This window comes from Lampetra planeri, chromosome 51 (assembly GCF_965212315.1).
Source record: "Lampetra planeri chromosome 51, kcLamPlan1.2.h2, whole genome shotgun sequence".
NCBI classification, from domain to species: Eukaryota; Metazoa; Chordata; class Hyperoartia; order Petromyzontiformes; family Petromyzontidae; genus Lampetra; species Lampetra planeri.
This window is the reverse complement of record NC_136157.1, coordinates 8,496,452-8,566,636: the sequence shown is the minus strand read 5'-3', so window position 1 is coordinate 8,566,636 and position 70,185 is coordinate 8,496,452. Positions and strand designations below refer to the sequence as shown.

Genomic DNA, 70,185 nt, shown 5'->3' with positions numbered 1-70,185 from the left:
GGTGATTTGGTCATGGGTATCAATGTGCACGTAGACCCAGAACCTTGACTAGAAGTCACGGAGCAATGCTACTTACAAGGCATGCTGGGCATCATGGAAGTTTTCTTTTTGTTCATGACTCTAGAAAATGAGCAAAACAAATTGACGCTTAATACACGTTAGGGCGTCCGCTGGACGAATGAATACTCGTGGCAAAGAGCCGGAGGCACCCCGGCATTTTCGCTTGACAAACACGACGCTTCGATCACAGGAAGGCAATCAAGAGTCGTCATGTCAAGAGACGGAGTAGCCAGTCGGAACTCTCGCAGAGCAAAGCTAACGGGTTAAAAGAAGAGCCAATGTAAGCGGATATCACAAAGCTACCTCCGAGATATATTCGGGTGAGCTCTGCTTGACACAGAAGGGGGCAGCACCTTCCCACACGCCCTGCATCACGTCGACTAGCCAGTACAAATATATAGCTGCAGAACCCGGTCCTAATTAATGCATTGTTCAATGAGATGTATTGCTAATGCCATGTTCCCCTGCTATAGTGTGTGAATAATCAATATTTTTGCCCAATAAGCAGAATTGCTTACTTTGCGTTCGAAGAGTCAGAATTCTGCAGACCTGCACATCAAAACAAGCAAGGTTTTTTTTTATTCAGTCATAAAAACACAGTTTTGCGTTTAAACATGATCGGCCTTTCGGTCAGATACTGAAGCACCGGACCAGGGGGACGCGATTTAAATTAAACCACTGCGAGGAGGCAAGCAGGCAGTGTGCGCCTCGTGGCATGATGGATCAAACTGGGATTTGGCTCTTTCCCAGAAAATGCATTTAAGGGCACTCACGATGCGAGGCAATGCAGCGCTTTCCGAGAAAAGCAATTCATTACAAACACCCGACCGTTCTAACACGTTCCCTAAATGACGAGAAACTCATCAGACAGTACAAATCTAGCAGAGCATCATGACTTTCAAAAATCACATCACCCAGTGTGAAAGCCGCAATTCAAGATGCACCAGGATAATTGAAATGTGAAAATAATGAGACAGAAGGATATACACAAGGTTACCGTATACACCTGCCGTACAGTTATTGATTCAGAATTTAGCAGATGGCTAGCGAGAGAAACTAACAACGGAGTGGCAGCCAAGGAGGAAACGCGCCCAAGAATACGGTCGCCGCGGACGTGAAAAAAAAAAATTATCTCGTGCACAGGCACCAGATGAATTATTACATCGTAGGATCGTGAGAGATGGCGATGGCTTGGGGAGTAAATTGAAACATGACCTTTCAGCCAGACAATGTGGCACATGCCTGTGATCGTGATTCAAGGTGAAGATTTGGATCCCGTAAAATATTTGTCCAACTGGAAGATGAGCAAGCGGGTAAAACCTCTCGATTAACAAGAAATCGGCCCAAAATCTCCATGTAGCAGGGACCCTAGTGCTTGCGTACCTGTGCTGGACTCCGATGAGGTTGCTCCACTTGAGTTGTCACTTTTACTTGAGTCTAGGCGGGAGGGGGGGGGGAATCAAATAAAAAGTCTGACGCGCACCATCGCCACGCGACAGTCCAGCGACTTCAAAAAGCACGCGGTGTGCATCCTCACAATAGCGCGGGTGAGTATAAACCGCATCCCGCTTACAAGGGGGGTTTTTATTGGGAGCACCCCTGAAACTTTTCATTGGGGAAAAATTAAAAAGGCAAATTACACTGCAAAACTGAAACAGTGTAACAAAACGATTCTGACATGTTGTTCGCTGCATCTCCAAGCGGAGCAGATGCAGCATGTTGTCAGGCAGTCCCAGTTTTGTAGTTTTTCAGTGCAGCAACCGCTTTATTTGCATTAAATTGAAGACAAAAAAGCAACCTAGGCCCTGATCGGGCACATTTAGGATAATTTGATAATAATCGATTTGGTTTGGTATCCCACGCCTTCTTCTTGGTTCTTTCAGTAAAGTCACGTAGAAGGAAAATAATTAAAATAAAACATAATAAAATAATTCTCACGACGTTTAGGCCACAACGCAAGCAGCCGTCTTCAGGTGGAGAACAGGTCTGTCGAGAAGGCAGAGTCGAATTCTCTTCTCGACAGACCTGTTCTCCACCTGAAGACGGCTGCTTGCGTTGTGGCCGAAACGTCGTGAGAATTATTTTATTATGTTTTATTTTAATTATTTTCCTTCTACGTGACTTTACCGAAAGAACCAATTAGATGAATCCCTGCAGTCACGAAAGCTTTAAATCGAAAAAAAATCCCACGCCTTGTTTATAGCTGAAGGTTGTCACGAATGCGCTCTGTTTAACAGTTTGCGGGAGTTTCACAGGAAGGGGCGATGTTAGCTTTGTGCAGTAATAATTTTTTTCAAATTTGGCCAATTTGGACCACGGCACCAACGCATACGATAGAATGCTCCTTTCGACGTCAACAGATCTTGAACGTCCACTGCTAAGCAGACCGCGAGCGATATTACACGGTCACTGACAACCTGCAGTCGTAACCAGGGTGGTCTGACAGAATTGAAACACAGGCCTCCGTGACAAACGGATAAAACGCACTACCACCGGCCGCCATGTGTCAAGAGGCCGAATCGACTCGTTTCTGGGAATTAAAAACGCGCGACTATGCATGGCGATTTGATTACCTTCCGCCGATGGGATGGAGACGGGCATGACGCTTCTCCTTCGGGCCATTTGGTAACTGCAAGGTGAGTGGGTGACACGCAGTCAATGAGCTCAAAAATTAGTCTTCACTCGGTTAACGTTTTTAATCCGTTCCACGAAAACTACCGTTCACGAAAATAACTGTAATCGAATTCTCTTAGAAGTTGAAAAATAAGTTTTAAAAAAATCACCGAGCCTGCACTATAGTTGTTTTCCCACTGCCCAAAGCAGAAAACGAATGTCAACAAAGTCAGTCGAAACGCTCATAAATGGGCGTCGCCGATTGGCTGAGGGCACGGCTCAGCCCCTACTTACGAGCGCTCGGATTGGCCGAAATTGGCGCACCGCGTGCAGAACGTAAACACGGTACCGTGACGTCACAATGTTAAGTCGAAACCATGAGGTCGCTATGGAAGGCGAAACGTTACACGAAAACCCGTTATCCGGTGTCACTGCTAACCGAGGGCCTAATGTAATGTGTAGCCCGTGTTTTCAATCCACTGCTGGATGAGACCCCCGCTCCCCAAACCCCTCGAAATGCTTGTCGCTGGGGATATTTGATCATTTACATCACCACAACGGTCAGTCCGGGTTGGGTGAACGCGGGAAGCGTAGACGTGGGAGCATAGTACAGTACAATGGGTGTTGCCCTCCTCATCTATTGCCCCCACACGTTGCCTGCTCTTGGCCATCACCAATGTCGCTGTCATCACTACGACAATCTTCATCGCTTCCATCATCATCGTCATCATGAGCCATGACCACACTCGGCACGCGCGAAGCAAGGTTAAAATAAGTAATATTTAAAAATACTTTTTTTAAAAACACGCTTTAATGAAATGTAGCGTAATGGCAGAACTCCACGACTCCAGGAAGTGGCCCCGAAGTTTGCCATAACGTAAAGGACCATGGTGATTTACAGCCAACGACATTTGAGTGTGGACAATTAGACCCAAGCTGAAACATAACATATAAAAAATAATGTTTACAAATATTTTTATATATTTTTTGATAGAATATAGTATTGTCATCAGTATGACATAAGTATACCAAGTTTGCAGTCGATACCACATTGGCAAGTGGGTTAAAATTGAGTTACAAGATTTGAGGATACGACAACAATAGAGTTAAATAAAAGCGTGTAAAAATAATTGATTGTTAACGTATTTACCCAGCAAAGCCACCACGGATACGTTGGTTTTCATTTAATTTTAAGACGTGTTAAGTCACATACTCTTAGGTTTTTTCGGTAAAGTCACGTAGGTGAAAATAAGTAATAAAATAAAAAATTTTGAAATAAAATGATAAATCATGTGATTCTAAATAATTTTATTTCTATTATTTCTACTTTTATTATATATTTTTACCTACGTGACTTTACCCAAAAAACCCAAGAGTATGAATCCTTGCAGTCACGAAAGCTTCAAATCTAGTGTTAAGTTACGTAATTACGAGTGTTTATTAGACACGTGGGAGGAAACGCAACCCACGCGCGCGCGCGAGGGGGCAACACGCGATCCCCAACCAACTGGAGACGGATGGCGACGAGTCCACGTGCTGCACTTGAGTTCAAGTTAATTTATTAGGTATCGCCCGGTGAGCCATTCGGCTCTTGAATCGGGTACAACCGCAACAAACAGAAAACAAAAACATGAACAAGAAAACATCTTAAAGTGACTAAGTGCAAACAGAAAATCCAAGAAAAGACAGCAAAATATTGCTGAAAAAGCACCGTAGACCAACGCTGTATGCAAAAATCCCAGTGGGATGCGAGTCAAACAACAACAAAACAACTTAGATTAAGGCCATCAGTCTAACTCTGTACTACAACAAACATGAAAGCAATGTAACAGTGGTCATAGGAACTGACGGAATTTTCACAATAAACGACATAAACAACATGTACTACCAGACCCTGCAGCCATAGCTGTCTGCACGAGTCACTTGTGGCCGATAACCCCCCACACACACAACCCCACACGGCGTGGGGAGGCACTCATCCAGCAGTGGATCGAGAAAGGAGGTTGCAAAGACCGCTCACTCCACCAGGACTCAACACATCGTCCAGTGCCAGAGGTCACGAACCCGGCCCGAATTGCCTCTCATCTTCTATCCCAAGCACTCTCCCTTCTCTAAACTATCGCGCCTACTCCGCACTCTCTCTTCTCCCCTCCTCACCCCTCCTCACCTCGTCTCTCTCCTCACCTCTCCTCACCTCGTCTCCTCACCACGTCTCTCCTCACCACGTCTCTCCTCACCACGTCTCTCCTCACCACGTCTCTCCTCACCACGTCTCTCCTCACCACGTCTCTCCTCACCACGTCTCTCCTCACCACGTCTCTACTCACCACGTCTCTCCTCACCACGTCTCTCCTCACCACGTCTCTCCTCACCACCTCTCTCCTCACCACCTCTCTCCTCACCTCTTCTGTCCCCTCCTCACCTCACCACGTCTCTCTCCTCACCACGTCTCTCTCCTCACCACGTCTCTCTCCTCACCACGTCTCTCTCCTCACCACGTCTCTCTCCTCACCACGTCTCTCTCCTCACCACGTCTCTCTCCTCACCACGTCTCTCTCCTCACCACGTCTCTCTCCTCACCACGTCTCTCTCCTCACCACGTCTCTCTCCTCACCACGTCTCTCTCCTCACCACGTCTCTCTCCTCACCACGTCTCTCCCCTCACCACGTCTCTCTCCTCACCACGTCTCTCTCCTCACCACGTCTCTCTCCTCACCACGTCTCTCTCCTCACCACGTCTCTCTCCTCACCACGTCTCTCTCCTCACCACGTCTCTCTCCTCACCACGTCTCTCTCCTCACCACGTCTCTCTCCTCACCACGTCTCTCTCCTCACCACGTCTCTCTCCTCACCACGTCTCTCTCCTCACCACGTCTCTCTCCGCCACCACCGCCCGCGGACAAAAACGCCGCGCGGCACGCCGTGTGGGTGGGGGCGGTACCTCCGGCAAGACGACGGCGCGCGATTGGCCGAGGCGCGCTCACGTGACGCGAGTCGGTAGTCGAGGGGAGGGGGGGCGGGGCGATCGAGTTTTTGGCGGGAAACGCCGCGCGGCCTCTCGCTGCTGGCGAAAGTCGCCGCCACTCCGCTGCGTGGCGGGACGAAGTCAAGTTCAAGTTCATTTATTTTGTTTAGATTCTAGATTTGAAGCTTTCGTGACTGCAAGGATTCATACTCTTAGGTTTTTTCGGTAACGGTAAAGTCACGTAGGTAAAAATAAATAATAGCGATAATTTTTCCCTATAAATAAATAATATTTTTTCTATACATCTTTCTTTTTTTCTATTCATTTTCTATTTCTATTATTTTTTGGTATAGCCATGTGAGCCATTCGGCTCTTGAATCGGGTACAACCGCAACAAGCAAAAAACATGAACAAGAAAACATCTTAAAGTGAATATGTGACTGAGTGCAAACAGAAAATCCAAGAAAAGACAGCTAAATATTGCAGAAAAAGCACCGTACACCAACACTGCAAACATCCCAGTGGGATGCAAGTCAAACAACAACAACCACAAGACAACTTAGATTAAGGCCATCAGTCTTACTCCGTACTACAACAAACAAACATGGCCAAACCAAAAAACTTTTCGAAATCACCAAAATAAAGCCATGAAAGCAATGAAACAGTGATCATAGGAACTGTGACCGAATTTTGACAATAAACGACATAAACAACATGTACCACCAAACTCTGCAGCCATAGCTGGCTGCATGAGTCACTCCACAACAGCAGAAGCATCAGTTGGAGTATCAACATTTTTCAATGCACCTTTAAGATCAGCGCACTAAATCAAAACACAGATCATACTTTGCAGCGATCATCCAGAGCGAAACAAGTCAAGCGGACACGGCGAGCTCAGTCGTATCCATGCTTGTTGTTATTGTTGTTGTTTAACATTCGGTGGTGAGGTATGGTTATAATTACCACACCAACCCCAACCCCCTCATCCAGCAGTGGATTTACCGAACGCACAATGCTGAGCAGTCGGTGGATGGTAACTCGGCTAACAACATCGCAGAACAGCTCAACACATTCGCCAAATAACCCCACCGCGTGGCCTTAAAAGGGAATTGTATATATCACAGGGTAAACGTTTCGGGCAATGCCCATTTTAAAATCCTTTATATTAAGTTCGCTTGCTTGCTTGCGCGCTTACGACCGTGCAAATCTTTCGGTCGTTTTTAACCCACTTCCCGTGATCCAATCGAGCTGACATTTTGCACACAGACTCGTTGCGCGTGACAATTTATTTTCGTGAAAAATGTTTTCCAAAATTTTACTTTTTAGGAAAATTTTTTTCATATTTAATTAAAGATACCAATGTGATAAAAATGAAACTCTTACACAGGAAAAACAGAAATGAATAATAAAATAAAACCGATGCCACGCATATAAAGGATTTATAGTGAAAAACTTTGTTTTTACGGGTTAATTTTTCCTCAGTGCTGTGCCCTCAGTATTAATTGCAGCGTCACCGAATGTTCCGTAACAATATCAAACATTGTCACCCATCATCTGGGACATCCCCTGCTGATGAGCCTAGCGTGGGGTCGAGACTAAACACGGAGTGGCAGCTACAGGAGGGAGGACGCCCACAACAGCAGAGGAGGCGTCATCCAGCAGTGGATCGATCATGGCCATAAGTGCCGTCCATAAATGACGTCACGCGTCCATAAATTACGTCACACGATTTTGGTCGATTTGACCCCCCCCCCCTCTTCGTCACACGGCGTTACAAAAAGTCAGACCCCCCCCTCAAATATGACGTCACAAAGCGCTGCCCCCCCCCTCAAAAATGACGTCACAAAGCTCTGCCCCCCCCCCCCCAAAAAAAACTAAAACATGATTCAAATCGCTTTAAACTTAATTAAGTAGAACGTGTTGTCTATATTCATTTAGAGTTGCGCATTTTGATGTGACGTCACATTTCTCAAACCCCGCCCCCCCCCTCATCACACAGCGTCACAAATCTCTGACCATTTATGGACGGCCCCATACTTCACCACGCCGGTCAGTGCGCGTCGATGGCGAAGGCAGGGGGGTGCATCGAGGATGGGGCAACATAAGTACGGTACAACAATCGCTGCCCATCCTGAGGCTGAACCCATCCTGAGGCTGAACCAGGCTGAGCGCCTGCTTAGGCTTTGCGGGTGATCTGGCCACAGACACCCCCCCCCCCAGCATCTTCCCATCCCGCAATGCACATACACTCTCCGTAAATCTGCATGGCGAGGTGGTATTAATTAATCATCGGGGCTAATTGCTAAAGATGCAATCAGTCGGCACGCTATGCGAGGAGTAAGCGAGTGGTCACGGGGTCGTGGTGAGTTACACTCATATCGCTTCGCCGACTCACCGCTCGCCCTGAATTGATTTCACGCAACATCAATTCTGGCCAAGGGGCCGTCCATAAATGACGTCACGCACCTAGGGGGGGGGGGGGTCAGATATGTGTGACGATGTGTGACGAGGAGGGGAGGGGGGGTTTGAGAAATGTGACGTCACATCAAAATGCGCAACTTTAAATAAATATATAATTGCTATAACAACACTAATTGTTATAACAACACTCATACAACATCAGAGTGCAGCGCCACATTAAATACGCACTACAATGACAATAGTTTAAAGCGATTTGAAGCATTTTTTATTTTCAAAATGGAAATATGTTTTTTTTGGGGAGGGGCGGCAGAGCTTTGTGACGTCATATTTGAGGGGGGGGGGGGTCTGACTTTTTGTGACGCCGTGTGACGAGGGGGGGGGGGTCAAAAATCGTCCAAAATCGCGTGACGTCATTTATGGACGTCCCCCAAACTTAACGCCACCAAACATTTACATCGGATTTACGACTGAATTTAAGACGTAATCATCATCGGAGGAGTTTGCGAATAACTCAAATGAATTGGTCAGAATTCAGTGTTTCAGTGATGAGATTTTTTTTTGCCAGTATATAACCCATTATATCCGTAATAACAATAAGAATATATTTTACCCTTTCTGGAAATAAATCAGGTGTTAAAATGCTAATTTATGGACGTCTCCGAGCATTGTTGACATTCCATTGTTATTTTGTTTTGTAACAATGCGATTGGTAATGTAATCACTTCCTGCCCCGGGGTCATTATCTCACACACAAACTTGATTTTGGACCCTCGGGGCGCGCGCAGTCCGGCTCCCCGGAATCAATGCTGCTGAAATGATGCACTTCTCGGAAGGTCGTGCGGTCTATGGGATCGTTTCAGACACTTTTACGCACAAAATGTGTTTTTTTACGCGTAGAGACGTATACGTGAAAGAGAGACGTACGTACGGTGCGAAAGAAGTTCCGCGTACATACACTGCTTACTTATTTTGTCAACATCATCATAATGTTTCGATTTAAAGCTTTCGTGACTGCAGGGATTCATCTTCTTGGTTCTTTCGGTAAAGTCACGTAGAATGGAAATAATAAAATAATAAAAATAAAACATAATAAAATAAATTCTCACGACGTTTCGGTCACAACGCAAGCAGCCGTCCTCAGGTGGAGAACAAGTCTATCGAGAATTTATTGTATTATGTTTTATTTTTTATCATTTTATTATTTCCATTCTACGTGACTTTACCAAAAGAACCAAGAATAATCATCATAATGGGCCATGGCCAATCCACTGCTGGATGAATTAGGCCTCTCCATCTTCAGAGCCATCGCTCACGATCTGTGATGTAATTGCACCAGACGGCAATGTTTGGTCGGATGCACCGCCAACCACTGCACCACGATGCGCCACACGCAATTAACGCTGATGCTGCTGCTGCTGATGATGGCAACGCTATTGTATTACCATCGCCAACGGAGATGGCACTACATCCTTCCCCTCCCCCCTCCACCACGAGTCACGTGACCCGCGACCAGGAGATGATAAGGATCACATGACGGAGGAGGGATGATTGCTATAAGTGGCTCCGGAATAATCCCTCCTCCCCCCCCTCTTGCTGCTGATGCTGTGTGACACCATTCGCGAAGGCTCTCGCTCCCTCTCTCGCTGCGTGCGTATTCTTGGCAGCTCTGAACCCCGACTAAAGACTGTATAGATACAGTACCGCGACGACTGTTGTGGCGCTAGCTCTGCGCTGCTGCCCTTTTGAAAAGAACGTTTCGTCATGAGGATTCCGTGCGCGCTGCCTCTGTTGTGGTGCTTCCTCCACCTGGGTATGGCAGCCGTTCCTCCCGCGTTCACGACGACGGTGATGGTGATGCTGATTGTGATGCTGATGGTGATGATGATTATTGTGATGATGATTGTGATGATGATTGTGACGATGATGGTGATGCTGATTGTGATTATGGTGATGGTGATGCTGATTGTGATGCTGATGGTGATGATGGACGGTGTTGCTGATTGTGATGCTGATTGTGATGATGATTGTGATCATGGACGGTGTTGGACCCTGACCAATTATTACCGGGCAGCTGTAATCGAGGCCTGCTGTGGGTAATCTGCGCGCGTGTAATTGTTGTATTTCTATGTCGGCCTCGTATAATAATGTCTTTGATCATTCCACTGCTGGATGAAGGCCTCCATCCCACGCCGTCACGGCGAGTGGGGGGGATGGAGGGGGAGTACTTGTAAGCGGGGAACTGCAGAACCGATTCGGGCTACTCGTCAACTGATGTGAACGGTGGTCAATAATCGAACCTATGTAGCTGGGGTTATGGCGCAGCGCGTTAACCACAGCTCCACTTATTTACGGCAGTGGATTTCGCACTGCTAGGAACCAGGCCACCTGAGTTCGATTCCTGTGCACGGCTAACGTACGCGGCGAGTGATCCCTGAACCGGTCATTGAGCCCTGACCCCCCCCCCCCCCAATTCAACCCACGCCGACTAACGCGGGTGAAGTATGGCCAGGCAGCCTCCGTTGACTTATGATCGGAACGGCGTGACGAGGCCTGCCGCAATGGATTGACTCGAGGGGTGTAAATTTAGTCCGGATTATTTAATCACGCCCCTAGTCAATGTGCGAGCACACACGAGTATACAGATGCCCTATTTTAAACGCCGTGTGAATTCATCAGCGAGTCTCAAGGCTCCCATTCTCACGAAGATCCTGCTACATTGGGATGTTTGGCCGATTTCCATTTTTTTTAAAGATCAGTTTTACTTCGCGTGGAAGGAAACTGGGAGTAACCCAGTCAAAATCCACCGCGCTCGCAAGGGGATAACGCCTAGAACTCCGCACAGATGGATTAAATCCGCATTCGGTGCACACCTCTCCTTGATCCACCAACCCTCTCATCCATAGCGCTAAACCGCAGGCGTAGATCGCCATCACGCCTGGCCCTGTGATCACGATTTAATACCGATTGTGATCGTGATACAATGAATGATTGTGATGGTGATCATATGACGATCATTATTATAAGCAGGATCTGGAAGTGGGGGGTAGGTGATGTCCTTGACGCCAAGACAATTCCAGAGGTGACATGTGCAACGATGTGAAACTTCCTGCCTCTATCTTCTTGGTTCTTTCGGTAAAGTCACGTAGAAGGGAAATAATAAAATAATAAAAATAAAACATAATAAAATTATTCTCACGACGTTTCGGCCACAACGCAAGCAGCCGTCCTCAGGTGAAGAACAGGTCTGTCGGAAAGACAGCGTCAGACGCTGAACAGGTCTGTCGGAAAGACAGCGTCAGACGCTGTCTTTTCGACAGACCTGTTCTTCACCTGAGGACGGCTGCTTGCGTTGTGGCCGAAACGTCGTGAGAATTATTTTATTATGTTTTATTTTTATTTTATTATTTCCCTTCTACGTGACTTTACCGAAAGAACCAAGAAGATGAATCCCTGCAGTCACGAAAGCTTTAAATCGAAATTCCTGCCTCTAATTCAGCTACACGTGCGGCCCTCTATTATAAATTCCTTGCTGGATGATGGCCTCCCCATACTGGGTCGCGGAGGTATTTATACAACACTCATTCTCTATACAAGTCAATTGGTGTCTAATGAACAATTGAGTAATTTAGTCATTGGTGGTTATGCTTCCTATGGTAGATGTAGAGCAACCGATTTAATGTTTTGATGAGGTGGTTGAGCCAGATGATTGCATCAAGAGTAGCGGAGTGGAGCATCCCTCGCAGACCCTCTTCCACCCTGGTGACCAGGTCGAGACCAGCTCCCTAAACTTGAGAACCCAGTTGGGGCGGCTGAAACCTGGGCTCAAACCCAGGTTCTCGGCTACGTCAGGACCCCATGATCCGCTCTGCTACCCCACAGGCTCAAGGAACTGAAACACCGGGGTGCGGGGAAGGTGAGACTGTGAGTTTGACCAGGAGGGCCTTCCCTGGGGTCTACATCCACGTTGTCACTTTGGCTATTTGCAGCTGAGTTACAGGCGGTTGTGTGTGAGCGCCCATGCCAGAGTGTTTATGGAAATGAACTTTAATTGAATTTTTCTGGTTGGCAGCTGATGCTGACGTGTGGTTTTGTACACTTGGGTAATGCACCGGAGGCAGAAGACCATTTTTCCAGTCTCCTTGCGAGAGCTATTAATAGTACATGGTGAACATGTACTGCCTTTGACAATCCACTGCTGGATGAGAGCCTCCCTGCACTCAATCCCTCAAACCCCTGTCACTACCCCAACCCCTCCTGAACAATTCCCGCCTGTTCTCCTGTCACCGTAGTAACTACACCACTTTTTTTTTTATAATCCCACTATCTCAACCACTATCATCTTGTGTCCAATTTTATAATTATTAGAAAAGCGCCTTTGAATAAGTTGCTTTATGAATCTAGATAAGATAGGAACTCCTGGCTCTGCGGATGTGCTCCAGAAGGGCGAAGGCTGTTTGGAGGTTGCGTTTTAAACCGACATTGCCGGTCAAACACAAGTCTGCTCCAGGTTGTTTAAACACAAAAAGCCACATTCTCAATCATGGAATTGGCCAAACGATCCCAATGCAGCAGGACCCGCATGGAAGAAGAAGAAGACAAAAAAACTATTTTGAGACTGAAGCTGATATGGCTAAATCAAGGACATTATTATTGATTCCTGGGCCAAGCTGTATTTTTATCCGTCCTTCAAATCTGCAGGATGCAGTATTGCTGGGCAGGTGCTTCGCGTGAGCACTTGTTCTTTACACAGGAGGGCGGGTAGTACTTTCCCACCCTCTATGCCACCAAGGTTAATGTTTTGTGCATGCCAGGTTAAGCCTCGCTCGGAGCTGTAATTTTTCCAAATCAAGTGCAGAACTAAACTAGCGGTGACTGAGCTGAGACCAACTCGCCAAAGTTTATTAACCGGTTTAATCCCAGGTGGCTGAAGCTTGGATTTTTTTAACCCAGAAATCTCGTCTGCCCACTTAGCCACCCGATTGCTCAGAGAAAAGCAGTGAAAAATGCACACTTCGATATGGTGGGTGGGTCTGTTTTCGATCAAATCGCTATCAACTTCCCTTTCAACCACCAGGAGATGATGGGCCCGAGTTTAACTTCCTGGAATTTCAACTCTCAACCTTCTGATTTATGAGCCACTTTGATACTTTTGCCGAACGTTAATAATAATAAACGTATCTTCTTGGTTATTTCGGTAAAGTCACGTAGAAGGGAAGTAATAAAATAATAAAAATAAAACATAATAAAGTAATATAATAATATAATAAAATAATATAATAATTTATAATTGTTTTATTATGTTTCATTAATTTTATTTTTATTATTTTATTACTTCCCTTCTACGTGACTTTACCGAAAGAACCAAGAATATGAATCCCTGCAGTCACGAAAGCTTTAAATCGAAATAATAAACGTAATTCCTTCTACAAGGCTACTACTGTACCTTTTGATGTAACATTTCCTCCACGTGGGTATCTTTGCTCGTGGGAAGCCCTCGAGAGCGTTTACCGGAGTGTGCTTTGGCTTCTGGATTGCCCCTTCCCCATCCACCCACCCCGGGGTATTTGAAGTGGCGTCGCCAAATGTGCGGTGTTGGTGGCAGAAAGCACATCGTGATATCCCCGCGCGTACCAGCCGAGGTGCCAAATGTAACGCCACTCTCCCGTAGCGGGGACGCGCAGCCGCTGTTGGTCTCAGGGCTCCGTCAGGGAGGGAGAGGGGCTCTACAACGGGCAGGGGTTGCCCCCACTCGCGGTCTTGGATGACAATCGTGGGTTTTTGATGAGGGGTGGGGACTTGATTGATGACGTTACCGATGAGGAAACCTTGTAAACCCAGTTATGTCTCCGAAGAGAGCGAGTGGAATACTGTGCGGCGTGTTTACAAGTTGAAATTATTAATTATTTTTCTTATAGATGAACAAATCTAGACTTTTAACCACCACAACTCCTGTTCACCACTATGTGCAACTCCGGCTTACGGACTCCCCTTCACAATAAATAACGTCAACTTGAAATGCGCCGCCACCGCCGCACCGTAGTCGCTCGCTCGCTCGATCTCTCTCGGAGCGTGAACGACTCGGAGGCACGTACAGTCAACCCCGGTTGACGTTTATTTCAAATTCACGTTTGAGACACGTGGAAAGGCGACAGCAGCAGCCAGGCAGTGAACCAGCACCAAATTTCCCCCCCCCCCTCCTCCCTCTCCAAGCTCTGCAGTCCTCTAAGTCTTCTAACTGCACAGTCCAATAACTACACCATGCAAGGAACAACACCCAACCCTGCAGTCGTCGTGCGGTGTGCTAGAAGGGAATTGGGGGAGGGGGTAAGGAGGTGAAAGTGTGCGGGGGAGCTTTGGAGGAGGATTGATCGTGGTGGTGGGGAACGCGTGTGCCGAGTGTCGGCAACTCCTTGCTGATGCTCGCTGTTCTTGTTTTGCCGTTGTGCGTGCGTGCACTATTTGTTTCTGGCGTGTGCCCTTGCAGCGCGATCCTTCATCGCCCGAGACCCCGAGGATGGAAGCATCTGCGTCGTTGCCAACGTGTCAGCGCAATTCCAGGTCCAGTACGAGCTCGAGGACGGCTCGATGGTAAACTGGACGCCTCTTCGCTCGTCCTCTCTCTCTACGCGTGCCCCATATCGATCCGCAACAGAACACCCTGACGCAGCGACACATTTCTCCCCCCCCACCCCCCTTGGCTGCATTGCGATTTTATTTCTCAGGAGCCACCTTTGGCAAATGCGCGAGGATTGACTTGGTTGCATCAGTTGGCGATGCCACGCGTTGTTTGCGCGACGTCGGACGTGTCTCTCTGCTTGCCGAGGAAACTCCTTCCATGAAACGAAATTCGCTTTTTTGTCCCACGTGCTGGGAGGAGAGAAGGGCGCGCGCATCGACGAGTAATATCGCAGCGATATTCCGCGTTGAGCTGAACCTGGTAGCCTGAAAGTCGATGTCCTTCCACGGCTAACGTTGGTGACGAGCGAATTATCTGAACCCCCGCTCTTTGCCAGCCCACACTGACCAACATGGTGGAGTATGATCAAACAAATCCTTCGACTCAAATGCTCTCTCATCCAGCAGCGTGTCGTTAAAGGGCTGTACACTACATATATTTTCAGGGCGCTTCATCTGAAATCTTCAGGGTGCCATGGTGGCGAGATGTTAACTACCTCGCCTGGTATACAGGAGGTCGTGGGTGCAATCCTGAATCTGACTCCTGCTGTATATTTGGAGCTTGCATGTTCTCTCTCTCCCCGTGGTTGCATGGATTTTTCTCCAGGCCCTCCGTGTTTTCCCTCCTTTAGAATCAACATGCGTTTAGAGTATTTGGCTGTTTATAAATTTCCATTTGATAAGCCACTTCCTCGAGCTATCATTTGTGGCCAAGTCGCTTCTGAAAAAAGCGCTCTATAGCTCCGTGTCTACATTCTGGGCAGCGCAGCAAAATCCACAGTACTGCATTATTTTCCCACATCTATGCTGCCCACCCACCTTCACCAACCCGCACTGACCAGCCTGGTAAAGTATAGTTAAACAATACCTCCCACCAATGCAGCATGGGAATACATTCGCCCAGCAGAATGATTTGTAAATCTGCTTGTGTGCTGGTGCGAGGATTGTCAAATTGCACGACCATGAGAGGTGGCGATGGCTCGTAGGGAGGCCTTCATCCAGCAGTGGATTGGTCACGGTTATGACGAATGAATGTTGTGGGTTTGCTCTCCAGCACACCGGTGTGCTGGACTAGAAACTAATTGGCGCGTTTTGTTTTACGTGACAAACCTTACTAATTGGCCGTGTCGGGTGGTGCCGGGTTTAACGACACATTTATGCTTGCGCGATCTCACCCCAAAAAAAACCTCTTGTGGATGACGAAGTGTGCCTCTCCGCCCCCCCCGACCCGACCTCCGGCGGTGTCAACCTGTGCCCAGGGAATGGCGACCTTCGACCTCCCGCTGAACGCGTCCACGGTGGGCACCGAGTGCGGTGGTGGCGGGCGTGACGTGGACCTGACGCTGAGCTTCAGCAAGTGGCGGCACACGCTCTCCGTCGTCATGAACCACAACGACACCTCTTTCCGCGGCGACGCGTGGCACTTCGTGTACAACCTCGGCGACCCAGAAATCTTCCCCAGCGCCAGAGACAAAGGTGATTTCGATGCGCTGCCATTGGATGCGACGAGCGGGGTGAGCGCCAATCTCGGCTTTCCACTTCCCCGGTCCCTGGAAGAGCGTCCTATGGAGATTTCAATAACGAGGAACGACGCTGCACTCTTCCCCCAGAAGAGTGTCCCGCACCTCTGATTTTCACGAATGGCTGCGTACGGTGCGAAAGAAGTTTAACGCTCGTGCACGCATGCACGTACGTATGTAACATTTCGCCACGTGAAATGCTGTCTAGCTCCCGTGCGCCCGAGCAAATCCCCCCCCCCCTGTGCCACGTGTTGCTCTCGCAGATATCAAGGTGGTCTTGTTCGAGAGCGACATCGCGGCTCCGCTCAACACGGCGTTTACTTGCTGGGCCAAGCAGTCGGTCACCTCCAAGCACGCCTCCGTCACGCTGTGGAACCTGCGCATACAGCCCTACGTGGTCGACGATAAAATCAGCAACGTGGGTGAGCGAGGTGGTGGTTGCTGCTCCCCCCCCTCCACTACGGTGGTTTCTTCCCCGCCCCCCATTTGGCTGCCTTTCCATTGTTGCTCTGTCCCACCCGATGTCATTGCTTCCAGTAAGCGGTGATGTCCTGCAACAAGACACACTTTTTGTTACCTTCAATATCGACGTTGCTACGTTACTTTCCACGATCGCACTTCGCGTTCCAGAACAGCTCCTACCGACTCTGGTCTGCCAAATTTATGTTGCCTTTTTTAATCCTTGTCAACTTTCAAAAATTTCCCCGAGATCCACACATTCCCAGCTCTGTTGTGCATACGCAAGTATAAGTAGGGGCACAGTTTTCATCTCCATACATCGGCCTAAGGTACACTTTTTATTTTTTAGTGGAGACGCAGGTTTGAGTGCCTCTTGTATTTGCTTTTTGCCCACGACGAGTTGGTGCCCGCGGTTCGTTACGTCACCACAGGCTCGCAGTCTCAATTCGTCCGGACTTTAAATCCCACGAGACCCTTGACAAGAATAGGGCATTGCTGGGCCCACGGCCAGATCTACATGTTTTACCCCACCACTAACGCCCGACGGCTCGGCCGCCACGCTGGGCAGCGCTGTGTGATGGCTCCATCATGTGGAATGCCCACCAGCAATGTTCTCTCCTTTCTGAGGCTAGGGCCCTCGTCAAGCATTGGACTCACAACAGGCCTGTGCACAATTCTGGTGTTCCCACTCCGAAGTGGTGGGTGGGGGCTACTTGGGTGGTGGGTGGGGGCCACTTGGGTGGTGGGCGGGGCTCGCGGCTGAGTGGGCGGGGCTCGCGGCTGAGTGGGCGGGGCTCGCGGCTGAGTGGGCGGGGCTAGCGGCTGAGTGGGCGCGGCTAGCGACTGAGTGGGCGGGGCTAGCGACTGAGTGGGCGGGGCTAGCGGCTGAGTGGGCGGGGCTAGCGGCTGAGTGGGCGGGGCTGGCGGCTCTTGCACAGGAACGTGGCTGCCTCCCAAGCCCCCCAAAATCCGTGCGGCATCATGTCTCGTTTTGGCGCTCTGTGAGGCACATGCGGCAGGCACATTAGTGGTCCCCTTCTTTGAGGGATAATGGGTTGGAGGTTGTGGTGCCAGGGTTTAGTGGGTGAGGGTGAAGGTATGGGCTTGGGGCAGGGCCAGTACTCGGGCGATGGGGGGAATCTGTACCCCTAATGTTCCTTGGCCCATCCAAGCTCACTCCTGAGTGGTGAATTGTGGCCCAGATGACATCTCGACCACCCTCACCCCATCCGAGATGGCTTGGGCCCAGGCCTTGCTGGAGTTTGGACGTGGGTGTATGGCCTTATGGGTTTATTCAATCTTTAGACGATTGTTATCTTTTGAGACGGTGGGTCCCCAAAAAACACGTTTCTTATCCTGCATCTGCTGGTACAGTCGTCTCGGTCTTTACTTTTCCACTTTTTTTCCCTTTTCCTCCCCCCCCCATCCTAACAAAAACCGGCAGCATGAAATTGAGCGCGAACCAACGCGTTGCGGGAGATGCGACCCAGCCAGTGAACACTTGCGGCGACTGTTTCTTGTGCTTGTGGGGGCTGCCTTTTTTCTTTTTTACAAATTGCCGCAGCCTTTGATGGGCACAAACCCGCGAGTCGGCATCCAAAAGGCTCGGAGTACAAATAGCAGCGGCGGCAGCAGCGGCAGCAGCAGCAGCAGCCGCTGGGATCGGCTATAATTGGCGCTTTCACGTGCTTCGGCTGTGAATGAAAGCATCTGTGCCTGAGAGTCTTTTTGAAATAGACGCGTGAAGAGGAAGATGCGTCGTGGTGGCACATGCTGGCTGGGTGGGTGAATGAATGAATGGGGGCTCGGTTTAAGCGATTTTTTTTTTTTTTGGGAGCGATTGCCTGGAGTGGCGGGGGTTGGAAGTGGAGATTGGCTCCTGGTACCCGTGCAGCCATTTTGTCAGTTCAGGGGCCGGACCCCACTTGCCGTGTGCGTTATTTGGTCAAGCTTTCCCATTGGTCGGTACGGTTGGCGAAACCAGGGAGCGGATGAGGGTAGGGAAGCATAGACGTACGGTACAACAATGGATTTTGCTGCACTTCCTTCTGTCGGAAACTTATCCCCGCAGCCACTTACAGCTGTGCCTGTCTCCATGGTGACTGCCTGTCCAAGCACCACTCGCGTGACCCATAAGACTGCAGTCCTTCATTTAAGAATTTAATTCGGGTCTGGTAGTTCACAAACGTCTTATTTGTGCGATGGGTCCCTGGTTCTGGGCAGAATGAGTTCATACGTGACTGACAAATTACTCATTCTGCGTCTCTTAAATGTAATGTTCTTTTTAAGGGGGTTTTTCTTGTTAAGGGTTAGGTGGGGGGGTCAAGCTCTCGAGGCTTTGAGGTCCGAGTACCAAGCCGACATTGCTAAGATCCAGGGTTTGACTCCAGGTGTCGGCCGAACGGAGTCTGAAACTGGATTCTCAACCCAAAAAATAATCTTACAAATAACAAGAACCAAAATAAGCGCATCATCGTTTCGTCTGCCCTCCCAGCGACTCACTGCAAGGAGGACTTTCCGCTCACGACCCCCTCGACTTCTACCACTGCGACCCCAAGCCCCGCGACCCCGAGCTCCGTGACCCCGAGCTCCGTGACCCCAAGTCCCGGCCCCGTGAACCCGAGCCCAAGCCCCACGGGCCCTCCGCCGGCCGTCCCCGTCGGCTCCTACAACATCAGCGTGGGCAACCGCAGCTGCCTGCTGGCGCAGATGGCGCTGCAGGTGGTGCTGGTGTACAGCACGATGCGCAATGAGGTGCGGTGCTGCTGGCCACACGCGGTGCACTGGTGGGTTGGGAGGTCGGAGCGCAGAGCCAGCCAGCACCTGCTCATAGTCTGGGATTCGACTTTGCAAACTGATCACTTGGTGTGGTTTGTTTTCTTTTAACTGTACTCTTTGGTTCTTTCGGTAAAGTCGCGTAGATGGGAAAAAAAATGAAAACAACTAAATTAAATCGCGACGTTTCGGAGGCAACACAAGCTTCCGTCATCTGGTGGAACAGCCACAGAAAAATTACTGTAGTGAGTAGAGAGAGCTATTTGTGACGAGCGATTATACAGGGTAAGAGGGGGGGGGAGGAGCCAGGGAGGAGGGATGCAGGGGGGGGGCAGCGTGCGGAGTGGGGGGGGGTAAGCTGAGATAAGCTGATTAATAACGTCCTTTTAGGACGCTTGTCACAAATAGCTCTCTCTATTCACTACAGTAATTTTGCTGTGGCTGTTCCACCTGATGACGGAAGCTTGCGTTGCCCCCGAAACGTGATTTAATTTAGTTATTTTCATTTTATTAATTTATTTTTTATTTTTTTATCTACGTGACTTTACCGATAGAACCAAAGAGTATGGATCCTTGCAGCCACGAAAACTTAAATTTAGAATTATTTTAACAATTTGGGAGTTCAAGAGGCCAGCAGTGTTTCTACTTTTGCAAACCGTAATCCTAAAAATGGGCACAACAACTAAGCAAATAGAAATGGGCGCAGAAACAACTGCGTTTCGGAAGACACCCGGAATTGTGAAGTTGCTGGTCTCGGCTTGGTCACCAGTCGTAGACCTACAAACTCGCAGCAGGACCCAATGGGCACAGAGACCCAGAAATAATTGTGCTCAAACCGGGTTCTCAAGCGTGGTGAATTGATAGTCTCAATCAAGCCAGTCAATGGAAATGTTTACATCAACAATGATGACGGCCAATTGACCTCGCACGCATCCGCTCGACCCTGGGAAGGCCCTTTATCCAGCAGCGGACTGACAAATGGGTCGTACATGCGAAGTACGAGGAATAACGCGATTCGCCAAAACTCCTCGCGTTTGTTTGCGTTCCCGCGCGAGACGCTTGCCTGGCTTCGTTGCGACCACGGATGGTGTCAATGTTGACTACGACGCGACTGCGACAGTCGTGATGACTCTGGTAAAGACTACGAAGAACGTGTTGAGGTTTCTGACAATGTTGACAAAGCGATTGGGCTCCCCCCCCCCCCTCCTCCACCCACTCAGACGCGGCGCGGCGTTCTCCACGTGAACCCCAACGCGACGAGTGCCACGGGTTCATGCGGCGACGCGACGGCCAGCCTCTCGCTCTCCTTCAGCCAGGGCGCCGTGTTCCTCGGCTTCAGCGCGGTGAGCTTGGGTGGAGAAGGGTGAGGGTCAGAGGGGAGGGGTGGTCCTGGGGTGGTCCTGGAGAATCTGTGGTGAGTGGTGGTGAGTTTCTGGATTTCGCTATTGGATGAGCATTTCTGGTTTCGGTGTGTATCGTAGGGTCAATACAACTCCTGTGAAGATGTTTTGGTATCCACAACACCTTTTTGATAAATCATTTTTTGCCGATCTGGACTTGCACTATAAAAACTGGTCGCACCAAATCTGGTGGTCCAAATAAAGCAAAGAAGATGACGTCATCTATACCTGGTCAAACGCACGCTTTACCCTGTATTCTTGTACAAGGAAATAGAGTTTTCAGGTCCATGTGGCGTTACAGCCGTTTCAATACGGGCAAAAACATTTTGTGTCTATTTGTTTCTTCCTTGTGATGGGACTTTGTAGGATGAACGTTGAGTTTTATCAGGGCACAGAGTGACAATTTGAATTGGTCTAATAATGTAGGGCACTGATAAGGGGTTGACAGGTATGCATCATCGCACACCACCATGCGTGCGATGTTGCGTATCCCGTGGCATCTTGTTGCCTTGGAGCGTAACGTTACGATCGCCTCTTTAAAATACTGTACTCTGGCAAACCCGCGATGTTTAAAGCCTTGTGTAATCCATGCACGTGGGTTTTTATCGGGCGATTAAGTAGATTTAATAGTTTCGGCATTTGGTTTTGAATCGCTTTTAAATTTTCACGTCCGACGATGGTTCTCCTCCCCAACGTACGTTGAACTGAGGGCGTCGCAACGCCCTCGGTTCGTCAAACTCTGGCTCCGTCCTTGTTTGCCGCGTGCGTGCTCGCAGAACAAATCCACGGACAAGTTCTACCTCACGTCGGTCAACGTGACGCTGCTCGACGCGTTCCCGGACGCGCGTGAGTACACGGCACCCCTCGGCGGGTCGGGGCGCCGTTGCCCACACTGGAGATGCCCGGCTGCCCCACCTCCAGTGTTGAGGGGGGGGGAGGGGGAAATGGCATTGCCTGCCTAATTGTGTGATTTTAATTTTTTAGCTGAAGTGGTATTGGACGCTGTTCCGCGGTGTTCTACTTTAAAAAAATAACCTGTTTGGTGAATTATTGTAGGAATCCTTACTGCAAGCCGGCCTAGTGGCCACAAAACATTCCTGTTGGGCCGGGGTGGTCCCACTGGTTTAGGGAAATGTCTGCTCCCCCCCCCCCCCCCTGTGTCTCGAAGATTTTATTCGGGATATTGCCCCAGGTGTTTTTGACGCTTACTATCGGGGTTTGCCCTTCCCCCGCCGCCCCCCAACAGTCTGTTCGAGTCTGCACTTGTGCCGTGTGCGTGCATGCACAGACATTGTGTATGGACATTACAACGACATGGAATAATCTGGGAATCGTGCATGCAGAGAGGGTGTATGCTTTGTGTTCACTGAGACCAAGGAACACACTGATCATGGAACAAACACTGCAGACTTTGCTTCACGTGAAATGGGCTTGGGCAGGATGCATTGTGGGTAGAAGGTACGATGGGCCAATAGACCCACACCTACTGGGTAGCATCTGTGCAAAAAGAGCCTCGTCGCTCATCGGATTTCTCCCAGGATAAATAAAGATTCTGATAGACGAGACTGGTGCTGGAATGGCAGGCAAAAGGCGAGCATCGGGCCCGAGGCTGGATGCTCGCCGCAGGGCTCTCTCCGAAGCCGGCGCGTGTAAGGGGGCGAGCACTGGGTCGTGGCACCGTGGAGATCGGGGTGAACGCCACGCGCGCGTTGTTTCTGCGCGCGTGGCAGCGTGGCTGGAGCTGGCGGGGCGCAATGGGAGCCTGGCGATGTTCGCGGCGCCGCTCGGCCGCTCCTACAGCTGTGCGAGCGAGCAGACGGTGGTGGTGACGCCCGAGTTGGAGCTGCTAGTCTCCCACCTGCACCTGCAGCCCTTCCACGTGACGAAGGGGCGCTACGACATGGGTGAGCGTCCACTCGCGTCTCCTCCCCCCTCCGTTCATCCCCTGCGTCTCGTCCCTGTTGCGTGCCTACCCGTCTCTCTGCCCCCCCCCCCCAACTCCTGTGCCCCCTGAACTTTCACCCTCCCTCCTGCACCTCTTCCTGCAACCCATGCCCGTAACTGGTCATCATGCCACGGGTGAGCGGTCTGCCCTGCACCTTCCATGCACAAAACTGCACTCGCTGTGTCTGCAGGAAGTTTTTCGCTCCTTGCACCGGGCCGACCGCACTGCACCCACTGGCTGGTCGCTTGCTTTTGCGAGTCTCTTTTCGGGGCGTGTGAGAATGCGGCGATGTAGCAGCGCCCTCTAGCGGTGCAACGGCTGATAAGCCGCTTCGTTGAGCTGTATATAATTTGTGAGAAGGTCGCTTTCTCAAAGAGAAGCTCATAAGGTTACTCGGTGGGCTATACCTGGTAAAGTAAAATATTTGAGCTTTATTTGTATAATTTTTTTTAAAGTCATTTGTTTACCTTTCCTATACTTTGCACTCGTATCGTGTTTTTGTATTTGGTGTAATGTTCTGACCTGCCCTGACAGGACATCTGTGAAAAAAAGAGCTTTTATAGCTCTTCGGATTCCTCCAGTATAAATAAATATTCCGATTCTGGCTCTGAGAACCAGCAGTTGTCCTAATAGATCAACTCGCCCCCGCGATAGCAACGTGGAATTTCCACCGCTGGCTCCACAGGGCTGTAAACAGGCGATGTGTGGCAATGCCCTCCCCAAGGCTCATCCGATGGAGCAGGAAATCATCGCTTTGTGACTGCCTCTTTGTCTTGCGGTTGACGGTGCGTCTGTGTGGGGGGCCACGCGCGCACGCACGTGTGTGTGTGCGCGCGCGTGCATTCGTGCGTACAGCCGTGGAGTGCCCCCAGGATGCCAAGCAGTGGATCATTCCCATCGTGATGGGAGCTGCGCTCGCCTGCCTGGCCGTCGTTGTGCTCACCGCGTACCTCTATGGCCAACACAAGCGGCAATCGGTCTACGCGAGGCTTTGATTCGCGGCCGCCTCCGCTCAAAGATCGGCGTCGTCCACCCTTGATAGTCCACGGGGTCAGAGCAGATGTTGGTACCACCCAAGTAAAAATAGTAGCGTAACTTCGATCGTAACAATGTCTTTACACGAGTGGCTTATCTGATGATCCCATTCATTTCAAACGGTTGGCAAGTTTTTCACTGTTGTTGGCCACATTTAAGAGATTGGAAACCGCTATCGTAATGCCACCTCCTGGTACCGACGAGCACGACATCTGGTCTGACCTAATGGATTGTGAAGAGTTGAATACCGGTGTACATTTGACAACAAGAAAATCCTGCTAGACATTGCCCAACATTTTCCGTTCTTCAATTCTACGCAGCCTTGACAACATTTATTTGGTACCCTCCTCCAAAGACTCTCTAATTCCTGACATGAGCAGCAGAGGTTGTTATTTATAATGCGTGCAAGCCCTTCTGCACTGTTTCGGGTAGTGAATGTTGTTCTTGTGACATTCAAACCAACGGGACTGCGGCTGATGGCTTGCAATTATAACTTCACGTCTTCCTTGCCCTCCAACCTAGCGGCCCAGCACTGTGACCGTTTCGCCAGCGGTGCATTAAAACGGCCGCCCCTTTTTCAGCGCCAATGACAAATCTCATTTGAACCAAGTGCCTCAAGTCCCCCTGGGGTTTTCTCGCTATGCGGGTTCGGTTTGTGTGATCTCGCGTATATGTGGCGAGAACCTATTTCTACCCAATATTCGCAATACTATGTGGTTTGACTTTGCCCGTTTGTGGTTGGGCATGGTGACAATGTCGGTACTGCGTGCGGTACCACGCGAGGTACTCAGCAGGCAGCCGTCTCCTCATGCGGTGACGCTTTGTGTGCCCCCCTCTTTTTTTTTTTTTTGCAACTCCTCGACCACGTAAATCGAGGGAAACCTGTAATTTACAACCGAACCAAATCGGAGACCTCGAAAGACATCTGATCATTCTTGTCAGATTCATGTAAGCATTGCCTCCCAACCGCTTGGCAACTGAGGTTATCAACGTTGCTCGGTAACGACTATAACGACGCGTTTGATGTCGTGTCCTGAATTGCATCTCATCTCAACACCATTTGTATGTACTATATGTTGAACTTAAACTGGTAGGAACCTCCTGGTTACACCAGCCCTCAGGGGATTATTGTGTCCGTCCGTCATGTAGGGAGGGGCTGGGTGGGGAGGGGAGGGGCTGGGTGGAGAGGGGAGGGGAGGGGCTGGGTGGGGAGGGGCTGGGTGGGGAGGGTAGGGGCTGGGTGGGGGGAGGGGTTGGCCACCCCGTTGTGCCCTTATAAAACTCAACGTTTAACCTACTCACGCCGGCTTGTGCCCGCCCTCACAGTCGGCCATATTTGCGGAATACACCACGCCGCCGTTGACCCTGCAGGCCATTGACCGAGCAACCCAACGTTCCTACCAGCTCCCTCCACAGGAATGTGTTTTAGCACCACACGTGGTCAACCGTGCTAATCAGGGGTACGAGGGAAGGATGAACGCGCTAAACACAACAAGCAGTTCTAAAGGAATGACGGCGAGCGCACAGCGCCCGACTCTTCCCTCCTCCCGTTCAGGCCGAGCCACAGGGCGACTAAACTCTTCCATTTCTCGTCCGTTAACGATCCTCCCCACAACCCATGGTGTGATGGCTTAACCAAAGTTGATAACACAATTGTGACGAAATTAGGCTTTTTTTTTCTTCCAAAAGAATGGCTTCCGTGTTTTAAATTTTGTTTTGTACTTGTACGGGGGCTTCTCTCCTCACTTTGTTTTGGACACCGCTACCAGGACTGGCGGCCGGTTGTATTTTAAACCCCTGGCGTGTGTGTCCCCCCCCTCCGCCACCACCACTCTTCACATCCACTGCTGGGAACGCAAAAATTATACTTTGACTGTTTATGCGGCCGGCCACTGGACGGCTGTTTTGCTCTGGGGGTTGTTTTTTGGGGGGGGGGGTACCCCCTGCCCCCTGCCCCCTGCCCCTCCGGCCTTCCCCTACACCACCATGAGGTCCTCCCGTGGCTGTACTCGCTGCTCTTGGTGACGTGTAACGACAATTATGAGAAAAATAAAATATTTAAAAACTACGTTTTATCGAAAGTGCTTCATGTATCATGATTTTCCTTTTCTTCCAGGCCTGATCCTCTGCCCTAAGTAGTCGCAATTATAATACGACACCATAATGTCTAGATGTCCTCTTTGTGACCTTTTACCATTTGGTCTTCCCACCATGCTTTGCATGTCACGTGGACATCACGAGTGACGATGATGCTCGATGGCTGTGCAGTCTAAAACAAGATGGGCACAATTTTCACTTGTTTTAGATTGCTTCAAATAATTGTTAGCCCAACAGACCATACCCACATATCGCACTTGTCGGTAGCACCTGTTGGTGGCATCACTTTCCGCCGGTTCAAATTTCACCGCTATGCCCAAAAGCAGTGAATTATGTGAACCGCTTGAAATATAGGTGAGGTTCATATTCTTAGGTTTTTTCAGTAAAGTCACGTAGGTAAAAAATTAAAATTAATAAAAGTAAAATAAAAATAAAAATCACGACGTTTCGGAGGCAACACAAGCTTCCGTCTTCAGGTGGAACCGTCGCAGCACGATAGCTGTATCAAGCTTGTGTTGCCTCCGAAACGTCGTGATTTTTATTTTATTTTTATTTAACTTTTATTAATTTATATTTAAATTTTTTACCTACGTGACTTTACCGAAAAAACCTAAGAATATGAATCCTTGCAGTCACGAAAGCTTCAAATCTAGAATAGGTGAGGTTATCAATTAAATTCACCCTTGGCCATATAAAATACATCTCTACGACCTCAAGTTCCACCTACGTTCGTTGTACAAATTATATATTTTTTGCTCTGGCTCTTGGACTATATCGCAGTGGTGTACGAATGTCACGTGGCGTGCAAGGGGATGATGGGATAAACGATGCTCCGGTTACAATCTCGCGTTTTTGCTGTGGCAAAATCCCCTTGGTCCTGTCGTTTACTTTTCAGCGGAACACCTCTCGCCACCACCTGACACGAACTGAACTTTGCCTTTTGCCTTCTGTGATGTGCGTGTACTAACACCTTTTCAGGAACTGATCCTTGCTCTCGACTTTGCCATGCCTTTCGTTTTTGGTGTTGAGCTGCGTTCCTTTGATTAACTCTCACCAATTTCTCTTTCCGTGTAAATTTGTTTTTTTTTTATTTTACATCCTTCTCCTTTTGCTTTGCCTTTCATCGTTTCCCATCTTGCTCCCAACCCACCGACGCATTTCCACTCGCAACCAAAACCACGTGGCACCCACCCACGCACGCGTGCCAACCCTGGTCGCTCGCACCCACGACGCGCCGCACATGGACCCACAAACACGACCTACACGCGCACAAACACCTCGCCATCCCCTCCATCTCCCGTCCCTTGACCCCCTCCTCCGACCCGTGCTGCCCACCCCAAGCCGTGAGCTGCCCCCAGGACTCTCTGCTGGGCTTCGTGCTGCCCCTCGTGGTTGGCGCCGGGCTGATAGTCCTCGTCTTCATCTCCGTGCTCGCGTACGGCATCGGGCGGAAGAAGAGCCGCACCACCTACGATGAGATCTGAGGCCGCTTGGCGATTTCGGCGGGGGACGAAGACGTGTTCTGGTGGTTGGTTTTTTTGGGTCCCTGCCGATTTTTGTTGCCGCACAGTCCGCGCAAGGGAATCGTTCCCAACTCGATGACCGACCCTACGGTGTGCGTTTTACGCGGTTGTGCTGTATAATCTCTCCGCGCGTTTCGGGTTGCACCGTGCGGTGTTCCGCATGTCTGACGTTTCGCTCGCCATCCCCTCCCGCGCGGTGGGCGCTTAAATTATTAAACATTTTCCGAGGAAGCCGTCTCAGTCCGGTGGAACACAATTTCGGCCATCGTGCCAAGCCACACGCGGTGCGACCCACAACGAAGGCCCGGAGGAGGATTATTTCGCACGCTTCTGTAAAGACTGGAAAGGAGCCGTCGTCGGGTTGATGGGCACGATGGGCCCGTGCGTGCGCTGCCGCCTTGCCGACGTTGCTGCTTCACCGCACTGGCATGGCTATTGAGAGGTGCAGGTAGTGCAGCTGCACTGGGGCCCACTGGCTGGGCTATAACCAGGGGAGGGTGGGGGGGGAATTGGACTCCCCCCCCCCCCCCCCTCATTTCAGTATTTGCACGAGGGGCCATGCCACCCACGTAGAAGCCACTGCTAAAACATTTTGCCAGAGGTCCTCTTTTTGTTTGACTTTGTTCCAACAAAAACGCAAAAACGTTCCGTCGCTCGCGTGAAACGCAGTGCCGCCAAAGCGTGGTCATTTACCCCGCTGCGGTGCAGCTGGGGTAGCCGTAAATGTCACGGTGCACCGAGTTGTACATCTCTCTCGCTCTCTTCGTTATTTTCAGCGCCGGTTTTTGTTTCCCCGTCGTGCGAAGTGAATGGTTTTCTCGGAGCGCGATGGCTTTGCTCTCGCCGAGCCACGGAAATTATAATGACCCGCTGGCTGCATTAACACTGCGGCTCGAGGTGCAGCGCTTTCAGAACCAGTTAATTGGGTGAATTATTTAACGTTGTGAGCTAAAAGTAAGCCGGTTTGTTCCGCAATAAATAGCGGCGTTGCAAATCCTCCACCCGACGTAGGCTGCTATAATGAGTCCCATTGCCGTATAATAATCACCTGCTGGTGCTCCAGCCGTAATTATACCGCCTGCATACAATGCTGTTAGCGAAAGGAAGTGATTTCCCCCCTCCCCCCCCATATGTATTTTATTGAAAGGGAGCTTGGGTATAAATAGATGGGGGCGGTTGTGGTGGGTGGTGACTGCCCTGTTTTACGTGGAAACGCACAGCGGGTCGGACCCTCAGGGTTGGGAGCAACGATTTGCCTTCGTGTAAACGACGCTTTGCGAGATTTAATTGTTTCCATATCCATATACACAGCCGGTATTTATATAATATAATACAACAGCAGGAGGTTTGCCTCGCTCTCGCAATCGTCGCTTCCACTTGAATTTGAATGAGCTCATGAATCGCGTGTGTGTGTAAATAAAGGAACTTGCGAATTTGGTGGTGCCTTTTGTTAGCCCGATAATGTCGACTGCAAAAAATATTTTTTTTAAATCTTCAATTCAATGGAGGCGAAGGACCAGTTAAAATCGATTTGCATGGATCGATGCATTGGGGGGTTTTGTGGTTTTTGATGGTAGTTTGAGGCAGGCCTTCACCCAGAAGCGGACGGACCATGGCTGATGATGATGTGAAGAAGCTCTCCGGATAATTTATTTGGTCAATGTTTTTTTTATTGGTAGGAAGGTGAATATATATATAAAATTGAAAAACAGTGGAGAAATAAAGTAGCTAAAAATATAGCAACGTTCATGGGTGAGAAGATTGCGTGGGGGGGAGGGGGGCGCGATGTGCTTGAGGTTAAGAAATGCACGCCGGGAAATTTACTGCATGAACCCACTGGAACACGCGCACACATTCCCTACTTTAGCATCCCCTGGAGAGGCAGCTTGCGACAGAACCGTCGAGAAGGCAGTGCGAGTGGCTATGAGGCGCAACTATTAATTAGCCCCTTTTATTTTAAATTCACTGCCGAGAAGTAAAACGTCGAAACCGCATTAGCGGGGATGAATTCCGGGACTTGGAATTTCGGAAGATTTTAATGTTTTTTTGGATCTTGTTTTTGGATTTCTTTGTGAACTTCCGCAGCGTGGTAATGCGTCTTTGTGCTCACAACAGCGACGCCTGATCACGCAGGAGTGATATGGTATGCGACATCATTCCCGGTGACGTAACAATTTCAGTTTAGCCGGAAACTTTTTTTCTATCGACGTTTTTTTGTTTGATCGCGCAAATATAAAAATGTGTCCTTAAAACCCACCACCACCTGACACAGCCAACTAGTAAGGGTATGTCACGTAAACAGAACAAGCCAATTCGTCAGGCCTGAAGAAACTAGTTGTAATTACTGGCGAAACGTCGTACTCGGTTTGTAAATGGTGTGGCTTGGCTCTCCGACACACCGGTGTGCTGTACTAGTGACGAATTGGCACGGTCTGTTTACGTGACAACCCGTACTATTTGGCTGTGACGGGTGGTCGTGGGTTTTAACGACACACATTTACACGATCTAACCCAAAAAAACACTTATGGATGATCTTGGTCGCGAAAGCCTACGTGCTAGACTCACTTTTTGGTTATTTGGTTCATCCGAAATTTCATACATCCCTGCCCGACCTTTGAGATGTTCCCGAATTCATCCCAAAATGGGGAAACACATCTCCCTAGCGCGTCACGTGAATAGCACCAAGATATAACATTGTCATGGGGGCGGGAGTTCGTCTTAGGAGAAAGGATTGCGTGCACACACACACGATCGTTTGAGACCGGGGCGCGACGCGCAAGACGTGGCTCTGCACAGAGATGGGAGCGCTCGCCGCCACCCAAATGCACAGCACCCACTAAGGCCCCCCCCCCCCCCCCGAGTTGAAACGACTAAATGTGACCGTGTCAAGCACGGAATGATTGTATTTGTTTCGGTTAAGATTGCAAAGCTCGTGGATAAGTGAGGTTAGTTGCACTCCCAACCTGTGAACCTTACGACGTTTTAGTCGGTTAATAAAAAAACACCTAAACTACACTAAACTCTACGTGACCACTTGGGGCGGAATGACGATCCATCGATTAATTGATTCCTAAGTTCACGACGCCCACGTGGAGCTGCGTATGTAAGCCATGACGTTTGTTGATTGCCTTATGCAGTAACAAGTATACGATACCCCTGCAGCCAATATAAACACAAAGACAAAGATTCCCCGAGTAGCTATAACAGACTTTTGGGGCAAGTGCTGTTAGCGAGCAGCACCTATAAAGGTCAGCACAGTGCACACACACGCGCGAGACCGTTCAATAAAAATCGTTCCACTCCCCAGCGTCCACCACACTCGCCCATTCGCATGCAGCTGTGCCGTGACGGAGCAAGGCTTGCCGTTTGACTGTTTATATTCGGCCAACGATCTTCAAAAGGCTGTGCTTAACGTAATAAAAGTTTTGATTGCAAAAGCTTGCATATTCGTAGGTGGCGGAGGGAGTTTTTAACACGTGAGCATGGCTCGCCGTTATATACCGTGTCGTGTGGTGGGGTTGGGGGGAGGGGGTAAAAATGTTCTTTAAAAAAGGTGAAATGTTACTTTGTCCAGATCTGAGCGACTAGTTGGGCAATAAGGATGCGTTTGGGCGTGACCAGATGCTCTAACCACGCCCACAATATTAGCATAACCCCGCCCCCATTTCTGACTACCCTCCCCCCACATAACAGGCTTGTAACATAGTAACAACCAACCACAGGCGTGCAAATGCGTCACGTGGTGATGAAACCGCCGAGCGGATCAATGCTTGAAAGTGGAGTCCGTCCACTATGGGCAACCGGTTGCAGATCGGTTGCGTGCAACAGGATTGCACAACTGTTCGCTTAGACGTGGACTCTTTAAAACAATTGTCCAAATTATCGAAGCAATGCTTGAGAACCGTTATAGGAAGAAAAAAAAATGGTGTGTGCTGCAGGCATTCACACATCGGCTTGTCCTCGGATAGCACGGTAAAGCGTTTGCTTCCTCAGGCGTTACGATCTCAAATATTGAGAAATACAGTCGTGGGAATTAAAGCATTCTTCCGGAGGCAAGCATGGCGGCCTACTGCAAGAAGAAGCGCTCGTAACAGCCGGCCCAATTAAGCGGAGCCACGGACGGAGCCACGGAAGTTGCCGGTGGCAGGGTCGCGGCGCACTCTGCCACCCCAACCTCGTCATTCCTCCTACGCGCAAACTACGGCGCCTTTGTGCTGGCGCTCACCGGCGCGGGCAACGACCTTAAATTATACCTCGGGCGGGGGCCGCACGTTAAACGCAGATCCTTGGCGTCGTTCGATAGGAACGTGGAAGATAACGTGCGCGAGTTCGACCGAGTATAAAGAAGCCGCATGCAATGACAAAAGTGGCTGGGCACGATAAAATAAGAAGCACAGTGTTGTTGCCAGGGAAAATATGCATATGTATACTGCCCTCTAGTATCCTATTAGTGCAGCTCAGATGCTTGCAGTAACGAATAAATATCATTTCCCCGGCTCTTTTTAAGTGGCCTAAAAAAGCCACAGGCCTCAGGCCGTATTTAAATTAATTTGCGTGCCATGCATACTTAAGCTGTGGGCCGTATGAAATTAAGCCGCAGACTGCGTTGAAATGCAATTGTACGTGTCACATCCGGCACGTGGAGCGTATTAAGTGAAGTAGCGGGCCCTGTCAGGCTCAAGGGCCTGACGGAAGCTCGAGATGGAGGAGGGCGCAGGAGCGGGTGGGCCGACGAACGAGCGGGAAGCCGTAAGGCACAGGCAGGCCGACGGAGGAGCGGGCGGGCAGGGACAAGGGGGAATCGTCCCAGCCGCGCCTAGAGCTCGTCATGCCGCCCGGAGCCCACCGGCCGCATGCATCGGCCGATGAGCAGCGTGGCGCCGGATCGTGCGTCGCGCACCAGGAAGAAGAAGGGGTGGTCGATGTAGAAGAGGTGCGGGTTGCGCATGTCGGGGTGCCCGTGCACGGACATGTCGTACTCCTCCCCCTCCGTGTCGAACTCCAGCGCCGCCGTGTGGAGCAGCGAGCCCAGGTGCAGCTCCCGGCCGCCGGTCATCCCCGAGAAGTCGGCCTTCGCCTTGTCGCCGACCTCCGCCAGGCCCAGGTCGGCCAGGGAGTTCTGCGCGCGAACGGAGCAAGGCGTCGTTATTTTGTTTTGTCCGCGGCGGGCTTCGTCGAACCTCGGGACTTTCGCGGGAGGGTTCCTCGCCCATCCGTGCTGCCGCGGCGTAACAGACATCGAGTGAGTTTGGCGACCGCTTCGCTCATCTAACTCCACACCTGCGATTAACATGGTTGGCTACGTGCCGTGCGAAAGAGTTCAACATACATAAACACCTGCCTCTCGTCTACATCTCCCATCTCACCGCATCTCAACTCGCCGGCGAGCTGGAACCACGGTAAACCGGCGCGCCGCTAAACGCTCGCTCGCCACGACGATGTTATTCGCTCGGCTGCCGTCAGGTTCTTAACCACGCGGATTTGGTCTCGGATCATTTCGTGGCCGATCACAAAAATCTATTACGAATCTTTATCTCTTCTCTCATCTCGCTACTGGGTGGGCGGGGGGTTATGAATCAAAAGGGAGGGGTTAGGGGCGGAGACGACTTAAAACGGTGCCACCACCACCAGCAGCAGCAGCAGCGCCATCGGCGGGGTACCTTGATGTCAGCGGAGCCTTGCAGCAAGCCCTTGGGCATAGAGACGGCGATGGTCTTCTTCTGCAGCTTGGAGGTCCACTCCTCGAGCTGCTGCTTGGTGAGCAGCTTCTCCAGGCGCTCCAGGGACTCCGTGTGCAGTGGCAGCGCGATCAGCAGGCTCTCCAGGCTGCCCTTGAGCTGCATCTCCAGCAGCTGCACCTGCGCCTTCTCGTCGTGGTAGAAGTTGTAGAAGCCTGCCAGGAGCCGGGGAGGCACGCACGCTTCAGACTCCTTCTCCGACGTGTTCGTCGCTCGGAGCAGGGCTCTTTACGTGCTCACCTGCGTGGCGAGTGCTCACCTATGAACCCACCTGTGTGTGCTCGCCCGCACATTGCGTGAAGCTCACCTGAGCGCGCTCGCCCGTGTGCGCGCGTTCGCTTGCGCGGCGCGAGCGCTCACCTGTGCGGTGCATCATCTGGATGGAGATGGTGTGGGAGCGGCTGGTGAGGAAGCCGCGGGTGTCCACCATCTGGTGGTGGAACTTCTCATTCCAGCGGCCTGCGCACGCACACAACGCGGCCCGTGCAGGTGATTCCACCCCCCCCTCCGACCCCCTCCCCCCTCCGACCCCCTCCCCCATCCGACCCCCTCCCCCCTCCGACCCCCTCCGACCCCCTCCCCCCTCCGACCCCCTCCCCCCTCCAACCCCCTTCCCCCCCACCCGCCTGCAACGCTATGCCGTTAGCAGGTGATGTCTCTGTATGTGGAGGAGGCGCCGTTGCACAAGTGATAACGATGATGCGTAAGATGCATCAGTGGCGGAGTTTGACTTCTATATTTGGGAGTGGGCCGGGGGGTTTGCTTTGTTTCTCAGTTTAGGAATCACGTGTGAAGGTAATTAATGTATTTTTTACTCTTAATTGTAAACTACTGAAAATAAATTTAGAAAGGTGTCCAGTTTGGGGTGCATTGCCCCACCTGTGCCCCCCCTCCTCAAACTCCGCCCAAGGTAAGTTGCCCTTGCTACTGGTGCGGCCGGTGATGGTGACGTTGGTGACAGCGATGATGACACAATTCTGATGCTGCTGATGTTAATACTACTACTTCTAGATTTGAAGCTTTCGTGACTGCAAGGATTCATACTCTTAGGTTTTTTCGGTAAAGTCACGTAGGTAAAGAAGAAGAATAAAATAAAATAATAAATGAAAATAACTAAATAAAATCACTATTTAGTTATTTTCATTTATTATTATTTTATTTTATTCTTATTTTTTCCATACGTGACTTTACCGAATGCTAGTACTGCTGATAATGCTACCAGCGGTACTGCCTATGATGCTGCTCGTGAAGACAACGGCAACAATCGGCGCGACCATCGTGCCCTCTAGTGGCCGGCCGCCACCCCGGGTGGCATCGCTCACCCTTGAAGAAGAGCGCATTGACGAAGACCGCGCCGTCCGCGCCGTTCAGCTCCTTGGCCACTTCCTTGACCTTGCCGCCGGTGTTCTGCGCGGCCCACTCGTTGAGGGCCTTCAGGGCGCCGCGCTTGTCCTTGAGGTTCACCTTGTCGTGCTGCAGGCCGTAGCGGGCCTTGCTGGAGCTCACAAAGCCCTGGCTGAAGGTCACGCCGCTCGGCGCGTAGACGCGCGACGCCGCCTTCCACGTGTGGTTCCTCCAGGTGGCCGCGGCGGCGGCGGCCTCCTCCTCCTGCGAGGCCAAGTCCCCCAGGACCTCGGCCAGGCCCGAGTGGAAGCCCTCGCCGGGCAGGCCCGACGGGTTGATGGCCTTCAGCAGCCGCGACGCCGTGGCCGAGGAGGCTCCGAGCTGAGCCGCCCCCAGCGCCGATGCGACCAGCACGGGTGAGAGGACCACGTTCTCCGTGGCCGGCACGGCCTTCGCCACGCTTTGGTAGAGGTCGATGGCGAAGGCCGAGTTGCCCTCGCCCACTTTCTTGGCGTGCTCGCTCAGGTTCTTGGGCGGCGCCGTGGCGTTGGTGACGGCCGCCGTGTCCGCCTTGGGCTCCGCCGCATTCTTTTTACCATCAGCGGCAGTTGCGGCCAGAGCCCCAGAAGCCAGCGCTGCCGCCAGCAGCAGCAGCAGCATGCGTAGCGTGGTGGCCATCGCTTTCTTGCTTCGGCGGGTGGTTCGTTTTGCCTGCGGGTGGGTTTGTGGCGGTGGCTGTTGGGGCTTAGGCGCCGGCACGGACCTGCGGTCGTGTTTTAGAGTAGAGCAGAGGGGCGTTGTTAACGTGGGAGAGAGTTTCTGGCCGGGTGAGCGAAGCTCTGCCGTTTATAGTCTGACGTTGTGCAATTGGCTCGCGGGAAAGCGTCGGCCAAAAAAATATAAATATATATTCATAACGGGCTCTCTTATTCCCCAAAGTTGGCCGAGTGCCAGGCCACTCAATCTTTTGGTAAAACCAACGCAGTGGGGGGGGGGAGCGCAAACCCGTCGACAGCGCAACGCTCGCAGACTTGCGTTGCCCCATCGCTGGCAGCTTGTGAGTGATGCACGAGGTGCGTATTGAAAACAAACAAAAAAATTGGGAATAACGTCAAGCATTGGGAGGCCAAACCAGGACACATGGTGAGCTGAGAGCCCCACCCACCCAGCTTTCCAATAGCCACGCCCACTGAGACACCAGCTCCACCCACACAGGGGGTTGCCCCCTTCACGACCCCCCTCCCACCAATGATCATAGACCTCGCCCACTACTCAGGTGGCTCCGCCCTTTGCCCAGATCAAGAGTTGAGCGTGGGGCCAGAACATTTTAAACCAGACAAAAATCCAGATTTACACAAATGCTTTGTTGCAGGGGGGCACTGGCACAGACTTTGGGAAATCACCTGGATTGCCCCGGAAACAGCAAGACATGTAGCACATTTATGATGAGGCCACAATAGGTCATGACCTCGTCTAGCTCTGTCGGGTGGCAGTGGTCCTGGTCACGCTGGACCCTGACCTCTGTAGGATTGAAGCCATGTCCCATGCTATGGAATCACACCTAGGAACACACTTAATGTGACCCACCAATCAATTTGGTAATTGGCATACTTCGTCTAAATTCAGGCGTGGAACTCAAAGGAGCAGAGCAGCAGGCAAAAATGAATTTTTAATATCAAATAAAACATCCAGGTTTCAGTTGGCTTTGGACATAGATTGAAATGGCAATGGCTTGAGTATAGTATGCATTCAAAGTGCCCTGGAATGCCCAACGAGCCGCTGTATTAAAGCCAACTGTATTCAAATGAACAGGTAATTGGTTTAACTATTAGCGCATTCTTGGGTTAATAAGGCGCACTATTCTCCCTTGGTGTTTTAAATCAAAAGTTGGGGGTGAGCCTTATAATCCGATGATACATGGGTGAGTGTGTGTGCGAGACCGGATCTGTACAACTTTATTGACACGGCCCCACAAGTTTGCAGGTGCATCTTACTTTCCGGAGCGTCTTCTGATTCGGAGAATTAATGCATTGCATTTGCAAATCACATTTTTGTAACAATTAAACACTGTTTGACTATAGGAGCCATTTCCCTTTTTTTTTTCAAAAAGGGAAGTTACTCAACTTGTATGACAAATATCGGGCAATTTTGATTTGAATAAGGCCGAGCCATTTCTCATTTCTTAATGCGTTGCAGGACCGCGAGAGATGGCAGCAACTCACGGGGAAGGCCTTCATCCAGCAGTGGATTGGTTACGGCTGCCGTCGACGAATGGCGACCATGTGCGCCAGTTCACCATCGGTAATTTCTGCCATGTGACCGCGAATTGCAAACAGCATGGCGGTGGTGTCGGTTCCTGCCGAGTTCAAAGTGGCCGTTGGAATTTAAGCTCCGAAAAAAAAGTCTGCGGAAAACCACTTCTGGTGATGGTTCCAATCTAAATAAAATAAATATCTCTCTGGGAGCCGCCCCTCCACAGCACTGGACTCTCGTCAGAGCCACGTGTCTCCTCCGGGTTTGGACAGCAGAAGCAGCAGCAGCAGACCGTGACACGGACACTGTGCCGCAGGGCTGATGCCAGAAATGTGGCCCCCTCCAGAACTGAATACGTGGCAGCGCGTATTTATTTATTTATTATTGAATGCACCCCCCTCCCCCCGCTTGTCAATTCCCTGCTGGATCATTGATTCCTGGCCATGGTTCATGCAAGTGGTGGGTGATATCAGAACCGATTCTGGGCCCTCTATTCACCACCACCCCCTCTCCCAGGGTGGTGAAGTATGGTCAAACAAACCCCCATGACCGACACGACATGGGGAGGCCTTCATCCAGCAGTGTATTAACAAATGGAAGTCATAAAAGATACACTTTTTTAACCCATGACCGAATCACCCGAAATCCTGTAATTGTGGAAGCCAAGCATGGTTGAGCCTGGACAGTACTTGGATGGGCGACCACCGTTCACAACCAGGACTTGTGGGAGCTACGTTACGGGCAGAGCAGCAGTACAGCAGCGTTGTCCAATGTTGTATGGGATTTATATGCTCCCATGTTTACACTCCCCACCTTCATGAACCCGCGAGGCCCTCGTTCAGCAGTGGATTTCATGCACCCCGCTCACAACTTTTGCACACTCATACCAAACGGACCCGCTAAAAAAACATTTAGGTACTGTACAGTATGCATTGCCGCATATTTGTAAACCACGCGTTTTCTGTGCGTAAATAATTCATGCTGTTGGAAGTGTGGCACTTTCAAGGTCATTTATTGGAAGAGGCGAATCGAAAACACAACATTTTAAGGACACTACACTGGCTCAAAATGCTGTTCCACGCAAAAAATTTTGAGTACCGTATAATCAGGAATAAGCAATGCTCCACTGAGCTACATTGCAGGAAAAGTCGGACTCGCTTGATGTCTGCGAGCAATTACCGTGATCAAATCACAGGGGCCAGTTGAGCAAATGTTGTCAAGGTCCACTCAGGGCTTTAAATATTTTTTTCAAAACCAGCGCAGTTGGGTATTGTGAATACGAATTCCAATTTATCCAGGAAAGCCTCACCGAGTCTCAGGACTATCTTTTCACGAGGGCCCTGCCACATTGGGATGTTTTGGCCAAATTCTGGCAATGAGGGTCTGTCTTCATGTGGGAAGGAAACGCCACCACGCGTCGGAGAAGGGTGACACTCAGCGCTGCCACCTGCTGTCCACAACTCCCACAAGCCCCTGCTCCTACAGCTCCTGGCAAGCTCACGGTGGTGGCTGCCCATGCCGAGTGCTAGCCAGGCTCGACACCTGCTTAGCTTCCGAGATCTGCAAAGGTCGGCCACATCCGGGTTGATTTTGGTCATGGGCTTTATATCTAAATATAAATTATATTTTGTATCGAACCTCTGATACGTGGTCATCCATCCAAGTACTGGGCTTTGCTTAGTTTCAAATGTCAAAATGGTCAGGTGCCTCTCAGGCATTATTATTATTACATAAAGAACAGTATACAAATACCGCATGGCTTCGGATATCAGACGATATACAGCTCAGTACCGTGCACAGTAGTGAACGTACACTGTTGTTGTAATCTTCTACGCTTCAATGTCCAAGCTGACCAGGGTGGTGAAGTACGGCCAAACAACCCCCACCACGTGGGACATGTTCTCGGCCGTCGATGGATGTGACATGACGGGCTGTGGCTCGTGCACACAAACAGATTCTTTGTTTAAGAAGCTCCGGAAAGTTAGATGCGTTAGCCGCGTTGGGCAGTCAAACAGAATTACACAAATCTGATCTCCACACACACACAACCTACCCGATGTTAGACGTACCCTCTCCCCACAACTTTGACATTAAATAACAGAGGGCAAGTGTGTCTTATGATCCAGAGAATACGGTAATGCGTACACGTAGGTTTCACCTTAACACTTAGTAGGCTTTCGCGACCAATATCCATAATAAAGTTGTTTTGGGTTAGATCGCGTAAATATAAGTGTGTCGTTAAATCCGCCACCACCCGACACAGCCAATTAGTGAGGGTTGTCACGTCAACAGAACGTGCCAATTCGTCACTAGTGCAGCACACCGGTGTGTTGGAGAGTAAATCCACAACATTTACAATCAGAGCCACGACGTTTCGCCAGTAATTACAACTAGCACCATCAGGCGACAGCCAGATTTGTGGAGAATTCCTCCCGTTTCGTTCTTAAATATTGGCACGTTATGTTTACGCGACAAACCTCTACTAAATTACCATGTTGGGTGGTGGCGGGTATAACGACACATTATATTTACGCGATCAAACCCATAACAAAAAAAACCCTTTTATGGACGTTTGTTTCAACAGGACAGGTGCATTGCCCTATTGTCTCAATAGGGGTCGGCATGGCGCGTGGTGGCGCGTGCCACGTCGACACAGCCGCACGGCCATGGGGCCTGGGCTCTCGTCTCGCATTCGCGGAGGAGGGGGGCCCATCGAGGCCCCTAAGCAGCAATTAATGTACCCCCCCCCCAGTCCCCATCGCCACCTCTCTCTCGGTTCATGCAAACTCTGAGTGAGATGACAGAAGAGACATGGGCAGAAGATGGAGATGCAGTGAGATAAGGGTAGAGAGAGACGCCCTGAGATGAGAGATGTTGACAATTAAAAAGAGACGCAGTGAGATGAGAGATGATGATGACAATAGTGAGATAAGGGTAGAGAGAGACGCCGTGAGATGAGAGATGTTGACAATAAAAAAGAGACGCAGTGAGATGAGAGATGATGACAATAGGAAGAGAAGCAGTGAGATGAGAGATGTTGACAATAGGAAGAGACGCAGTGCGATGAGAGGAGAGATACAGATGAGAGAGATGTAGTGAGATAAATGGGAGATACTAACGAGATAGAGATATCATATCATCTTATCTCAATTAGTTTTTAGCATTCCATGCTCCGCAAGAGTGCAGAACAAAGCTGCTTGACAGTACAGTAGCCCCGTTACTTGCACAGACACGAACCCGTCATTCTAGGGGCATGCCCGAGCCAATAACGTCTGACAATGCCACAAGTATTCGTGTCGCAAATTTGGCTCGTAATTATTTTATTCCCGTGAAATGTCTGCGAGTCTCTATTATTTTCTGCTCGCGATCTTTTCATCCTGTCGCCGCCGAAGTATCCCTCCCTTAGTCTGGTATTTTCTTTTGTTTATTTCAAGCAAATATTTACCTGCCGCCGATGCCAGTCGGGCAGATCACAGACCACTCCAGCTAGCTCGGCAAAGGTCACCAATTGTCCTACACGTCCGTCCGTAGCACTTCTAAATCTTCGCGTGGCAAATCGATTTTTAGTTTTTGTTTTGACTGGCATGGGATCTAATCAAGCGAGTTTATTGTAATTTATCCAGGAGAGTCTCAGGATTTAGTTCAAAAGGGTCCTGCCAAACAATTGGGATGTTTGGCCAATTTCACAACTAATGTTTGGAGATGCCGCTGCTGCTGTGCTGGCTGAGGTGCCCGAATCAAAAAGAACGATACAACGCATTCGTCACTAACACGGCGTGGGCCTTGAAACGTTCTGCAGGATACAATATGCAACGTTCTCGGCTAATGACCTTTATCCGCGGCACAACGCAGCGTTTGTCATTGACGAACGTGTTGAGTCTGTATCTTTGACTAACGAGAGTTTTGACTTCGCGTGGGTAGAAAAAGCCAGAGGACCCGGAGATAACCCAGCAGCAGCCCGTGCGATACCATTGGGGGTTGGTCCACACACGGAGTGAAGAGAGGGGCTGAGAGAAACGCCGAACTGTGGCAGTAGCAGCCGATAATGACCAGAACCGGGGCCAATTGAAGCCACCGGGTCAACGCGTTGTGTGGGTGGCGGTGAACGACTCGAAGGAGCAGCGAACGACTCATTCATTGCAGACGCACAACGGTGCAGCAGAGACTTGATGTTACATTATAATAAACATAAATTACGGGACTTTTGATTTGGTGGAGGTTGTGTTGGTGCACTTAGCCGGAGTCTAAACAAACTATCGACAAATCTACGACTCGTTTTGTCCACTGCTGAATTTAAGGTCTTCCCCCATTGCCCACTCGGTCGTTGAGGGGGGTCATTTGACCATACTTCACCACGCCGGTCGGTGCGGGTTGGAGAATGAGATTCGATTCCCGGGACCAGTTCGGATCATCACTCGCCACGGATATTAGCCGTGGCCGGGAACCGAACTGGAGTTTGGTTGGTTATAAAGCGCAGTGCGCCAACCTCTGCACCACCGCTCCCCCTCCCCATCTCAAAACTAAATGGGCCGAAAACGTGTGTTCTTGCACAAGGGACATTGCCCGAAACGTTACTCAAACACCAACAAACCAAAAAAATCAGTTATAATCAAACATTAAAGACAAAAGCGGAGGTGAAATCACCCTCAACGCGCCCGATCTCGTCAGATCTCGGAAGCTAAGCAGTTTCGAGGCTGGGAAGTTGCTCGGACATAGGCAACGCAGAAATATCAATCGATATCCCCCTCCCCCACGCCTCCACAAACCCACAACGACCGGCGTGGTGAAGTATGGTCAAATACCCGGACAGCATTGGATGGACAAGTCGGGCTCTGCGCACGAGTGCGAGTAACAGCGAACGCAACTCCCAGCCACGTCGCGCACTCCTCTCGACAGAGTTACTGCGGGACGGCTTCAAGCGACTCGAGATACACACACACACCCTAAGTTAAGTACCAAGGACACACGCAAAGCATGATCCGCTCATTAGACCCCCCCCCACTAAAATAACTGCGGAGAACACAGCATCGTGTACATTCCGTCGTGTTCGCGCGTGCATTTATGTGTACATCGTTAAGTATATCGGACTATGTGGCTCTCCTTTGCCAAGTGGCCCGTTCGATCGAACGGCATTTGTCTACGCAGGTAAAGCTGTGGGCTAAGTCTCGCGGCCGTACAATTCTCGTAGGCAGCGGTATAATAAAAATGCTTGCGGAGCAAATTTACGATCGCCCAACAATCGCCACGTACTTAACGCGCCGCATAAAGCCCTCTCCCCTATTGTTTGTGTGGTCGCTAGACACGGCAGCCGTCTGTCCGTCAAGGCTCTCGAATCGAGAGAGAGTTTAAAAGTCTCGTTGAGCGAGCCGGGGGTGTCTGTCTGTAAACGGGTCGCCGTCGACTTACCACGCAGAACGAAGACGCCTAAGCAATGGAGGAGGGAGGAGCACAGGGGCGATTTTGTTTGTGTGCGGGAGGAGACGCGAGACTCACACACAGAGAGCCGGGAGAGGGCTGGAAGGAGATACAAAGACGGCCGAGGAAGACTTAACGAGACAACTCAAGAAAACAACCGCTTTGCGCTTTTGTTGGGATCGGCGCGCCGTCCTTTTATAGCGGGAACGGCCCTCCCGCACCCAACCCTAAAAGAACTTTCCAGAAGAGTGGGCCGATTGCTTCGTCCATATGTCTGGCTCGGACTAAACTCCGCCCGAGCATCCGCCCGTGGACAAATCGCGTGGTGCCGCGACTGCGAGCGGAGGAATGCGATCCCAGACAAAGACCCCCCGCCCGCCCGCCCGCCACACCACCCTGGAGCTTCCCACTGTCTCTCGGAGCAAGGGCTGTGAGCGAGAGGCAAATGAAGGCCGGGCACGGTGACACTACCACGCCCGGCCGCCTTTGTCTCTCCCCATTGCCGATGTATTTTTTTTTAAACCAAGTTCAAGTTCATGTATTTGGTGTAGCCCTGTGAGCCATTCGGCTCTTTTGATTCGGGTGCAACCGCAACAAACAAAAAACTAAAACATGAACAAAAAATATCTTAAAGTGAATGTGTGACTAAGTGCAAATAGAAAATCCAAGAAAAGACAGCAAAATATTGCAGAAAAAAACACCGTACACCAACGCTGTGTGCAAAAATCCCAGTGGGATGCAAGTCAAACAACAACAACAACAACCATAAGACAACTTAGATTAAGGCCATCAGTCTAACTCAATACTACAACAAACAAACATGGCTAAACCAATACACTTTTCAAAATCACCAAAATAAAGCCATGAAAGCAATGAAAAAGCAATCATAGGAACTGTGACGGAATTTTTAAATACCGAGCCAAGTTACCCATTTCAGGCTGAGTCGACCGAAGCGGGGGGTCGTCCAGTAACAGGGGGTTCGGATATTCGCCACCGGAATTGAATTCTGGCACTATCGCTTCACCACTGCCGCTCCCCGTTCAGGCGACATCCAACTTCCATAAACCACAAAGTCAAATTATAATTTAACTTTTAATACAAATTCGTTTCGTTAGTAATCGTTTTTGACGATGGAAGGGTTTGTCTGGTTTTTGTTTACCCAATGTTGACTATTGTTAGGTAACTATTCATAACAAAAAAAAAATTAGATAATATTTTATTTCATTCTCATCAGCAGGCCCTATGGTGTCAAGTGAAGTATCGTACTATGAGTATCTCTGGCTACGAAGAAGGGCCATTATCTGAAACGTCGCCTATTGTATATTACAGTTTTCCTTTCAAGGCCACTGTGTCATGGACGGATGTCTTTCGTTTTTATTTTAATCTAAAACATTGCAAACTGTGAGTGGAGAATTGAGAGCGTTATACGCGACCAGCTACATAGACATGCGCTGGAGGTAGCCGTGTGGTAAGGGAAGCCTCCCACTGCCGCCTTTGTCTCCCCGCTGTCGATGATTTTCGTACGCATGGACGTCACATGCCATAGATCGAGAGCAGTGAATGTCCAGCCGTGATAATTTTCAATAATCGTCATCGGCCATGATAGTCTACTGCTGGATGATGTCCTCCCTAAGGCGTCACCTATAGTTATTGTGCACGTAACAGCAACAACAACGTGTTGTCTATATTTATTTAAAGTTGTGCCTTTTGATGTGACGTTACATTTCTCACCCCCCCCCATCGTCACACATCGTCACAAATGTCTGACCCCCCCCCCCCAGGTGCGTGACGTCATTTATGGACGGCCCCAAAGTGATGCAAGTTCCTCTGAGATTGCATCCACATGCAAGGCGCCAAGAGCATTCATGAATCTTGTGCAGCACTCACACACACAGACTCGGGCGCGTTTGCCGTGATGCAATCGATATGCAACGCAGAGGTCGACTATTCGAGTCGCCTATTCGATCTCCAGGCGCGGCAGCTGAGACAAAGTGATGGGGGCAGTTTCTTAAATATGTATTCTAGATTTGAAGCTTTCGTGACTGCAATGATTCATACTGTTAGGTTTTTTCGGTAAAGTCACGTAGGTAAAAAATAAAATTAAAAGTTAATAAAAGTAATAATGGAAATAAAAATAAAATAATAAATCACGACGTTTCGGAGGCAACACAAGTCTCCGTCATCAGGTGGGACCGTCACAGCTAAAATTACTGCATCAAGATATGTCCAACCCAGCCGTGTGAATGGGTTCCACCACGGTTAGTCGACATCCCTCTCCCACCTCGTCAAGCCAGCCCGGAATTAGTCGGACGACATACCGTGTTTAGAGGGAATTGACCAGTGGAAGTCCCTCTTCCGTCGGCAGTCTCGTGGGAGAGCAATTGGGGAGGGCTTTTGCGCCTTTGGCGTTTGACAAAGAGAGTCAAGCAATCGTCTTCAGGCGAGAGAAGACGATTGATTGTGTTGCGATCGAAACGTCGCAATCTATTATTTTTTCTTCTTGGTTCTTTCGGTAAAAGTCACGTAGAAGGGAAATAAAAAAAATAATGAAAATAAAACATAATTAAATAATACTCACGACGTTTCGGCCACAGAATGATTTTATTATGTTTAATTTTTATTATTTTATTATTTCCCTTCTACGTGACTTTACCGAAAGAACCAAGAAGATGAATCCCTGCAGTCACGAAAGCTTTAAATCACTATAATTTTTTATTTACGTGATTTCACCGAAAGACCCAATAGTATGAATTCCTGCTTTAAATCAAGATACAAAAGAGGCTCGTTCAGCTGCGAGCAATCTCACGCCTGCCCAACCCGTTCGACGAGAGACGCTCATCTTATCTCCGTAGTCAAGGAACGCAATGCCCAGCCTCCCTTAACGCTACACGGCTCCTGTGTGCCGACTAAAAATATATATATTAATGTCGAAAGACAGAAAGCAGTTGAACTTTTATTAGTTTTTAAGGCTTGGTGGATCACCGCGAGAACGACGACAATGTTGCGATACACATTCCTGCGGAGGGAGCTGGTCGGAACGTTGGGTTGCTCGGTTAATGGCCAGGGTCAACGGCGGCGTGGTGTATTCCGTAAATATGCCCGACTGTGAGGGCGGGCACAAGCCGGCGTGAGTAGGTTAAACGTTGAGTTTTATAAGGGCACCACGGGGTGACCAGCCCCTCCCCACCCAGCCCCACCCCCCACCCAGCCCCACCCAGCCGCACCCCTCCCACCCTCCACCCAGCCCCACCCAGCCCCTCCCCACCCAGCCCCCACCCTCCCCTCCCCACCCAGCCCCCACCCTCCCCTCCCCACCCAGCCCCTCTCCACCCTCCCCTCCCTTCCTCCCCACCCAGCCCCTCCCTCCCCACCCAGCCCCTTCCTGCACGACGGACGGACACAACAATCCCCTGTGGGCTGGTGTAACCAGGAGGTTCCTACCAGTAACATCCCTTCCCCTTGAGTGTCGTGAAGTCGTCACATACCATCAGAAAGCAGTTACAGCAAGGGGTGGACTGGGATCCACCTCTCCCTTGGGCATGGATGAGAGCGATACGCCCTCGCACGCATGATGAGTGTTTCACTCCGGCTGCTGCCGTTTCCTCCCACGTGTATAACGTCTTGTAACCGAGCAGCAGCATTTGTTCATAATAAACGTTTTTGGGTTAGATCGCGTTATTTATAAATGTGTCGTAACCCTCCACCACCCGACACGGCCAATCAGCAAAAAAGTGTGACGTTGACAAAAGACAAATAGTTCACTGCTTTAACCCACCAGTGTGTTGAAGCGTGAAACCACAACATTTACAATTTTTGAGTAGTACGACGTTTCGCTGGTAATTGCATCCAGCATCATCGAGCAATTCGCTAGAATGGTGAGGCTCTGCTCTTGCTCCCGGTCTAACCGTTTATGAAAACCACACCTGATGATGATTGCTTGTGTTGCATTCGAAACTTTGTGAGAATGTAATTGTTTTACTGGTAGGAACGAAGTGGACCAGACCACCAATAGATTAATGTGTCCGTCCGTCCGTCCGTCTATCAACATCGCCCCCTACTGCAAACACTTGGCATGACCCTGTCCGACAAGATGGCCGCCCGCTCCCCCTGCGATCTGTGAATTAAACAAGATGGCCGTCGCATCCGGCGCCTCACGGCGAAACTTTTTGATCGACTGACTATGGGCGAACTCATTTATTCTGGTGGGTGAACAGTGGCGGGGAGGGGTGGAGGAGGAATTGATGATAAAAACAAACTTGCACCATCGTTACAGCTGCCGCGACGAGAGATGTGGGAGGAGAAGCGGCGACCGCTGCCTTGCAGGTGAGAGGTGCGTGTGTGTGTGTGCGCGTGTGTGCGCGTGCGTGTGTGTATGTGTGCGTGTGTGCGTGTGTATGCGCGTGTGTGTGTGTTTGCGTGCGTGCGTGTGTGTGCGTGTGTATGCGCGTGTGTGTGCGTTTCTGTGTGTGCGTGCGTGCGTGCGTGTCCGGCCCACTCGAGCGGCGTGATGAATGGGCGCTATTGGGCTTCGGATCGTTATTCACGGCGAACTGGAAGCGTAGCAACACAACTTCATTACGTGTGCGTGCGTGCATGTGTGTGTACGTGTGTGTGTGTGTGTGCGTGCGGTGTGTGTGCGTGTGTGTGTGCGCGTGTGTACGTGTATGTGCGTGTGTGCGCGTATACGCTGCTGCTGAGACTGGAGCGTGCCACTAAGAGGTGGGGCCTTACCATCAGCCCCACCAAAACTAAGCACCTGCCTGGGTATTTTGTACCATCGGGCACTCCACCCCCACAACTCCCAATCGGTGATGGGGCAGTTGTGGAGAGAGTGGAGAGTTTCCCATACCTGGGCAGTGTGCTTATGACTGGCTCCAGTTTATCAGCAGAGGTCTCACTCCGAATCAGTCGAGCGGCAATATCTTTTCATCGGTTGCGTAACGCTGTGTGGAAGCTACCTGGTCTGTCGCTCCGCACGAAGCTTCAGGTCTTCTCGGCCACGGTCATTCCCTCCCTTCTCTACGCTTGCGAAACGTGGACCCCCCTAGTGGAGCATCTTCGCCGGTTGGAAACATTTAGGCTGGCCTGCCTACGATCCATCCTGGGTTTAACCAGGCTGGATTGTGTGAGGAGCTCACAAGTCCTTGAAAGATCTGGGCAAAGTCCCATCAGTGAGCTCCTCCGGCAGGCAAGGCTGCGTTGGCTGGGTCATGTAGCCCGCATGCCCAGCCACCGCATGCCTAAACAGCTTTTGTTCGGCCGGATCGAGGGGGCTAAACGGGCGCGGCACGGGCTAGAGAAGAGATGGAGTGATGTGGTACAGGAGGACGTGGAGCTGAGTGGACTTGCCGATGACTGGTACCAGCGGTGTCAAGATCGGCCTCAGTGGAGGAGGCTCGTGAAGGACGCTACTGGGCAGTTGGAAGCAGTCGCCCTCCAACAACAACGGAGGGCGGAGGAGCGACACTCACAACAACGAGCGGAGCGCCGGGTGGCTAAAGCACAGCAAGTTGGCACAGTAGGGGGCACAGGTGGTGGATCAGCCAGTCATCTCGGTTATCTCGGTCAGTCGACCCGTGGCACCTGGGTCTGCCCCGTGACCTCCTGCCAGCGGGCGTTCGACACTTCACGTGGCCTCAGGGTGCACATGGCCTGGCACAAGCGTCGTGGTGACGTCACCGCCACTTAGTGGCGAATGGCGGTTGTTGTTGTTGTATGTGCGTGTGTGTGTGCGCGTGTGCGTGCGGTCGATATCCCTGTACCGGTATTAGTATTATTCCTACCAGCCCACCCCGCAGGGTCCTGTTTCACGTTGAGGTAATCAATAAAGTTGTTCACGTTGAGGTAGTCAATAAAGTTATTCATGTTGAGGTAGTCAATAAAGTTGTTCATGCGTCGCCTCCACAATAAAGTTATTCAATACCGGATCTCCAGCCACGTCTTCGCTAGGCCTCGCTTCGCGGCTGCAGTCCGTGTCCCCGTGTCCACGTCTCCACGCCAATTAGACCAACTACATCGTTATCAGAAGTTGCTCGGCAACTGTGCCGAGCTAATTAAGCAACAATGACTAACGGTAAGTCCTTAAATTCGCTTCGTACCGCCTGCGTTTGCGAGGTTCCCATATCGACCCCAGCGTCGCCTAGATTTCGCCGCGGAGAACAGGCGCCTTTGCCCGGGGAGCCCTTTCGGCGAGCGGCGGTGATGGCGTAGGCGGCGCGGTGGGTGTAGGCCCTCGTTAGGATTATCGTTGCTAAGTGATTGTTGGTAAAGTTTAAAAGCTATCTATTGACAATCATAGTTAGGACTGGTGGCACGTCCAAGGGTCGTGTACGAACACAGAGTTTGGGCTTGACTGGCAGAACATAAGAGGAAGGGGGAGGTGGTTATTGAGGAACGTGTAGCGTAGTGTCTGTGTCTCTCTGTGGGCCGTGTCATGTCTTCTATATCGATCTATATCGATCTATTTCTGTATCTCTTGTCTTCGGACTGTCTTTTGTTGCGTGTCAAATTGTTTGCGTGCGTGTTTGTGTAGCGCTCTTTATTTTTGGGCAGTGTCTGCGTTTATCTCTTTGCTTCTGACGGTGATAATAGCCTTTCGCCACTGCAGAGGTTCACGGTTCCATTGCAGCGGCCGCCCCGATTATCGCTGTGGGTATAACAACCCCTTGACGTCATTCGCAGCAAGAGTAGGACATTGTGTGTCACCGTCAGGGTTCACGTTTGACACATTCGTCAATTAAGCTGAAACATACTCGGATCGGGGGTTAGACTTGACAACAATCGTCTCCTACTGGCAGACGAATGCCCCAGGTCACTCTCGCAAACGAGGCTATTACTGGTCGTACGAGTCCTCACCTGGTTACACAATAAACATTTGAATTTGTTTTTCTGTATCTGTGTCCCGCGTCTATCTCCTCCACCTCTCTCTGTGGCTGTGTTTCTCGGGGTGGAGCGTTGGCAAAGTGGTTAATTCACTGCGGTCTGTATCCAGCCACCTGAGTTAAATTCCTTGCCACAGCTAACAGCAATATCAAGTGATATCTGAACATAAGCCATGGTGAATGGACTGCTGGATGAAGGCCTTGCCAAGTGGTCACCATCTCTCGCGGTCCTGGAATGTTAGCAATCCATTTGGTACCTGGACACGAGCTGATTTAATCGCTCCCATCTCCCCAGACAGAAATATTGCTATCGTTAAATGTCAATGGTAGTCATGTAAATCAATGTATACTTAGGCGACCCACCAGTTGTTATTCAGTAGTTGACGGTAACATTTGTTGTCGGATCTGCTCATGACAGTCTATTCGCTCGACGGCCTCCTTGTGTTTGGACTCCTGCTCATCTGCACGTGCGCCTACTTCAAGAAGGTCCCGCGTCTCAAGCAGTGGTTCCTGTCCGAGAAGAAGGGGGTGTGGGGAGTTTTCTATAAAGGTACTCGCGCAGTATGACTGGTAGTAAGGTCCCCGCGGAATCTCGCATACAACGTAACGGACTCCCTGGGGGGCTACTTTGTGGCTAGTCGAGGACAGTGTAGTAACATTTATTTGTTTATTGTACTATGTTCCCACATTTATACTCCCTTCCTTACACATACAATAGGACAACCTTGGGTAAGTTGAGTTGGAATCGGTGGCGGAGGAGATTGGCGCACTGCGCTATAAACCCGACAAGTTGAGTTTGATTCATTGCCACAGCTAACATCAGTTTCAGTTTCATTTATTAGCTCTAGCCCTGTGAGCCATGCGGCTCTTGAATCGGGTGCAACCGCAACAAACAAAAATATGAACAAGAAACATCTTAAAGTTAAATTTTTATTTAAAACTTTCGTGACTGCAGGGATTCATATTCTTGGTTCTTTCGGTAAAGTCACGTAGAAGGGAAATAATAATATAATAAAAATATAAAACAATAAAAAGTGAGAATTTTAATTGTTTTATATATTTTTTATTTTATTATTTCCCTTCTACGTGACTTTACCGAAAGAACCAATAATATATCTTAAAATTACTACGCGTGTCAGATTAGTTGTGTATAATTTGCACCACTCTTGATTGGTTTTTTTTGCACAGTTTGATGCACCAATTGCACACTTCAAAATGTATTTGAATTGTTAAATTGTTACGTAGCAATGTGAAGAAAACTTGTACAATGTAGGTTTCCCTCGCTTTATGCGGTAGATACGTTCCAGGAAAAGGACACACAAAGCGAAACCACACGAGGCGGCTGCCTGCTGAGGAGCGTATACAGTACACACAAACAATGCCCCACGTCCGACCGCAGAGTCGCATATAAGTGCACTAAAACCACATGTAGCGAATTTTGGTAAGAAATAGGATAGCCGTGCATACGCACACATAGGATCTGTATAAAGCGAGGGAAACCTGAATATATTAAGGGCAATAAAGCGAGTGACCCATGACCTGTGGTTGAGTCACATGTTAGTGTTCCACAATTAGTGGACTCGGATTGTGATTAGCACTACCGAATCACTTGTGTGAATTGCACTTGCCACTTGTTAAGATGAACAGCCTAAAAGAGGTGGCCGAGTGGCTCAAAGGTTAGAAGCACTATGCTGGCACCACTGAGATCCTCAGATTCCAGGCAGCTGCCTGTGATAAATTCCAGATTCTTAGCTGTCACCGATGACTGCACTCAAAACCGATCCGAGTAAATTTGGTTCTGCGCTTAATTTGGCAAAAAATGTCAACTCTTGATAATTAACACATTCCTGCGGAGGGAGCTGGTAGGAACGTTGGGTTGCTCGGTCAATGGCCAGGGTCAACGGCGGCGTGGTGTATTCCGCAAATATGGCCGACTGTGAGGGCGGGCACAAGCCGGCGTGAGTAGGTTAAACGTTGAGTTTTATAAGGGCACCACGGGGTGACCAGCCCCTCCCCACCCAGCCCCACCCCTCCCCACCCAGCACCTCCCCACCCAGCCCCTCCCCTCCCCACCCACCCAGCCCCTCCCCACCCAGCCCCTCCCCACCCTCTCCACCCAGCCCCAGCCCTCCCATTTTTGGATGCACGACGGACGGACACAATCCCCTGTGGGCTGGTGTAACCAGGAGGTTCCTACCAGTAAAAATATTGCTTTGACTGTCATGCAACAAACAGCACAGCATGTGGAAAAGTGCTGCCCTCTACTGTGTGAACCAGGTCACTTCAATTGATCTCAGAACTATCTCTGCTATATTTGCCTTTTGTGGGCTCTAAAATCCACTCTGCGAGTGATCAAAGTGAACACTTAGTCTCATGACATAACCTCCGTAGCAAGGTCGGGATAACTTTGGGGGTGAGTGACAAGAATGTTTTATTTCAAAGATGTCGAAAGCCACCAAGGCACTATAAATAGGTGGCATTGTCATGCTGTTGCCCCTAATCCACAAGCGTTGCCCTCTCCCCATGTTCTACACCCACTCTTGCTTCCCTTCATTACTACCGCCACTCATTTTGCTTTTATGCGATCCACCTATACCCCCCCCCATACCCTGTCCTCTGTCCTTTTCACCCCCCCTCACCCCAACAGCGGCAGTGATTGGATCGCGATTGCACATCCCTGTCGCCGTTTCCTGCATCATGATGGGATTCTACGTCATGTTCATCAAGTGAAGGCACGCGACCCCCCCCCCCTTCCCCCGGAGTGCTGCGTGATGACCGATATTGGACACTGCGAAGAGGCAGCGTGGGTGTTCAACGAATGTCAATCCACAGCCAACCTGCTTTTGGCCGGCTCTCAACGTGTTGTTGCTGGGGACTTGTCCACGTTCAAACGCCGTTGGAGGCTTCAAAGTCTGACGCTGTGCGAGTGATTTTTTTGTAGTAAATGTATATGCCTTAGGGATGGTCTGGCAGAGTGTTTAGAGAACAACAATTGTACAAAGATATAACTTTAGACTTTATTTTAAATTTGGGGCACCTGTTTTGGAGCATGATTTGTTATAATTACCTGATCACTTTTAGTTTTGACATTACATTCGCTCTTAATATTATAGCCCGTTAATTGCACATTCAGCTCTGCCTGTAAAGGAATGTAAACAACTCTTGATAGGTGAAACCTAAGTACATTTGTGCTGATTTTTATCTGCATATTACACTTCTCTGTGCTAATTTGAAAAAAATCAAGACATGTGACCTTTTAAAATGATAAAGAGCCATGTGTGTTACTTTTTTGCGTGGATGGTGATTGTTCAGCTGATTTCACATGACACACATACATTGTTTTGGCATCGGATAGCTTTGCAAGATACAACTTGACTGGGAAAAACAAAAAATCCGATTTTAATGATCCAATTTAACGTTGCCAGTGTCGCAGTTTCATGGTGAGATGACTGCCTTGGAAGCACGGTACTGAACATGTAAAATAACAAAAATAACACGATTATACAACTTTGTGCACAGTGTCATAGAAACACTGAGATAATTCTGGGGTGAATTACCCTGGTATGTCTGTGTTCTTAACCTGATTATATCCATGAAAACCAAATTAGCCTATTTCCAGCTTGTAAATTATTTGTATTGCTTTCTATATCACAGAAATATGACACGCAATGTGAATGATAGGTAAATGAAACGCCACTGAAACCGCAAGCTAATTCCGGAGCGCACAATCCAATGCTCCGGGAGTTTTTGGACATGACTAAACTCGGGCTGTCGAGCGTGTGATGTTTCTGCTCCGCTTGGAGATGCAGTTGACAAGTCGGCATCACTTTGCTCGATTCAACTTTTCACGTTCATAGCGGTGCCCCAACCCCCCCCCCCCCCACGACCTTCCATTGTATGTGGGACATAGAATATCTGTGCCCACGTTATAGCGAGAACGTGCTGTATAATACATTATTTCTTGTTAGTCCATGGGCCAGAGCAGAAATTGGTACCACCTAAGATGTAAATATACTTTTAGTCTTACCGATGTATTTAGTTATTATTTGATAACGCACTCATTCCAGATGGTTATCACATACTCTTTGGTTCTTTTGGTAAATTCTAGATTTGAAGCTTTCGTGACTGCAAGGATTCATATTCTTAGGTTTTTTCGGTAAAGTCACGTAGGTAAAAAATAAAAATAAATAAAAGTAAAATAAAAATAAAATAAAAATCACGACGTTTCGGAGGCAACACAAGCTTCCGTCTTCAGGTGGAACCGTCACAGCACGATAGCTGTATATTTTGGTAAAGTCACGTAGGTATAAGATAAAATAAATTATATCCATGAAAACCAAATTGGCCTATTTACAGCTTGTAAATTATTGTTTTGCTTCCTATGTCGCGTAGTTTAATGTTGGTGGCCACATAAAGACAATAGGTGTATTAAAATGATGCCCACTTCAGGTGGTACCGACAAATGAAACGTGGTGCCGGCTCGTGGACTACCAATGCTTCAGACAGACTTGCCACATTTGTTGGGTTTAAGCTGGAGGGTTAGGCCATGAAAGTTGTTTTGTGGGCTCCGTTAAAAATGTTATTATTTCTCATAGCTTTTTTTTTTAAGCACTTCAATGCATATTACGCCGTTTCAAAAATAGACAATGTAGTTTAACATGTCTCAATGGTTTTATTTAATCTGATTAAATTAAATATACTACTACATGTGGAGGATGGTCAAACGTTTTTGTTTAATTCACTATACATTGTTTCGGTACAAATGTTAAAGGTCTATGATCACGTCACCCGCAATGCGCCCAGTTTCATCGCAGCCTCGCAGGAGTGAACACGGACTGTGCTTTGATGGGTAACTACAAGGTGTATTCTTTCGTATGGCATGTAAGCAACAGTTTGTATAGATGTCATCGTTGAAGATGACCACCAGGCATAGACGGGTGTTGCAGACTGCTGCCGGGCTGTGTATCGGGCAACAGAGCATTGCAGAAAACTCCCATTGTACTGCGCCATGCTCCTGCGCCTAAGCTTCCTCCCTTCACAGGCCCGCACTGACCAGCCTGGTGAAGTATCGTTGGAATGACGCCCATGACCATCGCAGGTTGTCAATGCCCTCATCCAGCAGTGGCTTCACGAAGGCTTCTCAATGTACATAATTCACAGAGGAAGTGCATGTGTATTTTAAGGATGAAAAAAAACATAATTTATGAAAACCCCATTTTCTAATATTTTTTTGACTACCCTCATTATTTTGCTGCTGCTGGTGGTGGTGGGGATAGTTCACGGTGCAGTGAACGTTTCAATATGATGTAAGTTTGCATTTATAATGTAATAAATATTCTGTGGGGATGAATACTGTGTCCTGTGTTCGCATCGGTTTAAACGGTCCACGGTTTTATGACAAAGCTCGGTTGTAACCTCTCATCGTTAATAGCCAGCTCCTGCGATGCACCAACCAATGCAACAATTAGAACGCTCGTCTTTCCTGAGCCAGAGTAGGGCAGCCGCTTCATCGGCAGCAGCGTGGACCGAGGGCCCCCGAGGCCACCGTGGGGCCCGATCAGGGCCCACGCGGCGACAATGAGCCTCGTTGTTGAACCGGTGGCTGAAAACAAAGTACCGAAACGTGGCGGTGAGATTGGGCTATTACAAATTTTTAAAAAATCAATTTCATTTAATTATAATCGTGAATCGGCACCGGGTCGTGGATCAATCCACTCAGAAACCTCGCAAAACGGAAGCGCTGTGGTTGCTTTGTTTCTTTATTACCTTATTCCGTAAGCGAGTGGGGTGTGCGTGTGGTTTCTCTGCATCCCGCCCGTGAAATTTACTGACAAAAAAAAATACCGTGACAAAATGGTCAAAACGGTAATGGGCTACTTCTACTCACCATAAAATGAAATGCAATAAAGATTAAGCTCCATGTGATCCGGGCAGAAATTTACAATCGGTCCGCCCGCGGTGTTTTGTCTGCTGGAAAAACATTCGCTTAAAAACGGGCCAAGTGCTGACAGACGTCAGTGTTATTTCATTTGATGGAGTTAAGTTAGCGCCAAGGCGTACACCGTGAATGCTAAACAAGCCTTTCAAGAGCAGTGCAATACATCCCGAGTTCATTGCTGACGTCTGTGCTGCCTGATAAGACTGCAGCTTGTGGTTGCAGGCATGCAGGTAATGGAAATAGCTGTGAAGCATTCACTGGGATTATTTTATTGGCTGTGCATCCTGCAACAGACATCATGTCGGGGTGCGTCAATGTACAGCCAGTCGGAGCATGACATCTGCGCGTGCTGTGTGTAACAGAAATCATTACGCATGGTCAATCAACTGCTGGATGAAGGCGAGCACCTGTACACGAACTGACTTTTCGTCACTCCATCTCCACTTGTGTACGTGCCCCTCTGGCCGTGTTTTCTCTCTTGGCTGCCAATCCGTTGTTAGTCTCGACCACCAGCCGTCATCCCTCCCATCAACCTGTCCTACCAAAGCCCCCTTACCTTTTTAAACAGTCAACATTATGTCTTGATTTCTTGGTTCTTTCGGTAAAGTCACGTAGAATGGAAATAAAAAAATAATACAAATTAAACATTAAATAATTCTCACGACGTTTCGGCCACAACGCAAGCAGCCGTCCTCAGGTGGAGAACAGGTCTGACTGTCTTCTCGACAGACCTGTTCTCCACCTGAGGACGGCTGTTTGCGTTGTGGCCGAAACGTCTGACTGTCTTCTCGACAGACCTGTTCTCCACCTGAGGACGGCTGTTTGCGTTGTGGCCGAAACGTCGTGAGAATAATTTAATGATGTTTTATTTTTATTATTTTATTATTTCCATTTTACGCGACTTTACCGAAAGAACCAAGAAGATGAATCCATGCAGTCACGAAAGCTTTAAATCGAAAATTATGTTTTTACCTTGCGTATGTTTTCTAATCCACGTGCTCCTCTTTCTGTCTCTCAATAACACGTTCCTTCGGAGTGGGCAGGTAGGAACTTCTAGATTTGAAGCTTTCGTGACTGCAAGGATTCATATTCTTAGGTTTTTTCGGTAAAGTCACGTAGGTAAAAAATTAAATTTAATAAAAGTAAAATAAAATAAAAAATAAAATAAAAATCACGACGTTTCGGAGGCAACACAAGCTTCCGTCTTCAGGTGGAACCGTCAGCACGACTGCTGCATCAAGTACTTACTTGAGTACTTACTTACTTGAGTACTTACTTGATGCAGCAGTTGTGCTGTGACGGTTACACCTGAAGACGGAAGCTTGTGTTGCCTCCGAAACGTGATTTTTATTTTTATTTGATTTTTCTTTTTATTAATTTAAATTTTTTACCTACGTGACTTTACCGAAAACAACCTAAGGATAGGTATGACACTTGGTTGGACAGCGCATTCGTGCACGACAGACAGACAAATGATCCCTGGTGGGCAGTTTGGAACCTGTTGTTCCTACCTGTATGACTCCAAGCATGATTTGTGAATTCATAGAGTGTGGACCTTTGGGGATTTTCTCTGGGTTCTCTGGTTTCCACCCACGTGTCAAGCACTCGTGAACAAAATTGGCCAAACATCCACATGCAGGGTCCTGAAAAACGAGGCTTGATGCTCGGTGAGGCGTTCCTGGATAAATAAATGACTTATTATTCATCCATTTTAGTTGTCTTTGCAATATTTCGTCTCTCTCCAATTGTTTTGCTATAGGCACCTTGTCGCAAGATGAAATATATCAATCGTGACCATGTGATGTGCATCCGACTGTGATTATCAAACCCACGGCGTGAGATATCAGAGAACTGCTTCCGAGTTTCCTTCTAATCAACCCACCAGGGGGCGCACTTTCCCATACGCTGCTGGGAGACGATTATTTTGCTGTAATGCCCAGCGCTGAAAGCATCACCGAATTTAGCGAAGAAACCAAATTGTGAGTCTGGGTTTCTGTGGATTTCCCTGGGTCTCTTTGTGAATCCGTTTGTCCTCCGTGTGCCCGCAAGTCACCTTCGTAAATCATTTGTTGACCGGGCTGAGATAAATTTCGATTTAAAGCTTTCGTGACTGCAGGGATTCATCTTCTTGGTTCTTTCGGTAAAGTCACGTAGAAGGGAAGTAATAGAATAATAAAAATAAACATAATAAAATAATTCTCACGACGTTTCGGCCACAACGCAAGCAGCCGTCCTCAGGTGAAAACCAGACGCTGTCGCCTCGACATACCTGGTTTTCACCTGAGGACGGCTGCTTGCGTTGTGGCCGAAACGTCGTGAGAATTATTTCATTATGTTTTATTTGTATTATTTTATTACTTCCCTTCTACGTGACTTTACCGAAAGAACCAAGAAGACGGGCTGAGATAATCAATTCTCTCCACCCGAGAACCCAGTTTCACACCAGGCGGATTCGAACCGCGGCTCTCTGCGGCGCTGGGCTTCAGTATCTCTGAGCCCTGAGGCGTCATCCATCCGCCTTGACCCTGTTATCAGACAGTGACATCGCACAGATCGTAAACGGAGCAAAGAGGATGGCAACGGAAGAGCTGCATTGCTTCGCCAGCGTCATTGTCTCCCTTAGTGACCGGCCACAGACGTGGGTTCAGGGTCTGCCTTCAAAGTCGCCAACAAAGTGGGAGGTGGGTTATTACGTGTGCGATGAATCACCTAAGTGGGCAAAGACCGACAAGATGCCCTTCATAACAAGGCGACGGTTTCTTTCAAGAACAAAATGAACAGCTGCAATTTGCCAAAGCCATTGTATAGAAAATATAAAAGATCCGAATATGGAAATTTTCTCATATGCTCGTACACACACGATACGATATCGTTCTCGTATACGAACCGCTGCTGTATTGTTAGGTGGCTATGAAGTCGGGCTATTGCCCGAAACGCCGCCGCGTTTTTTGATGGATGTGTTGAAATTGTTATTTTTTTATTTAAAGCTTTCGTGACTGCAGGGATTCATATTCTTGGTTCTTTCGGTAAAGTCACGTAGAAGGGAAATAATAAAATAGAAATACAAAACAATAAAATTAATACATTTATATTTGTATTTTATTATTTCCCTTCTACGTGACATTGCCGAAAGCACCAAGAATATGTTGTTGTTGTTATTGTTGTTAGCTATGCTTGTGCACCGCTGGCGACGTCAGCAGCAGCATCGCCAGATACCACTGGATTGTACGAATCACTGGGGAGAGTATGTGCCTTGTAAGTCATCTGTATTCATAACCTGGGGGGTGGACTGGTGGTGCAGTGGTTCGCACACCGCGCCCTGTAGCCGCCCACCTGGGTTCGATTCCCGACCACGACTAACGCCAGTGGCGAGTTGTATCTCAACTGTTGCTTGGCAACCCCCCCCCCATCCCCTGTCACCACACACACTTCACCAACCTGCACTGACCAGCGTGGTGAAGTATGGTCAAACAAGCCCCATTAGGGAGGATTTCATTCAGCAGTGGATTGACAAATCGCTGTGCATTACGAACCTAATGTCTGTCGCCAGAATTGTATCGGTTAATCGATGATCGACCGTAGTGTCTCAGTATCGATCGAGGAAAACGACCCTGTTGGTGTCGACGGATAAAGGGAGCTCCAGAGCTCCGAGGCAGCGAGTCGACAGCTCGAATGACTGGGGGCGGGGGGGCGGGGGGCGGAACAAATTCTAGACTATGAAGACAGCAGCGGATAAGGAGCGACCTCCAACGAGCAGAGGTTGAGTGCGAGTGATGGGAGGGTAACCGTTTAACTTTTGTCCCTCCACGAATAAATATGAACATGGTTGAAGTCCATCGAACCGATTGGCTTTTGAAACCAATATTGTTGTTTTGTTTGCATTCTGACCACAAGCATTGTGGTTAATGCAGACATGATTCTTTGTATAAAGGTTTCAGTTTGGTGTTTTAACATCTTAACACCTGTTTTATTGCCAGAAAAAAGGGGAAAACCCCTATTTTCATATGTTGGTACTGGCAAAGGAAGTCCCATGATAAAACCAATATTGTCAAGGAGAATTGTGTTTAAGCAAGACAACGCTGGACCACTTTCGATTTCATGGGTCTCATCAGCAGTTTCAGGCTTGTGACGCAGATGCTGCTGGATTAGCAGTTCTTTATTGGGAATGGGCACTGCTGAGACGCGATTACACGCGAACGTTTGCTCAACGTTGGGCATGTTTACTGGGTTTAATTGCGCTGGCCCACGCTAGAGTCTCGCCAAATTAGCTTCCAATAAATGTGGTAATATTCGATTTAAAGCTTTCGTGACTGCAGGGATTCATCTTCTTGGTTCTTTCGGTAAAGTCACGTAGAAGGGAAATAATAAAATAATAAAAATAAAACATTATAAAATATGATGTTTTATTTGTATTATTTTATTAAATATTAGTATGTTTTATTTTTATTATTTTATTATTTCCCTTCTACGTGACTTTACCGAAAGAACCAAGAAGGTGGTAATATTCGTTTGCGGCGTGGCCCGGCTCTCGCTTTGAACAATGTTTATAGGAGACTAATTAATCTCCCTCTCTCTCTGTGTCGCTTCCGCCGATTGCCCTGGCCCTGTTATTAACGCGTTAATTCCCCGCCTGCCCCCCAAAGACATCAAACTCGACACGAATCAGAACCCCGTGCACACGCGCGCGAGTTACAATGCGCGCGGGATTTTTACATCTCTCCGTGTGGCCGTCGATAACTGAACAGAGCTCGTATCGAGACGAACGTTTGGCTCGGCAGGCAGAATAATAATAATCATGTCACACGACTGAGACTCGGCGTTCCTCGGGAAACATGGGTTCGAATCCGGGTGTCAGCAGCACGAAATGAAACCGTCCTTTCTCGACCGCAGCGAGTCGATGACGCATGCTGGTCTCTCAGCCTTCTCGCCAATGTTAATCGACGGCTGGATGACGACTTCCCCTTGTCGTATCGGTCATGGGGGACATTTGGCCATTTCTCCGCCACGATGTCTACGGCATGCGCCGTGGGCTGCTGCGAACATACGATGGTAGCCGGCGGCACTGTAGCAAAATGCACCGTTGTACTCTACTGTGCCGCTTCGTCTATGCGTCCAGATTCCACCAGCCCCTTCACTCACCGGCGTGGTGAAGTATGATCAAATAACACTTGCGATGGATGAGGCAAGGCGAGGCGCTCATCCAGAGGTGCATTGAAAAAACACGTTTTACTAATTGGCTGTGTCGGGTGGTGGTGAGCTTAACGAAACATTCATATTTACGCGATATAACCCAAAAAAACCTCTTATGGATAATATTGGTCACGAAAGCCCACGTGTTAAAATAACCTCTTGACCTGCACGGCGTGGAGAGGCCTGCGTTCAGCAGTGGATTGGCCAAGGGCTTAAGCTTCAAATGACCATCAAAGAATGGCAATGGAGCACACTTAGCAATAATCAGCTTTGCTGCCTGTACGTTGGATGAAACGGACCGCGCTATTTATCGCTTCAAACGAGTATCCCACGTTCAAGACCCGGTCGATAAAACACCATCACGGGTAATCAATCATGGGCTCACGGTTACCGCTGGCTGTTGATGGGCGGCGTTGGAGTGAGCGTTGGGCAGTGAAGCGAAAACAACATCCCCCAAGCATCTTGGGCTCAAGGCTGGGTCGGTTATCGACGGATCCCCGTCACATGCCAGCGTGTCACAGACATTGTTTGCGCACGCCAAGTTGAACTGGCGAGAGAGCACGCAGTCGTAGTCCGATTGTACCGTGCCGTGAGAGGAGCCCCGTGTAGCTCTCAAACATCATCTGCTTGCGTGAAATCCCCGTTGTTACGGACAGACAGACCGAGATTCTCCCCCTTCCACAAGCATATATAGGTGTACATCTTCTTCCGCGGCCGGTCACGGCAGAAAATTTAATTGAATTGCTGTACAGTATATTGCATTGATATTCAACGTATGCATTGCATTCGCGTGAACCTGCACAGAGAAGCCCTATTGGGATACATAAAAAATCTATATCCCAGTGTTTATATAATTATGTATTACCAACTCGCGAGAAATGTGCCCGATCTCGTCAGTTCTCGGAAGCTAAGCGGGTTATTTAGCCTGTGTAGCGCTTTTAGGGGCGACTAGCACCATGCATTGAACAGGTGTTATAGGTTGCGGCGGGGCTACGTGGAGGGCAGAAACATACACTGTTATACTGTACGTCTACGTCCCTACGTATATGCACCCCCACCTTCACAAACCTGCATTGACCGGCGTGGTGAAGTATGGTCAACCTCCATGACCCACACGCCGTCGGGCGACCCTCATTCAGCAGTCGATTGACACAAAGGGCTGTAACACGCGCGTGTACGCTTCGCCGTCAACGGATGTATTACATTATACGTGGGTGGTGATGAAAGCCGTACATCACCCTAAGCTATTGCTAAGCGCGCGCTTAACCAAATTGCGTACAGCCACGGTGACAAGGTGGCGATGTTCAACGTTGAATGGCTAACACGAACTTGTCGTGTGCACCTGCGGTATTTGCACACGCGTGCACCCATCGAGACGAATGCGTAATGCGCGTTACGCGGGAGCCCATGACCCACACAGCGGGGCAGTCAAGCGTTCAGAGACAGTCTACCGCAGAAGCTCGCTCATACATCAGCGTGAGGCTAATGTGTTTTGACGCAAAGCTGTGACGACACGCGGCAATATAAAAGCGTTCTGTAGCGTCCGGATCAAGCGACGCACGGACGCTGTCCAGGGTGCTGAATGGATCTCTGGCGTTGCCGAACAGCGTTTTTTTTGCCCCAGGGTGCTGAAATGGCAAGTGCTGAATAAGCGCTGCTGAGCGTTGCGTACAGCTGTACGGCGGTGCCGAAGAGCCGTCCGGAGTTCTGGAGCCCTGCACATGCTGCTGAAGTACGCTGAGACTTCGCCCGAACGCCAAGCTTGTGGAGCGCAATTGAAGGTTCCGGGAACAGCTTCACCTGCGCTAACATCTTCGGGTCGCGCGACTCCCACACGGCCCGCCGCTGGTACACGACCGTTACTTGTAAGACGATCGCTAATTGTGTCTCTTTATCCGTGTAAACAGGCGCTACGGCACGTACGGCGTGTTGGTGCAGGTTATATGGCCGCGTTCTTATGGCAAGTTCGCGCAACGTAATTGCTTTTCGTGCTTTCGTATCGGCTTTTTCCATTCATTGTAAACGAGTACCGCATATCCGATTAGCACGGTTGGTTGCGTACGGTGCGAAAGAAGTTCTACATACAAACATGCGTCCGCCCATGCCTCCCTACCACCAGACAGCAACACTTTTCCTTATTCTAATATAGTATGATAATTGCATTTTACATTACTTGACACACACGACAAGAATGCAGAGCATGAACACTATCGCTGTGCGTGTCAACAGGTCACTTCCCGCAAAGTTTATTTTGTGCAGTGGAGCAAAAAAACCCGCCAATAAATTATTTTTTGTATTCATAAAATACCGACGGAAATTGTAGAGTATGTTTTTTGTAAGGGAGACCTTGGATAAATTACTGGACCGATGACTCACCAACGGCAAAGCAAGCAGCGGCATGGTACAAAACAATTTTCGTGGCAAATGCATTCAATTGGAAATATGTATTTGTTGTTGTTGTTGTTGTTTTTCTATACATTTTAGATTCTCAAACGTGGCGATGCCTTCACGCGTGAGTGGGCGCGGAGCCGGCGCGCTGCTCATGTGCGCGGCGCTGTTCGCCCCGTGTTCCCTGGCACCTCCTCCAGCCAACCGTGCCTCCTCCACCACCACCACCACCTCGTCCATCCACTCCACGTCGCCTCCGCAGCTCCGTCCGCCGGGCCTACAACACCCCTCTCCCCATCGCCCACAAGTCGTCTCTCAGGACGTCCGAGCTCGTAGGAGCCCATCAGTCGACCAGGTCCCAAGGGGACAACCTCGGCCGTCCGTCCACCCTGGTCGTCTCCGCGTCGCCCAACGCCACGCGCGGATGATGCCGGTGAAACGCGTGCAGGAGAACATGGAAGATGAATACACTCCGCAGAACCTGGCGCGCTTGCAGGTGATTTTACAGGAGCTGGGCTTCTTCAACAGAGCGGGAGGCAAGACGCCGGCTTAGCCAGAGTCACGCTGAGTGAGGGGGGCAGCCCGCGGCGTCGTCCCTCCCCTCCTGGGGTCACCGCACCACGGGGAGGCTGGGTGCACAACGAGGGGGACGCTCACACACAGCCCCACCACCATACGCTTCATACATAGGGACCCACCCCCCCTCTCCCCCATACTGTTAATGTTATTGCTATGGATTTGTTTAAAGCAAAAAAACTACGTTTTGGGTGCATGAGTGTAACGTCTCTGTAGAAATAACCCCTTCATGTTGATGGTCAACGCGTTAGGGTGGCGTCAGCACAGTCATCAGAAATGCTAACAACACGTGAAAACGAATTCGGGTTTCGGGGCAGGGAGATGGCTAATGGCAGCGGCTGATGAGATCATTGGTAATTATGAGGGGTAGAATTAGTAGCACCCGTGGCTGGTTTATTGTTTGGTTGAGGCTCGGGATATTTCTAATGGGTTCGATGGCGAATTGGTTAAAGTTATGGGTAGAGTTAGTACGAGTGGCTGGTCGGTTTGTAGTGAGTGGGAGAGGTAGTTGGTGAGGGCCGGATGCAGGGTTAATGTCAATAAGATGACTCGCAAAGTTAATGTTTGATTAGCTGGTGAGGGCTAGGGCTAGTCCGGTGGCTGGTTGGCTAAAGTTGGTCCGTATTAGGGGCTAAGGTTTGGCTAATTTGTTGTGTGTGTTATCTTTCAGATTATAACATTATCAGATTCTTACTCTTATGTTCTTTCGGTAAAGTCACGTGGGTATAAAATAAAATCAATCACGACGTTTCGGGCGCAACACAAGCGTCCGTCATCAGGTGGGAAAGCTTGTGTTGCGCCCGAAACGTCGTGATTTATTTTATTTTACACCTACGTGACTTTACCGAACGAACCAAGGAGTATGGATTCCTGCAGTCACGAAAGCTTTTTAGTTTCTGATACTTGCAGCGCAGTGACCAAACAGTCGGGTGCATGCTTGTTGTAATTTGAAACGCGTCGATTGTCGTCAAACCATGCTGTGTCGTGTGTAGTAGGTCTTTAGGGTGGGCGCTTCGACACACGTGGGCCCGTGCAACGATGAGGTGTGCGAATGAGACGATGCTTACTCTTTCGGTAAAGTCACGTAGGTAGAAAAAATATAATAATTCACGACGTTTCAAAAGCAACACAAGCGGTCATCCTCAGGCGGAAACAAAATTCCTTTCCAGCTCAGACCCCGCTTGCTTGCCCATCACCAAATAAAACACATTCCTGCGGAGGGAGCTGGTAGGAACATTGGGTTGCTCGGTCAATGGCCAGGGTCAACGGCGGCGTGGTGTATTCCGCAAATATGCCCGACTGTGAGGGCGGGCACAAGCCGGCGTGAGTAGGTTAAACGTTGAGTTTTATAAGGGCACCACGGGGTGACCAGCCCCTCCCCACCCAGCCCCACCCCTCCCACCCACCCCCCACCCAGCCCCACCCTCCCCACCCAGCCCCTCCCCACCCTCCCCTCCCCACCCAGCCCCTTTCCACCCTCCCTACCCAGCCCCTCCCCACCCTTCCCTCTCCACCCAGCCCTACGACGGACGGACGGACACAATAATCCCCTGTGGGCTGGTGTAACCAGGAGGTTCCTGCCAGTATAACCTCTTGGTGTAACAGCTCGCTCCTCGCTGATTCAGCAGTTCCACTGCTAGATTATTTTTTCACGCCTGAGGACGACCGCTTGTGTTGCGATCGAAACGTCGTGATTTATTATAATAAAATGTTTGTACCTACGTGACTTTACCGAAAGAACCAAAGAGTATGGATTCCTGCAGTCACGAAAGCTTCAAATCGAGACAATGCTCGTTGTTTTTTTTTACAGCTAGCCTATCACCACACGCACGCAGTGTGAACTCAGTGGATGTCTGCGCAGTCGGGACTGAGGTACAAATAAGGGGCCGTCCATAAATGACGTCACGCACCTGGGGGGGGGGGGTCAGACATTTTTGACGATGCGTGACGAGGGAGGGGGGGGATTGGGAAATGTGACGTCACATCAAAATGCGCAATTTGAAATAAATATAGAATTGTTATATCAATACTAATTGTTATAACAATACTCCTACAACATCAAAGTGCAGCGCCACATTAAATACGCACTACAATGACAATAGTTTAAAGCGATTTGAAGCATGTTTTATTTTCAAAATGGAAATATGGTTGGGGGGGGTGCAGAGCTTTGTGACGTCATATTTGAGGGGGGGGGTCTGACTTTTTGTGACGCCGTGTGACGAGGGGGGGGGGGGTCAAAAATCGTCCAAATTCGCGTGACGTCATTTATGGACGGCCCCTAAGCTCCTTGTGTATATCACCGAGTTCCACGTCAATCTCGAGCAGTTGTTCCGTGGGAATTGCAACTCCTTCCTGACGAGCTGGTGTCTCGATCCATTGATTGCGCGCGCAATTTTGATCGCATGCAGAGTGATGTTTATTAAAAGTAAGCTTCGTTTTTGTAATAAATAATTTCGGTTATACATACTTGCTCGTGTTGTGAATTCACTTGCGTCAAGGAAGTACTCCTAACTATACCTGGCCATACTGCTGCTGCGTTGGCAACGGTGGACCAGCAAAAATAACAACAGCAACTTATACTGGTAGGAACCCACTGGTTCCACCAGCCCACAGGGGATGATTGTGTCCGTCCGTCGTGCAGGGAGGGGCTGGGTGGGGAGGGAGGGGCTGGGTGGGGAGGGGAGGGTGGGGAGGGGCTGGGTGGGGGGTGGGAGGGGTGGGGCTGGGTGGGGAGGGGCTGGGTTGGGGTGGGTGGGGCTGGGTTCGGGGTGGGAGGGGTGGGGCTGGGTGGGGAGGGGCTGGTCACCCCGTGGTGCCCTTATAAAACTCAACGTTTAACCTACTCACGCCGACTTGTGCCCGCCCTCACAGTCGGACATATTTGCGGAATGCACCACGCCGCCGTTGACCCTGGCCATTGACCGAGCAACTCAACGTTCATACCAGCTCCCTCCGCAGGACAATGTGTTTCTTGGTTCTTTCGGCAAAGTCACGTAGAAGGGGAATAATAAAATAATAAAAATAAAACTTTATACAATTCTCACGACGTTTCGGCGGGGCGGGGGCAGAGCTTTGTGACGTCATATTTGAGGGGGGGTCTGACTTTTTGTGACGTCATGTGACAAGGGGGGGGGGGGTCAAAAATCGTCCAAAATCGCGTGACGTCATTTATGGACGGCCCCTTACCTGATGAGGTAAAATAAAAATCACCAAATAATGTTGTATATATGACAATTGACATCCTGGACACCCTTACGCACGACAGATTGATTCATTATGAAGATACAATTGGGTAAAATATTTTAATTGGAACTCGTTGACATCGCGAAAGAACATCTTTGTCGACGTTCAGACTTCATGAAGGACTTTATAACCCGAGAAGATGCCCCAGTAGCGACAGCTCACGCGTGAAAGTCACCCACTGCTCAGTCGGAGTAAGGGGGAGGCGATCCGTCCAATGGGAACACGCCTTACTACCACGCGCCGGGTGTGACCACCCAATCAGAGCGCGCGTCTCTGAGCCGTCGCCAAGGCAACCAGAAACGCCCGAGTTGCCTGGCAACGGAGGCGAGCCGTAGGCTTGTGGCCCTCACTTAGGCCTCGCTCTGATGCAGCGCTCAAAACTCTCCCTTAGATCGAGCGTCGTCATCGTCATCAAGAACGCTGCTGCTGCTGCTGTTGTTGTTGTTCTTGCAGCGTCCTGTGATCGCCGGAGGGAAGTTGTGGGCAACGAAAAGGGCGGGCCGGCGGCGTTGACGCGCCGTGCAGGCGGAGGTACGAGGTGGTGATGGTGGTGGTGGGGGGGGGGGTGATGGACGATTTGTGTTTGAAACGATACCCACAACGTCTCGATGCGATCGTCGATTAATAAAGTTGTTCTTACTGCCCCGGGGCTGTGACCGAACACCACTGGGAAGCTACGAGGCTCGTCAGATCCAGGGAAGCTGAGCCGTGTTGAGCGTGGCTAGATTGTAAATGTTGTGGATTTTCTTTCCAACACACCGGTTGTGATGTCCTAGTAACGAATTGTCACGTTCTGTTTACGTGACAAACCTTAATGATTGGCTGTGTCGGGTGGTGGCGGGGTTAACGACACATTTATATTTAGGCAATCTAACCCAAAATAACCTAAATTAGAAGCGTGGGTAGTGTTTGGATGGGCGACCGGTCATGCATAACAGGTGTTATAGACAATTGGAACCTCATTTGCCAGTAAAAAATATGATAATTGGTTCTTTACCCTTTTATCTGGCAACAAAACTGACACCTTTTTTACGAGGAGTCATGTTTGCATTGACCACAATACCTGCAGTCGTAATGCAGAAAAAAAACATAACTCTGATCATGTATGCATTGTCCTTGAAGTTGATTGGTCCACACCCGAGACAGCTTTCCTTAGAGCCTAGTCTCACATGGGTTGGACCAGATGACGCCAAAAGGCGCACAACTCAAAGACAATGCACCATCAGAGTATGAGAGCTCGGGGTAAGCATTTACACCATTGGACCAATCAACTTCAAGGACAGTGCACATTATCAGAGTTATGTTTTTTGTTTGCATTATGACTGCAGGTATTGTGGTCTATGCAAACATGACTCCTCGTAAAAAAGGTGTCAGTTTTGTTGCCAGATAAAAGGGTAAAGAACCAATTATGAGGTGTTATAGACTGCTGCGAGATGATGCGTGGTTGGTCAGCTGAGCAAAACCTCATTGTTATTCTATTGTAGTTATATTCTCAAACGTCTATTCTGTTCTCCGCCTTCACAAACCCGCACTGACCAGCGCGGTGAAGTATGATCAAGTAACCCCCACAACGCCCAGGGGTGGGAGGCCCTCATCCAGCAGTGGACTGACCAAAAGGCTTTTAGCAAAATCATCAAAATAGTCTTGAGACCAACTGAGGGTTTCCTGGGTGTATAAGTCTCAAATAAACCAAGACGCACATGTTGGTATTGTCTGTCTCATTTGCTGTGTCTCCTCGTTTGTACTTCGTGTACGCATGTCTGGTACTCTGCTAATAGGGACAATATTGTGAATCCACATGGACATGTGGATGATGCATTCAGCATCTAACTCGTCCATACATACAGGCTAATACTGGGGCTCTTATCAACCACACAATGTTTTGCTGATATGTGGAATAAAACATTGCTAGATTTAAGGACAAATATGCAAAAGTAATCATATAGTACCACAACATTATTATATCCATTACCATTGCTAACAAACGCGTGTCTGAACAAGTTCAAGTTAATTCGAGTCACCAGGTGAGAAATCGAGAGGGAGACCAGGCTAGTCTCATTTGTAAACGTAACCTCAGTAATCAAAAAAGTTAATATAACAATGAACCACATAAATCAGGCCAAAAAAACAAATATAAAACAACACAATAAATAACCACGTTATAAAGAACAATAATAAACAATAGAACCCAATGTCCAGCTTGAAATAAGAACATAAGGTCTTAAACTCTGCTAGGATCTCAACTACATATGTTTATTAAAGTTGTGCAGAATTTCTTTAAACCCCTTGTGTGTTTTTTCATGATATTCAGTTCCCCTGGGCCAAACCAAATCAATGCCACGTATTCGCTGTTTCCTGTGTGTGTGATAGAGGTGAGAGGGCCTTACGAGGGATGGAGAGACAAGGGTTTGTGGTGCTGACCGGAAACAAGGAACCCGTTTCAGCGAAACTCAAAGCTCGGTGAGAATAAAGCTCAGCCAGAGTGCCCTGGTTAGATGTGTGAATATCAATCAGTGGCTGTACAAATAATATAGTTTGTATTCTCAAATAAGAAAACTGTGCTTAATACATTGATGAAAAGAGTAAATACACCGACAAGTACACAGACGTGGGTATTTAATGTTTACAGTATTGGCTTGTTAAGCAAGTTGTACAAGTAGGGGTGATACTGGTAGGTACCTCCTGGTTACACCAGCCCACAGGGGATTATTGTGTCCGTCCGTCCGTCGTGCATCCAAAAATGGGAGGGGTGGGGCTGGGTGGAGAGGGTGGGGAGGGGCTGTGTGGGGAGGGTGGGGCTGGGTGAGGGGTGGGAGGGGTGGGGCTGGGTGGGGAGGGGAGGGGCTGGTCACCCCGTGGTGCCCTTATAAAACTCAACGTTTAACCTACTCACGCCGGCTTGTGCCCGCCCTCACAGTCGGCCATATTTGCGGAATACACCACGCCGCCGTTGACCCTGGCCATTGACCGAGCAACCCAACGTTCCTACCAGCTCCCTCCGCAGGAATGTGTTTAGATTCCACACCGTGACTGGGGATTTTAATGATAGTTCGTGACTCGGGGACACGTTTTTCAATTTAAGAATTGGCTGTGGTGAATGCAATGGCCATCAGTGGTTGCAGGTAATCGTATGAATCCATTACGTATAATGGATTATAAATAATAATTGACCACACTCTGTCGATCCACTCCTGAATGAAGGTCTCCCCATGCCATGTGAGTTTTGGGGCTTGTTTGTCCATAACCCGTGCTAATTAACCTTGTTGTGCACAGGGACAGATGTCACCATGGGCTACTCGAGGCTAAAAAACACAGCAGCTGTGGTTAGAATGATTGAGATGAGATATGATCAATGCAAATCTTGATCCGTACACGTGTAAGAATGTATGTTTTTTTCCCGTGCGGTACGTTCGCGCGTCTGGTGTGTGGAGCAACAGCAGCACGAAGGCTCTGCGCGGAGAGACTCTGCAGCTCGCCGTGGAGAACACGGAGCTGGAGGAGCAGCTGGAGAAACTGAGGCGCGAGGGGCAGCGCCTGCGGGAAGAGAAGCGGTCGGTGCTGTGTCTCGGGCAGGGCTCTGTGTGTGGAAACCCAACCAATGCTTCATTCATCTTCTTGGTTCTTTCGGTAAAGTCACGTAGAAGGGAAATAATAAAATAATAAAAATAAAACATCATAAAATACAATTCTCATGACGTTTCAGCCACAACGCAAGCAGCCGTGCTCAGGT

At 49.4% G+C, this 70,185-nt stretch overlaps 5 protein-coding genes across 11 annotated transcripts in view; 3 read left to right on the top strand and 2 right to left on the bottom strand.

The window, feature by feature from the left end:
- Positions 1 to 5,668, bottom strand: part of LOC144734384 (uncharacterized) — a 16,598-nt gene extending 10,930 nt beyond the window's left edge. The window contains exons 1-5 of the mRNA XM_078616540.1: positions 5,615 to 5,668; positions 2,634 to 2,689; positions 1,444 to 1,497; positions 579 to 609; positions 77 to 120 (exon numbers count right to left, since the gene is read on the bottom strand). Coding sequence (XP_078472666.1) covers positions 77 to 120; positions 579 to 609; positions 1,444 to 1,497; positions 2,634 to 2,682 — 178 coding nt within the window. The 5' untranslated portion in view covers positions 2,683 to 2,689; positions 5,615 to 5,668. The remainder of the gene's footprint in view (positions 1 to 76; positions 121 to 578; positions 610 to 1,443; positions 1,498 to 2,633; positions 2,690 to 5,614) is intronic.
- Positions 5,669 to 9,606: 3,938 nt separating this feature from the next.
- Positions 9,607 to 27,690, top strand: LOC144734358 (lysosome-associated membrane glycoprotein 1-like). Of its 2 annotated transcripts, none has more exons than XM_078616465.1 (9): positions 9,607 to 9,869; positions 14,544 to 14,647; positions 15,994 to 16,210; positions 16,518 to 16,676; positions 19,208 to 19,467; positions 20,709 to 20,831; positions 21,665 to 21,734; positions 22,619 to 22,792; positions 27,307 to 27,690. In XM_078616465.1, exons 1-9 carry the CDS (start codon positions 9,821 to 9,823, stop codon positions 27,447 to 27,449), a joined length of 1,299 nt encoding a protein of 432 aa, XP_078472591.1. In that variant the 5' UTR covers positions 9,607 to 9,820; the 3' UTR covers positions 27,450 to 27,690. The 2 variants fall into 2 exon arrangements, with proteins under 2 accessions (XP_078472591.1, XP_078472590.1); XM_078616464.1 differs by lacking the exon at positions 27,307 to 27,690 and adding an exon at positions 23,689 to 25,022 and having other exon boundaries at positions 9,611 to 9,869.
- Positions 27,691 to 29,136: 1,446 nt separating this feature from the next.
- Positions 29,137 to 42,502, bottom strand: SERPINH1 (serpin family H member 1). 5 transcript variants are annotated; one of them, XM_078616460.1, is made up of 5 exons: positions 38,637 to 42,502; positions 34,550 to 35,334; positions 33,588 to 33,686; positions 33,150 to 33,382; positions 29,137 to 32,608 (listed from the first exon to the last, which is right to left on the bottom strand). In XM_078616460.1, the coding sequence occupies exons 2-5, from the start codon at positions 35,247 to 35,249 to the stop codon at positions 32,306 to 32,308; spliced, it is 1,335 nt and encodes a 444-aa protein (XP_078472586.1). In that variant the 5' UTR covers positions 35,250 to 35,334; positions 38,637 to 42,502; the 3' UTR covers positions 29,137 to 32,305. The 5 variants fall into 5 exon arrangements, with proteins under 5 accessions (XP_078472586.1, XP_078472587.1, XP_078472585.1 ...); XM_078616461.1 differs by having other exon boundaries at positions 34,550 to 38,755; positions 42,231 to 42,502; XM_078616459.1 differs by having other exon boundaries at positions 42,231 to 42,502.
- A 5,585-nt stretch (positions 42,503 to 48,087) lies between these two features.
- On the top strand, positions 48,088 to 54,470 carry TMEM167B (transmembrane protein 167B). The gene is made up of 3 exons (XM_078616508.1): positions 48,088 to 48,312; positions 49,539 to 49,670; positions 51,768 to 54,470. Exons 1-3 carry the CDS (start codon positions 48,303 to 48,305, stop codon positions 51,848 to 51,850), a joined length of 225 nt encoding a protein of 74 aa, XP_078472634.1. The 5' UTR covers positions 48,088 to 48,302; the 3' UTR covers positions 51,851 to 54,470.
- A 12,256-nt stretch (positions 54,471 to 66,726) lies between these two features.
- The window catches only part of ZBBX (zinc finger B-box domain containing), a 14,845-nt gene continuing 11,386 nt past the window's right edge, over positions 66,727 to 70,185 (top strand). The window contains exons 1-3 of one of the 2 annotated variants that reach the window (XM_078616637.1): positions 66,727 to 66,986; positions 68,826 to 68,915; positions 69,893 to 70,006. In XM_078616637.1, the coding sequence (XP_078472763.1) occupies positions 68,848 to 68,915; positions 69,893 to 70,006 (182 nt within the window). In that variant the 5' untranslated portion in view covers positions 66,727 to 66,986; positions 68,826 to 68,847. The remainder of the gene's footprint in view (positions 66,987 to 68,825; positions 68,916 to 69,892; positions 70,007 to 70,185) is intronic. The other variant, XM_078616636.1, reaches the window with a different exon arrangement.

Excerpts from the sequence above, each read along its gene's own strand:
- LOC144734358 (XM_078616465.1), top strand. The coding sequence starts at position 9,821 with ATGAGGATTCCGTGCGCGCTGCCTCTGTTGTGGTGCTTCCTCCACCTG. Across the intron at positions 9,870-14,543 it reads GTGGTGCTTCCTCCACCTGG|CGCGATCCTTCATCGCCCGA; the intron begins GTATGGCAGCCG and ends GTGCCCTTGCAG. Across the intron at positions 22,793-27,306 it reads GAAGGGGCGCTACGACATGG|CCGTGAGCTGCCCCCAGGAC; the intron begins GTGAGCGTCCAC and ends GCCCACCCCAAG.
- SERPINH1 (XM_078616458.1), bottom strand. The coding sequence starts at position 35,249 with ATGGCCACCACGCTACGCATGCTGCTGCTGCTGCTGGCGGCAGCGCTG. Across the intron at positions 33,687-34,549 it reads CAATGCGCTCTTCTTCAAGG|GCCGCTGGAATGAGAAGTTC; the intron begins GTGAGCGATGCC and ends GTGCGTGCGCAG. Across the intron at positions 32,609-33,149 it reads AAGGCTCCGCTGACATCAAG|AACTCCCTGGCCGACCTGGG; the intron begins GTACCCCGCCGA and ends GTTCGCGCGCAG.
- TMEM167B (XM_078616508.1), top strand. Across the intron at positions 49,671-51,767 it reads GTGGGGAGTTTTCTATAAAG|CGGCAGTGATTGGATCGCGA; the intron begins GTACTCGCGCAG and ends TCACCCCAACAG.